The 72,089-nt window shown below is 39.4% G+C and overlaps 3 protein-coding genes across 5 annotated transcripts; 1 reads left to right on the top strand and 2 right to left on the bottom strand.

Annotated features, from left to right (window-relative positions):
* Positions 1-23,203: 23,203 nt before the first annotated feature.
* On the top strand, positions 23,204-28,136 carry LOC104236633 (cytokinin riboside 5'-monophosphate phosphoribohydrolase LOG3-like). 3 transcript variants are annotated; one of them, XM_009790606.2, is made up of 7 exons: positions 23,204-23,469; positions 24,320-24,417; positions 24,839-24,869; positions 25,518-25,617; positions 27,182-27,252; positions 27,346-27,489; positions 27,807-28,136. In XM_009790606.2, the coding sequence occupies exons 1-7, from the start codon at positions 23,347-23,349 to the stop codon at positions 27,897-27,899; spliced, it is 660 nt and encodes a 219-aa protein (XP_009788908.1). In that variant the 5' UTR covers positions 23,204-23,346; the 3' UTR covers positions 27,900-28,136. The 3 variants fall into 3 exon arrangements, with proteins under 3 accessions (XP_009788908.1, XP_009788921.1, XP_009788914.1); XM_009790619.2 differs by lacking the exon at positions 23,204-23,469 and adding an exon at positions 23,653-23,840; XM_009790612.2 differs by lacking the exon at positions 23,204-23,469 and adding an exon at positions 23,879-24,187.
* Positions 28,137-28,496: 360 nt separating this feature from the next.
* LOC138883714 (uncharacterized) lies at positions 28,497-34,539 on the bottom strand. The gene is made up of 3 exons (XM_070164420.1): positions 34,345-34,539; positions 28,904-29,101; positions 28,497-28,724 (listed from the first exon to the last, which is right to left on the bottom strand). Exons 1-3 carry the CDS (start codon positions 34,537-34,539, stop codon positions 28,497-28,499), a joined length of 621 nt encoding a protein of 206 aa, XP_070020521.1.
* Positions 34,540-34,666: 127 nt separating this feature from the next.
* LOC138883713 (uncharacterized) lies at positions 34,667-35,077 on the bottom strand. Its single transcript, XM_070164419.1, has one exon. It carries the CDS (start codon positions 35,075-35,077, stop codon positions 34,667-34,669), a length of 411 nt encoding a protein of 136 aa, XP_070020520.1.
* Positions 35,078-72,089: the final 37,012 nt, after the last annotated feature.

Below are 72,089 nucleotides of genomic sequence, written 5' to 3'. Positions count from 1 at the left end.
CTGAGGCGCATTCTGCCACATCACCAGGAAGCAAAAGGAAAATTTGCTCCAAACTGGAAAGGCCCATACATCATCAGGAAGATATTGCCGAGAGGAGCATTGTACCTAGGTGACATGGAAGGAAATGATCCCGAAACAGCAGTGAATGCGGACGCAGTCAAAAGATACTATGTCTGAGTGACGCCCCAGCGGTCCTGACACATTTGAAATGCTGAAGGTTTTATTCCCACTATCAACTCTCTCTACAAGCCTTTGAGCCGGTCACAAAAAAAAAAACATTGATTGAGGCCTGAACTACGTTTGACTTGATTCCGAAAGGATACGTAGGCAGCCTCTCCCTGAGGTTCAGTCACACCAACAATAAAATCCCATTTACCCTAAAATTGAAACCGGGGCACGTCAAGCAGCTTAGAAGTCGTAGTATCATCTACTTTGCCAAGCACAAGCCTTTCAGATCAATTACCAAAGATAGCGGGAAGCCAAGAAGCGTCACGAATGGAGGCCGGCACACTATAAATTGAGAGAGATAAAATGAGAGAGTCTCGTCGGTGAAAACCTTCGGGCACCGCGAGGCGACGGGAGTAGAGAAACCAAAATGAGAGAGCTTGTTTAGTAAAAACTCGCAAAGAGTGCTATCAAGCGATGACAGGAAGAGAAATGAGAGAGGTCAGCCAGCGAAAACCCGCAAAGGGCGTTGTTGGCCGAAAGAATGACTCCACCCAAGGAGGTCTCGGCAAAGTTCCACCGGTTTGGGATCACAGATCCGTTTTGGTTCGGGGAAAAGCAAGTTCATTGAAGGTCAGGCGTTCAGTCCAAAGGGCATGTCATGTCCATTTAAAGCCAGCATGGTCTTCCTCAGATAAGTCTTTCTCGTCCCGAAAGGGACACTCCTTTTCTGAAATTTGCTTTCTCCTTTCTTTGTTTTTTTTCGAATCCCTTTCATGTTTAACCCCAAGTTCCAGATATACCGGAAAGGACAGGTGGCAGGTTTGGTTTCACAGAATTCTGTTTCATGAAGGAAAACACCTCGTTTCGTTGGTGCGTTTGTCCAAACCTGATGAATCATGATGTTTGACTGCGTTCGAGGTAAAGAGGAAAGAGAGAAATTCCCCCCCCCCCCCAAGTACGCCTCGTACAAATCCCCACAGGGTTTCCCTTTGTACAAATCCGCATAAAGAATCCACTGCGTAAATATTCCCCAAAGAGTCTGCCCCAACGAAATCCACACAGATTTTCTCTCTTGTACAGATCCCCACAAGGTCTTCCCTTGGTTAATAATAAAAAAAAAAGAAGAGGATTTCCCTAGCAAATCCCCAGCGAGTCCCTTTGTAAAATTCCCCAGCGAGCTTACCCCAACAAATCCTGGAAAGTCCGCTTTGAAACAAATCCCCAGCATGTTCCCGTTGTACGAAAATCCACACAAAGAATCCACTTTGTAAATATTCCCCCACAGAGCTTCCCTTTGCACAAATTCCCACAGAGTATCCCCAATAAAATCCCCGTTGAGAATCCCCAAGCAAAACGGGACACAAAAAGGGGAGCATTACAAGGCAAATCATCACGGAATTTGAAAATACAAGCCTGAGCAGTCCAAAAGGGTTTCGCCATTTGAATCCAATCAATGGCAGGATTTCTTAACAGAAATAAGGACGCAACAAAGCAATGGGAACAATCAAGGTCACCGAACCAACCGCCATTTCCGAACTAACAAATGTTCTTTGTTTGAGAAGTTGAAACAGGTATAATCAAAGACAACCGTGCAAGAAGCAGGTGTCACCCAACGAAGAAGGTACATGAGTACAAGAAACAGTTTGGCAATAAGGAATCCACTCGAAAGGTAAGTTTCCGTGAGATTCCCTTTTATCTTCTACTAAAATAAGAAAATTCAAAAAACAAAAGAGGTCAGTATCCTCGAACTTTGTCCCCAGCCAGTCAGCATTAGGGTTTTAAACCCTAAACTGATCTTTTCCTTCGAGCAGCATTAGGGTTTTAAACCCTAAACTGAATTTTCTCCATTCAGTCAGCATTAGGGTTTTAAACCCTAAACTGAACTCTTTCCTTCAGTCAGCATTAGGGTTTTAAACCCTAAACTGAACTTTTCCATTCAGTCAGCATTAGGGTTTTAAACCCTAAACTGAACTTTTTCCTTCAGTCAACATTAGGGTTTTAAACCCTAAACTGAACTTTTCCATTCAGTCAGCATTAGGGTTTTAAACCCTAAACTGAACTTTTCCATTTAGTCAGCATTAGGGTTTTAAACCCTAAACTGAACTCTTTCCTTTAGTCAGCATTAGGGTTTTAAACCCTAAACTGAACTCTTTCCTTTAGTCAGCATTAGGGTTTTAAACCCTAAACTGAACTTTCCCTTTAGTCAGCATTAGGGTTTTAAACCCTAAACTGAACTCTTTCCTTTAGTCAGCATTAGGGTTTTAAACCCTAAACTGAACTTTTTCCATTCAGTCAGCATTAGGGTTTTAAACCCTAAACTGAACTTTTCCCTTTAATCAGGATTAGGGTTTTAAACCCTAAACTGAACTTTTTCCCTTTAGTCAGCATTAGGGTTTTAAACCCTAAACTGAACTCTTTCCAACCAGTCAGTATTAGGGTTTTAAACCCTAAACTGAACTTTCCCTTTAGTCAGCATTAGGGTTTTAAACCCTAAACTGAACTCTTTCCTTCAGTCAACATTAGGGTTTTAAACCCTAAACTGAACTCTTTCCTTTAGTCAGCATTAGGGTTTTAAACCCTAAACTGAACTCTTTCCTTTAGTCAGCATTAGGGTTTTAAAACCCTAAACTGAACTCTTTTTCCTTCAATCAGCATTGGGCCCCAACCCTAAACTGAACTTTTCCCCAGTTGGTCAGCATTAGTGTTTCAACTCTAAACTGAACTTCTCCCCAGCTAGTCAGCATTAGGGCTCCAACCCTAAACTGAACTATTTCCATCACGCCAGCCTTAGAGCTCCAACCCTAAACTGAGCACTCATATCTTGTGGCCGTACCGTGGATCCAATCCCGGAATCGGCATTTTGGAAACTGAAATTTTCTAAATTCCTTCATCAATTCTATGAACTTCCTGGCAAATAACTCACGAAATTTTTCCTAGTGAAACTGGGGCAGAAAATTTCGTTCGCTTGTTTTTTCCCCGCAGGTCTAACCTCGAGCCACACGGATCGAAACGACCCACGAGATGAGACTCAACTCAGAATCAAAGAAGAAAAAGACAAAAAGAAGATGTCCCGAGATACCGGAGAAAATGGCAGACAGATCGCGCCAGGTTTTGATCAACGTCCCGAACTCTGCCAATCACGTCTCACTCGGTATCCCAGAGATTAAACAAGTACCTACAACTCGCAAGCATCAAGATTCAGATCGAAGTCTCCAAGCAAAATCAGCTAAGACCCAAGATCAAGTCGCAAAAGAATCATAGATATGAATCTTGTATCTAGCAGTTGACATGCATATAAGTATTTAGTTCAGTTTCAATTTTTCTTTGGTTGTAATAAGGCGGTCAGTAAAGCAACGGTGACAACAGCAACAGCAGTAACAGCAAGCATTGCAATCCCATGGTAGTCCCAGCTGCCAAAATTTCCCGAACTACATTGACCTGATTCCTGTTTAGCCCAAGATATGTAGGAAATCTTTGAAGCGAAAATTCGGTCAGATCTTTCAAAACATGCTTCACACGGAGTAGTCCAATAGGCAAAAATCGCTCATATCCGCTTACTTTATCTTTGCACAAAAACTCTTCGTGTTTCCGAACAAAGAGGGGCAGCTGTGAGCACGTGATTTTTGTTTTTGCGACAATCACTCCAAAAAGAAACGAAAATAAAAGCAATTGATCTTGCTGTACAATTTTTTTTATTTTTACGTGGTACGTTGTTAATTATTTATGATTTTTTGCCCATTTTATTTTTATTAAAACAAATACAAAAAAATGTGTATCGTGTGTAGTTGAACCGTAAGTGGTACTTTAAAAGGAAAATCGTAAAAAATATGCGTCTTTTATTCTATTATTTTTGTTGTCATTAAGTAATTTTATTTTAATTAAATGTCAATGTGAGTGATAATTGTTGTTTTGAGTATTAATTAATATTGGTATAATTTTATTAGGATTTTTTTTTAAGTTATAAGAAGAAAAGCATTGGATTTGGGCCATAATTTCAAATGAAATCAGGCCCAAACTCATGTAAATGACCCAGTCCAACCAGGCTTTCTGTCGGATGCCCCAAACGACGCCGTATGGGCGTCATCCTTTTGAGCCGTTGATTGGTTCAGGGGAACGGCCCAGATCAGACCAGTCCTTTACCTAAACGACGCCGTATGCGGCCGTCTAATCTCAGCCGTTCAAGTCGGGCTGATCTAACAGCCCTCGTTCCATCTCCTTTACCCATTATCAGACCCGACCCAATGAAACCCAACCTAATCCACCAGTATGAAAGCAAACGACGTCGTTTCACTTAAACCTCTAGATCCAAGCCGTTGATCTCGATTGATCTAACGGCTAAGATCAGACCATCCACCCCATATATAAGCTTTCCACCCGTACCCCACCCCCTATCCAAATACCCCTCCTTCGTCCTCATCCCTTCCAACAGAACCAACCCCGGAACCCTAGAGCCGCCCCCTTTCCCCTCACCAAAAACCCGGCGGCATGGACGCCGGTGACCCCCACCATAACACCCTAGGACCACCTTGACACCCTGAACATAGATCTGCAAACCACTGATCTCGAACCTTCCCCCATCATCTCGAATCTTCATTTGAAGATTCGAGCAGAACCTCGACTTACACCGATGTACCCCAGCTTCACACCAGACATTCCCCGAACCTCCCTCGTGACCAAACCATGCTTGGTTTGGTCCGAATCTAACCATGGAAACCCAAATCCCAAATCTACCATCTGTGAACCCCAGAAACCCCAAGCTTGGCCTGTGTCCGTTTGAGCTAAAGTGATTAGGGTCTAATGGACCTTAATCGAAGTGTTATCAGCTGAGAACACTTTTATTAAAGTCCGTTCAACCCTAAGAATGGTCCGTTCAAACACGAGCTGATTTTTTTGATTTTTCTTTCAAAGATTTTAAGGTAAGTTTGTTTTCTTTTCTTTATTTCATTTCGTGTGTTTGTTAAAGGTCTGTTCGTATGGCCAAACGTCTTGTTTAATTTGTGTTTTGAATTTTACCAACTGTTTTTGCCCACCTTGCCTGGACCTCTGTATTTGGTCAAATGTTTCCTCATTCACCGATAATGTGTGTGTATGTAAACTGCCTAGTCGACTGAATTGAAATTGTTTGAGTAATCAATCCCCAAGTTAATCTCTGTTTGACAGTGCAATTTGAACCCTTGGTGCAATACTGTTTGATTCCAATCCTTGGCTTTGATTGTATATGTTGTAATTAGTATAGTCGATTCGATACGTGTCGTCAAATAGTTCAGCTGTTTGAATTATAACAACTTGATCTGTTTCTGTTAAGCATTGTCTGAATCAATTAGGAATTGAATTAGTTACTTATAGTTAGTGTATTTGAATCAGAAATTTAAGGGTCTGGTCTGTTAGCTGCCATCTGAATTGGTGGCATATGCATTTGTGCACAACATGTGCATAAAGGCCCTTTTGAGATGAGGAATAACTTGACAGCATGTGCTGTCAGGTTATATTCCTGCTGCCCATGTCTGCTTTTTAGTTTAATAAGGTGATTAAAAGAGGTTTGTCAGGGAATATCATGGGAGGGATTTATTTTGAGTAGTTGAGTGGAAAGAAAACAGGTCACATGGGAGGGGTTCTGATTTGTCTAACAGGCTGTTAAAGGGCTGATGCTAGGCTTATAAAAGGGGGGAACTTCCATTAGAAAAGGGGGGAGATTGATTTTGGGGGAGACAGAAAAAGAGAGAATTTTTTCAGAAAAAGAAGGAAGAAGAGTGATACACATTGAGAGATACACACACACAGACACACATAAGGAACACAGATAGATAGAGGGGGGAAGATTGAGAACTGAAGGGTTAAAAAACAGAAAACTGAAAAGACTCAGACAGATTTTGAGACTGGAAATAGACACTGGATTTTGAAGGAAAGGAAAACATCTTTGAGGAAAAAATAAAGAGGTATAGACAGATATACATTGAGAGAGACATAAAACGAAATACAGAAGCTTTCATTCTCATTCTTGTTTTGATTTTACTGATTTCGATTTGCTTGATCAATACTGATTTCTTCCAAGTCTCGAAAAAAGTTTACTGGTTGTGGTTCGCACTGGTTGGTTTTTCCTAGGTTTGGTCTGTCTTGGACTTCTATTTCTACTACACTGTTTGGCTGCTGTCATTTTGCCATTTTTCATCGGCCATAGTTGTATCTTGCACTGGGACTTGTTCTTGTTTGTTACCTGTTGTCACTGCTGCTATTTGGTATTGCTTCTGTTGCTCTACTGACCTCCCTGCTTCTTCTGTTGTATCCAACATCTAGGTACACACTAGAACTTCGCATTGATGTAACATTGAAAGCATGAAATGAAAGATATGCGGGAGTTTAATCACTCGTTGCTGTAGTCACAAGTTTTATGAGTGTTATTAGATTTGTGTAACTTGTTTAGTTCGTAACTCAATAAAGGAGCACATTAGGTAGCCTGTACTTAATTAAAGTTTAGTTTCATTTAAAAATTGTGATTTCAGTTATTTAGTTAGTTGTATGATAAGGAATGCATGAGTGTTGGCATACGGATAATTAGGCTTCCTCTTCAGCTATATTTTGTATGTACAGGGCAGAATGCCTTAACCTTGCCGAATATAATGTAGTCTTAATCTGTCAAGTTCTAACTTTATCGAACCTCGTTAGGCAGTTTACATGATCATGTTCAAACCCTATTAGTAGCAGTTTTCGATAGTTAACTCCACTGACCTAGTTTAAATAGGCGAGTCTTAAATTCGGGTTTGAAGAACATTTAACATAGGTTTTAGCTGTTTTTATTAATCTTGTACATTAACCTCCTTTAGCAATTTAACAGCATGTTCATCCATGAAACAAGGCATGAAACAATTCACGCCCCATAAACGACTAATCAGATAATCAAATAAGAATCCGAAGTTGTTCAAGCATTGTTAGAGACGAACATAATAGAAATGTAGTCACTTTAGGATATCCCTTCTAAAATAAGCGAGACGAGCCTCGTCAAATAAAGATACACATTGCGGGGCCCTCAATAACTAATTGTAATAAATATTTAGAATTTGGGATGGGCGGTCTAGTGAATTTCCTCGCTTTCTCCAAAGACAACAACGCGTTAGACTCTTTAGGCGCGGCTTAATTAAATTACATTCTTAAATCCGGGTGCACATTGATGTGACCCAAATCCCAATCTCAACGAAGTCGAAATGTGTTAACAAACACGGGTGCATTGATTGTGACGTGGTTCGAGATGCATTTTCACGACGTTGCAATTCTATAAAAAATAAATGATAATAATAAAAGCGGTTTAAACTTAATAAAAGCACGTAAGTTAAATCAGATATTTAGCCATTATAACAATTTAAGCGACCGTGCTAGAACCACGGGATTCGAGGGTGCCTAACACCTTCCCTCGGGTCAACAGAATTCCTTACTTAGAATTTCTGGTTCGCAGACTTTATTTGGAAAAGTCGAAAATTTCCTCGATTTGGGATTCAAGATAAACCGGTGACTTGGGACACCAAAAACCAAACCTTTCCCAAGTGGCGACTCTGAATTAAATAAATAATCTCATTTCGAATATTGTCACTTAAATTGGAAAAACTCCCTCGCGCATTTAACCCTTCGGGGCGGGCGCGCAAAAAGGAGGTGTGACACTATCTATATAAGGAACCCCACCCTTCTGAACTCTAAAAGACAAGTGACAGGGAATATTCGAAAGAATATTCCCAATGTCCCCTAATGGGTCTGCGCTACTGCAAAAGTCGTACTGTCTCTTATTCGCCTTAAAGTCGTCCTCTACAAGATTTCGAGTTGTGAGAATCTCGTCGTTCGTCGTGCTCATCAACAGCCGTGTTTTTTCAAATTTGGACCCATACATAATCTATCTAACTTTTTAAAAATTATATAAATATTATTTTTGAATTAAAATAAATGTGTAAATTTATTTTAACAAAAAATATTGATTATGTATAGCTAATTCAATAAGGAATATCAATTTATACCTTTCGTTGCCTATGTTTTATTTTTGCTCTTTTAATTACTACCTTAAATTACTTATGACAAAATGTATCTAATTTATTTTCATTAATTTCATTATATAAATTTATCTTATCTATGTTTTACTTTTCGAGTATTGTAATTGGATTTGTAATTTAATATGTGTATAAATTTTCAATATGTATTTAACTTATTCAAATAATAATGAACTCAAAGTGCATTATAGTACTTATTACTTTAATTAAAATACTACTATTATTTTCACACCGTAAGCATATCGTATTAAACTTATTTATATATATTTTCATACTCGACCTAGTATGTTGTAAGTTTGATTTACATATTATTAGTAATCTTTAATTTTTGAAGACTTAAAATTAGATCTAAAATTTTATTAGTAGATTTCTAACACGTTTATATATATATATTGTCTAATAACATAAGGAAAAAACATAATTACTTTACACAATTTATTTAAGGAAAGGATTTATAAATAAATTTTTATTTGGTTTTAAATTCCTAAAATTTAGGAGTTTCTATATATGTAGTTCGAATAAGGGAAGATTTAATGACCAATATTTAGTTGATTTTAAAGTATTTAATATTAGTAGAATAATTAAATTACAATTATAACCAATATACCATCTATTTTTAAAAGGTCAAAAAGGCGAATGGCATTTCGCTAAGGGGCTTCGTGCTAGGATACGCACGATGTGCGTACCTTCTATTGATACGTATAAAATTATAAAAAATATATATAAGCCCTTAAAAATAAGATTTTTAAAAATATAAGCTCTTGAATATGATAAATATTGAGCCTAATTAATCGAAAAAAGTAACAAATGGCCTATCTAAGCATGACAACAACCAAGATAATCTTGAAAGTTTAGTGTTATTTTGTTTCTCGTTCTTTTATATTAATTTCGTATCAAAATAGTCGTCTAGGTACCATGTATTCTAAGACAAGTTAATTACAAAGAGAAGAAAAATTAGCGATAGATAAAATATGTAATTAAATAATAAAATTCATCGCTAATCCTACTTAATGACAAAATCAGTTATATATAATAAAAAATCCTATTAGCTATAAGATGAATTTAATAACTAATTCATGTTTTATAAAGTTAAATTATATAACAAACTTTCTTAGTAATAATATTAGGTTCTTTTTTACCAAAAAATAAAAGTCCTTTTCCATTTTATTTATATTTTAACATATGCATTGAGGTAATTTAGGTATTTCTGTACTTAAATTATGATAATTAATTTTTTATGACAAATTAATGATTACTATTTTTTTCAACAATAATTACTATTTCAAAACCTAATGCCGTAGTAAATTTTAACGAATTTAAAAATAAAGCTTCTAAGAAAATACTTATGATTTAAATTTTTAAAGCAACATATAAATCATATGAAAGAAAAATAAAGGCAAATTGGTCTTTATGATTAAACAAGGACAAAGAAAAAATAAATCACACAAAAAGGTGAAGTTTCCTTTTTGGAAACAAACAAAAACATTTCCTCCTACTTTTTTTTGTATTCTTTTACGTCTTAATATATTATATCCTTGTTAGAAGAAGATATCAAATACTAAATTATATGATATTTTTTTTTATTTAGAACTCCTAAATATAAGGAAAGTTTTTTGATTTTATAATTTTGTCCAATGTAAAATATGTTTTTAAAGGATAAAAAAGGTGAACGACATTTCTCTAAGGGACTTCGTACTTTTAATATAGTATATAGATGTAAATTAGAAAGTCACAAATATGTATAAATATTTATTTGTGAACCTAGTAAGTAAAACTAGTTATGAGTTCAATGACAAGTTCAGAACCCATAAACTTTAAATTCTGGTTTCGCCTCTAGGTACCAATCCTTAGTTGCATATATATATATATATATATATACACGTATAAAACAAAAGAGAAAACTTCAAAGCAATCTGGTTGCACGTTAATAAAAGGTGCGTTCTTCAAGTTGATCACGTCCTTAATTAGCTATATGAACCACTCCAATTCAACAAACTTTTTCATCCAAAATTTCCTTGTTACAAGATGATAAACCCACATACCTTAGAAAGACATGTACCTCCATATTTACTTTATATTATTTCTTTACTGAACTAAAGAAACCAAAGGGAAGAGAAAGAGAATTCTTGGAATGTTTGGTCAATAATGGTACTACTACGTACTGCGGCGTTGTCTCTCTAAGTTCACTGAATATTTTGTCCTTGTAACATTATTTTAGAAAATGATGCATGTATCACAATTTTGAGTACGTGACTTGAGCATAATGGTCACTTTATTTATCTTTTTTACATTCAATGCGTGATAGAAAGGCACACCAAAAATTCTCGCTCCGTCTATGGATGCATATTGTTGGGTGGGTGAATAAAAATCCACTTATAAGGTGTTGGATACTCTCAGTCAGTGTTTGAACATAAATTTGGTTGAAACTTGAAAAAATGAGTATTTGAAAAAAGAAATAAAAAAAATAGTTTATGAATGTTGAAATTGTGTTTGGACATGCATTTTACTTGAAAAGAATTTGAAGTTTTATGAGTAGAAAACTTCAAAAATTCAAAAACTACTCTAGAGCCGTTTTTGGTATTTGAAGATTTTATTTTCAAAATCTGCCAATAAAAAAAACAGATATTTGACAACAAATTTGAAAAAAAAGCTCCCAAATTTTATGTTCAAACGGGAGCATAATAGTGTAAGGGATTTTGAAAAAAACAATGCGAGTTACACTCAAAGCGGACAATATCATACCATATTAAGAGTTTTTAATTTAGGACGTTTTACCCAATAACTAGTATCAGAACCATCGATTTAGCAAGACTAGTATGAAAATGGCGGAGTAATGGCGTAGGCCTGCTTAGTGCCTTTGTTTATTTTTTAGCCACTTTACGAACTATATATCTTTATTCGTAGCTTGAAAGATGCATATACAACATCTTCTATGATCCTTCAGTGACCACAAATACTCGAATCATGTGGGTGACACTCAATTAATCTCCAAATTAACCCATGAATGCTAATGAGTCATGTGGAACTCAGTGTGTATGAATAAGTCCCGTATGGAAATTGGAAAGAAATATTCTATTTATAAGTTGATGGATACTTTTAAAAATATGAGATCTTTTGGAGAAATCCGTGAAGGCTTAACCTAAAGTGGACAATATAAGAATAACTTTAGACCGTTTTATTCAGAGGCGGAGGGAAAATGTTACGTACGGGTTCAGACGAACCCAGTAGCTTTTGTTAAGACCTTGGATTTGTATTAAAAAATTCATTAAATATGTATAAATACTCAATTGCGAACCCAGTAACTAATGAGCTATGAGTTTTACCCTATGGCACTCATCTCTACGCTCTCAGTTTGAATAGTAGTCATTTCTTAGTCATTAAACACTACTTACTCTTCGAGTTTTTCTTCTCCAATTCCAAGAAAAGGTAATGAAGTCGAGCCCTGCATATATATATTGAGCTCGAAATTTCCCGAAAATTGCAACTTGAGACTGTGCCAATATTTATACATTTACCCCATTCGCTAGAGTCATTTTCTAACAATAAATTGATAGTTAGGTCCATTAGAACTTTTGTCTTCTTATTTGTTTGCCACTGCCTCGCCATCCCTTTCTCGCCACCCCTATTCTTCATTATGTACTCTGTACCCTATCTGCATTGAAGGTCATCTATTTGTTTAAGTTTTATGTACTGATAATATAAAATATTTTTATACTACCAACGCCGTTTTACCTGCTAAACCTTGTCATTTTTCATGTTTTGCAAGTTACAAGTTTATATTTATCTTTAAAAAGTTACTACTTGTAATTGAGTAATGATAGTGTAAAACTTCTTTATATTACTATGTTTTAATTATACTTTTTAATTTGTTTTACTGCAGAGTGGGCTGTAATTTGGTAGAAAAAGGAGAGAGAGGAGAAAGCCAGATATATAGGCCAACCTAGGATTTGACAATGTTCTTATCATACACATTAGTCTAAACGGCATGGGGTAAACTACTCTCAGTTTCTGAAATTTTTACAAAATAATAACTGACAAATTGTATATTTGTTTTATATATATGTATTATATACTTATTTTGGATACTTTTTGACTAGCAAATTCCTTCTTGTTTTTCTTTTTATTAATGTAGTGTTTATGCTTTTCTGAGCCGAGGGTTTATCAGATACTGTCTCTCTATAAGGTAGGAGTAAGATTTACCTACACACTATGCTCTCCAGACGGATTAATATCGAGTATGTTATTGTATTTTTGACAAGCAATTTCATCAGTATGCTACAGGTCCATTACAACTTTAGAATTTAAGACACAGTCGCTAGATTTAATTAATGTACGTACCTTTCTTATGCCTCCAAAAGTTGTACTACTGGTAGGGGTCATTTCTTTGAAGACAAGTTAGTTGAGATTAATTATATTGGATTCGTTAGTTGGGATTAGTTATTTTGGTATTATTTCTTATTGGTTGTCTAGTATGTTGTATAATCATGTGATTATCGATTTTACTGCTTCACCGTGGGATCACTTATTGTGGGATTACTATTTCATTCTCTAATAGGTATATGTTATACCCGGTACTATTTTTAATTCTGAGATAACTTATCCCATTATTTAACCAAATAAGGGCTCGTTTGATACAGTGGATAAGGAATAATTAATCCCATGATGAAATTTGAGTTGAGTTTATTCCACGTTTGGTTGGGATAAAATTGTGATATAACTAATCCTATAATTAGTTATCCCGGGATTGTAGTATTTTTTTTATCCCCATGGAAGAGTGAGATAACTAAGTACAAAATAATTAATCATGAGATAACTTATTTTCCAACAAACGATCCCTAACGAATAAGGCAGTACTAAATTTTTAGCTCATACTTATTTTTGTTTTTCCATCGTATCAAACGACCCCGTACTGTACAACAATAATATTGTGTTTATAATTGCTTGTACTTAGTCTATGCGACTTATCATTTGAAACAGAGGCAGAACTAGGAATTTTACACCAGTAGGTAGGGTGTGGAAATCTAATTTACCTATATAACCCCTTTGTAATGATGGGTGTAAGCTAGTGAAAGTATATGGGGACAAGATGGAAAGTGAAGTGATATGGGGGGTATGAAATTAAGAATTAAATGTTTCCTATGAATACAACAAGTTTGTCTAGTGGAGGAGGGTACAAGCCTGTTACACCGATACCCACATGTTTGTTAATTTTTTCAATAATCTTTGCACAGAGCTTCATTGGCAATTGCCACATGTCTCTAATCTATAACTCTGAATTTTCCCATGTACTTGCCCATACAATTTGGTGATTATTATATTGCTATGACTATGAATTTGGTCTCAAGAAGCCCCACCAAGGTATGTAAATAGAGACGGACCCATGTTTTAAGATTTGAAAGTGGATGAGCAGACTACTTAACTAGTATTTCTATCGGACTTTTGAACGTAAAGAATAAAAATAAAATATATGAACACTTTCAATAAAGACCTAAAGTTTTAGGTCATATGAAACCGAGAATCGAAAGACGTTTATTAAAAAGCCTAGATTTCAATTAGTAATACCAGTTTTTCTAGGTTGAAAAGGTGCTAATCTTTTCAACTTGCAGGGGAAAAGACAAAAAGAACATAAATCTTTATTCAGAGAGCTGGACAAAACTTGTTAAAAATTAAGTACGATATAAACGATATATGTTCAATCTAAGTCAGTTAGAGCTAAAGTAAACTTTACATTAATATTGACTGGAAATCTAAAAAATTAAGGTGAAGAAAAGCTTGAGGAGATTAATTATCAAATGAGTATATACAACAACGACAATAAATCCAGTGTAATCCCGCGGTGGGGCAATTGTCAAATTAATATATATAATGTAACTATATGAAATTTAAATTCCTATATATAGGTATTAATCATGGAGTTCCTATTTTTATTTGGAGTTTAAATAATGCTGGATTTCTAATTAAAGTATTTCAAGACATTTTTTGAAAAGGAGCAGAAGACTGGAAAAGAAAAAGAAAAACACAAGGGGACAGAGATTCTGATGTTGGCATGGTTATTTAACTAATTAATCTTATTATTTACTCGTAATTGAGATTCTTTTGTTCTTTATATGTGGATGACTGAAGCTCCACGAACTTTGTAACATGAGTGGTAACAAATAAGTCATGTAAGCCAAAAAGAAAGAATATTATTAGTGCACTTTGATGTCATTAACCTTAAAAAAAAGGAAAAGGAAAAGAGATGAAATGTCTAATATTGATGAGTCAATTTGTAAGGAGTATAAGGTATCATTTCTGTGGAATATTCTTCAGAATGATACACAAATATAATATCAACCCGTTAAACCAAAACAAAAAGAAAGAAAACGGAAAAATGAATAGATCAATATCACTGAAAAATATATGTTTGGTGTGAAAGAAAACATATATTTTTGAAAATACTTTACAAAAAAGGATTTACCGGTAATTTTACGAGATTCGAATTAATCCAGGTTTCTAAGTTGATATCAGACACCAAATAAAAAATACAATAACGATAACAATATATCCAGTGTAATCCCACAATTACACTCTGGGGAGGGCAAAGAATATGTAGCCTTACCTCTACCATGTGCAGGTAGAGAGGCTGTATCTGGTAGACCCTCAGCTCAAAGCAAGCATACATAATTATAACAGTGCAGAAGAAAGATATACAGTAGTGAAAGCAGTTACAACAAAAAGATAATAGTAAAATCGAAACACTACATCTTTAGATAGTATTAAAAATCTAGACATATGTAAATACGAGAATAACACTACTACTATCGGGATGAAAAAAATAGCTACCACTAGCGACCAAGAGTTACTAAGGCACTTGGAAGGTTCCTTCTAAAATTATCTACAAAAGGCGCGATAAGTTAATACTAAGGCGAAATGGCTTCCTGACCACTTAAACTTGTCGGATTTTTTAAAGCCGATACATAAACTTTCTATTTTCCCATTTGAACACTCGAACTCGTTTTTTCCATAACTAATAAACACATCTGACAAGAGACCATGTGCGCGTGTATTACACATACACATACGTGTCCATCCATTCAGCAAATGACCAATGGATGTCTTACACGTCAAGGGCGCGAAAAACCTAACCCTGGTCCCCTAGAAGCATCCTAACAACACATTAGCAGGAGGGATTTTACTGTCTTTTAGTCCAAAAACTAAGCCTGCCCAATTCTTTTTCTCTATCTTTTCTTTTCATGTCAGTGATGATAACCTCAACAAGCAAAAATATTAAACTGATAAAATAGATGCAACCTATAAACAGAACACAAATTAGAATATTATTTGGACAATAATTATTTCTTTTTCCTTCATTGTTGACATTCCTTTTTAGTTTTTTTTTAAGAAGCTTCAGCAGTTAGAGTAATATAGAATCAGATCTGGACGGCACTAACCCATCATTTTTATCAGATCGAAAATTGCAGATCTAGAAAGAGTGGGGTTGAAAAAAATGAAAGATTGTATTTTGGGTTCTTTTATTGAGATGGGTGGTAAATTGTGAAGAAATATTATTTCACTTACTCAAATATTTGAAAATTTTGTTGGCACATTGTATAATGAAAGAAACAGAAAGAGAGAACTTATCAATTTTTCTTTCTCGAGTGTCTATGGCGTAAGTAAAGAGGATGGAGAACGAGAGTTTCTGAATAGAGAGAAACTGGGGAGAGAGGAACGGGGCATGGGGGTGCAAAATTATGATGGGTTTTAATGTTTGTGAAAAAGACAAAAAAAAACTGTACTATTCAAGCATGCCAATTAATTGTTAGGAGTATTTAAGGAAAACAAAATATGTATACAATTTTGTACTGTTGGGCGTTGGGAAAGGGTTTTCACGCTCCTATGCGTCGTGTTCCTCACATGGGTTGCTGATTAGGACCAACTGACGCCACATGGGCATGGTCAATGATCAAATATGTTTATTAATTATGGAAAAAATTAAGTTCGAGTATTCAAATGGGAAAGTTATAAGTTTATGTATCGGCTTTTAAAATCCCATCAAGTTTAAGTGGCCAGGAAACCATTTCGCCTAATACTAACAGGTTTAAACTATAATCAACATTTAGCCATAAATAGACCCACATTGTGATGACCCGATAGGTCATTGGCCGAAGTTACAATAGTAACATTGAACCCTCGAATATGTTCGAAGATCTCGAAATGATCGATCTTCCAGTTCGGGGGAGAATTCCTCTTATGTTTTAGAACCCAATTCTGTACTTGAAGCCTTAAATACCTCACTTTAACCTTTCTCTATTTGCATGCGCAGTCCGGGTGTTTTTCCGAAAAGTTTCTATGTTAAAAACTGATAAAAATAAGAATTTTGCCTTAAAAACTCATTGAAGTTGACTTCGGCCAATGTTTTGAGCAAACAGACCCAGATCCGTATTTTGACAGTTCCGGTGGGTCCGTATCGTAATTTGGGACCTGGGCGTATGCCTGGAATCGAATTCGGAGGTCCCTAGCTCGAGTTATTAATTTTTATCAAAAATGAAAGTTTGAAAGTTTAATGATTTTTAAGAATTGACCGAAGTTTGAATTTATTGATACCGGGACCGTATTTTAGTTCCGGATCTCGGTATAGGTCCATTACAATATTTATGACTTGTCTGTCAAATTTGGTGACAAACGGAGTTGGTTTGACGTGATTCGAACGCCCAGTTGTGAAAATAGAAGTTTCAATATTTTTTTGAAAATTTAATTTGATTTGGTGTTGAATTCATAGTTCTAGGTGTTATTTTGGCGATTTGATCGCGCGAGCAAGTTCGTATGATGTTTTTGGACTTGTGTGCATGTTTGGTTTGGAGCCTCGAGGGCTCGGATGAGTTTCGAATAGGCTACAAGGTGAATTGGACTTAGAAAACATAGCTGATGCATTTTGATTTCTGGTGTCTGCTGCAGATCTCGCATTTGCGAAGAGATCATCGCATTTGCGAGCTTGGGCATGACAGAGGTTATTCGCATTTGCGAGGTAAAAGTTCGTATTTGCGAACTTCCCATTTCCGCTTTTGCGAAGGCAGAGTCGCATTTGCGACTCAGCACTGTTAGGATAATCTTTGCATTTGCGAAGAATGGTCCGCATTTGCGATGGTATCACGGTTCACATTTGCGACCACTTTATCGCAAATGCGATTACTGGGCTTTGGGAAGAAGTTCGAAATTGCGACCTCTTTCTCGCAATTGCGATGTTCGCAATTGCGAATATGATATCGCAATTGCGACATTTGCAGATGTGTAAAACTTGAGTTAGACGGTATTTTTTTCTCATTCCTAGTGTTTGCAAAACCTAGAACTGTAGAGGCGATTTTTCTAAGATCCTTTCTTCCCAAAATCATTGGTAAGTGATTCTAACCCATTTTCTTTCAATCCTTCATTACATTTTCTAAGATTTCAACCTAAAATCTAATGTTTTCATGGTGGAAATTGGGGGTTTGGGTAAAATTAATAATTTTGATGAAATTGAGATTTAGACCTCAAATTGAGGTCAGATTCCAAAATAAATTATATAACAGGGCTCGTGAGTGAATGGGTAATCGTGTTTTGATTCGAATTTCAGGTTTGGACCAAGCGGGCCCGAGAGTTGAGTTTTTCAATAATGACCTAAATTGAATCTTTTGCAATCGTGGGTCATTCTTAAGGCTTATTTTGAATCGTTTGGTTGGTAATTTGCTAGATATTGTTGGTTCGGAGGCTTGTGTGGAAGGCAAAGCAGTAGTTGAGCTTTGAGTGATCTTTTGAGCGAGGTAAGTGTCGTGTTTAACCTTGACTTGAGGGAATTAGGAACCCTCGGACTATGTGCTATGTGAATTTCATGTAAGCGGCGTACATGCAAGGTGACGAGTGCTTATACACTGCCGAATCATCTGTTTTCCTTGATTTTCCGTTTTCCTTAATTATCTCTTTCCCTGTCTTAATTGTGATATGCCTTAACTGTTTTCCATGCTTAACTGTCACATGTTAATCAATGTCTTCTGCTGCTAATAATATTAAATCTTTACATAGTTTCATGATTTCCTGTCAATTGCTCAAATTGGCTTATTTGCACCTTCTAATTGTCAATTACTGGAATGGTTTCGCTCTTTAGTGTTACTTATGTAGATTCCCATGCTGTACAAGATTTACTTTTTGGTTCAGTTTGGTATTCATTGAACATAAAGGTTCTCGTGATTTAAATTGTTAGATTGACTATGCACATTGAGTATTTGGTATTGATATGGTGGGATCGGGTTGTACGCTGCAACAGGTGGAATAAGGGTGGATTGATACAATGGAATAAGGGTGAATTTGTTTTGTACGGTGGGATCGAGTTGCACACCGCAACAGGTGGAATAAGGGTGGATTGATATGGTAAAATAAGGTTGTGTTATGATACTGATATTGATATATGGTGGGATCGGATTGTGCGCCACAACAGTTATATATTATCTCTGTTGTTGATGTTATTACGGTGAAATAAGGGAGGATTCTATGTTGTACGGTGAGATCAGGTTGCGCGCCGCAACAACCTATGTGTTTCTATTTCCTTGAGTTGTGTTGGTTTTCGATATTCTCATTTGAAATGCTAAGAATTGGTAATTCTGGAAGACACTGGTTAATAACTTGAGGATGTAGTTATTATTTGCAGTTAAATTTCTTATCTTGTTCCGTATTTCCTTTTTCTGCCTTTATTATATATTGCGTACAGATTGTAGTGTGAGTGACCCGCCTTAGCCTTGTCACTACTTCGTTGAGGTTAGGCTCGGCACTTATAGAGTATATGGGGTCGACTGTACTCATAATACACTATGCACTTCTTGTGCATATTTTGGAGTCGGTCCCAATGACGGTTATTAGTGAGCTCGGATCAGACAGCTTGCGGAGACTTGAGGTACAGCTGCTCAGCGCCCGGAGCTCCTGGAGTCCCCTTCCCTTTTCTTTATTTCAGTTGTATATTTTCATGCAGACGACTTTGTATTTATTTCAGACCTTTGTATGTACTATTCTAGTAGCTCATGCACTTGTGACACCGGGTTCAGGAATGTATTAAACGTTGGGCAGTTTTAACTTCCGCATTATTACTTTGGTTTATTTCAGTTATTTCTGTTCTTCCCCAATATCTAACTTAAACTGTTAAAAATGGATAGATTGTTCTAACGTTGGCTTGCCTAGCAAGTGAAATGTTAGGAGCCATCACGATCTCGACGGTAGGAATTCCAAGTCGTGACACACATATACTTTTATATTTTGATAGTCTTTTGTATCTCTTTCCTCTCTTAATATGTTATCGAACTTTAATGTTTCTTTATCTCCATTGCAGTGGGAAGAAAGGACGAAATATAATTGAAAATATGATATTATATATATGTGTGTACACATATTTATGTATGTTGTATATAAATTTTATATATTTTTACGGCTACTGATGATAAATAATTTTAGTCACGGGCTAAAATTGGTCTTTGCCAATATCATGGGAGATAATAAAAAAATAGCCAGATTTACAACTGGTCGTTCAAAAATAGCTCAGTTTCAAAAGTAATCGAAATTTAGCCACTTTTCATGTAAAGATAAATCTGACCGAAAACACTGTTCAAAACCCGGAAAATACGCCAGTATATTATACAAGAATTCCAGCATAAGTATGCTTGAACTCCAACATGTTATACTGGAGTTCTAGGATAAGTATGCTGAAACTCCAGCATAAGTACACTAGAACTTCAGCATAATATACTGGAGTTCCAGCAAGTATAATTGTCCAGTATAATATACTAGAGTTTGGAGCACCGGTGCTCCAGTCTCCAGTATATTATACTGGAGTCAGCAAAGTATACCGGTCCGACATAATATGCTGGAGTTCATACACAGGTGCACCGAACTCCAGTATATTATGCTGGACCGGTCTCTGTTACAGCAAAATAGTGGCTATTTTTCATTGGCTTCGTAAACGCTGGCTATTTTTGGACCAGTCCGAAAACTGGATATACCATGCTATTTTTACCAATATCATTGTACCAAATTGCACGGGGCGCCCTATTTGGTCGCCCCCATTTAACTTATACCCATTTTTTTTAAAAAACTTTTAACTTGTACCCACTTTTTAAACAACTTGAACTCCTTTCTCCTCCTTCGTTTTCTTCTCTTTTTTTTTCTTCTATTAACAACTGAAAAACACTATGATTAATTCTCTAATACTACCACCATTCTCAAGCAATGGCTTAAAGAAGAAAAACTCATCCTCAACAAAATCGCTATAATTATGATTGTACAAGCTGCTCATATTATGCTTGCTTTGTCAAATTCGCAGGAAAATTTTTCCACCATTAGTTAGTCACTGGAGTAAGAAGAATTGCTCCAGCCAATCTGTTACATATTACTCCAGTTTACATTGATCGGAAACCCTTCTTCTTTGCGGGGCAACTAATTTTAATATCACTACAATTTGTTCTAACTAAGAAGACTCTAAAATTAGACTACTTGTTTCTGCAACTGAAAGGGAATGATTGTGCTCGCCTTCGTATGTAACAATCAGCATGGTGCAACTAAGCAAGTTAACAGCAATAAGAGCTAAAGTTCGCCAGTTACAAACAAAAATTTCAGCTCTAGAGTTTAAGTTGGCCGGTTACAATACAAAAACTTTGCCAGTTACAAAACAAAAATTTAAGCTTTAGAGCTGAAGTTCGCCAGTTACAAAACAAAAATTTCAGCTCTTAAGCTGAACTTCGGGCCCGTCTACTAGAAATGCTGAAGTTTTGCGTGATTGCCTTGCTACTTCAGCCCCGTATGCTGAAGTTATGCGAAAAAGCGGGTACGCTTGCAGTTTTTTTTTACAAAGCGGGCACAAGTTAAAACGTGACACAAAAAGCGAGTATAGATGCAAATGCCCCAATATCATTAGTTCACGGCTTCAGCCCTTAATAAAAAAGTTAGTTCTCATCTCCAATTATATTTTTGCATTATATGGTTCTATTAAGTTCTTATGAGATGGAAAAAATTTCAGCAAAATACTCATGTGTGTAATAGTAATATACTTATGCAATATTTCTTTACAACATGTACCAATGGTTCTCTTGGTAGGGTTACAATATTCTCTAATTATATTTGTGCTTTTAGTAAGATTGTACATGTTGACTGTGGTCAACCAGATTTAAGGAAAACTGTACATAGCAGTTGTGATAAGACTTCTGAGAATATTCAAGATTGACATAAATCAGAAGTTCTACACTTTCTGTTTCTCTCTCCATAGATAAATACTTTTACACTCCATAAAGTACAGTCCTAAAATTCGATACGACATTGTTGGTGATTCTAATTCGGTCGAAGTTGAATTTGACTCACTTCAAAAAAATTATTGTTTGATTTAAGAGAAAAATCAATCTTGCACGTTAAAAGACATATCTAGAAAAATAAAAATGCCCATGAGATAGAGAATGAGCTGGTCACGCAACTTACCATATCATAATTTTATTTTACCTGAAATCTAACCAGTTTCATTTAAACTTAGAGAAAATCAAATTACAAACTTTAAAAACTCAAGTCTTTTCTTTTTCATATGTGAAGAGATTTTTATTACAACTCCGAAGACTAAATGCCAAATATAAAAGAAAATTATAGTAGAAGTAATGCAATGGTCCACTCGTGCTAGCACCTAAGGTTTTAATCTCGTTCTTAACTATGAGGTTTTTGTTTCAAACTCCAAAAAGGTAAAATGTTAGGTAACTTTTTTATTTGTCTAACAACCTGTTTGGATGGTTTTTACCTATTGTATTGTATTAATTTCAATATAATAATTTATTTTAATTATTATTTAAATTTTATTGTATCGCATTGTATGACGTCGTTACCTTATTTTATTCTCTCATCTTGCCTTCCTTATTATTAGATAATCTTATTTTATCCTTTACCCCACTTTTTTCTATAATAATTCTATTTCGTACCTTACATTTTTTTTTTTGTAATATTATAAGTTTATTCTTCATATTATTAGTGCATGGTATTATGAAACAACGGCAAACAATACAATCTATCTAAATATTGTATATGTTAAAATAATACAGTACAATACAATACAATACAATACAATACAATACAATATATTATGAAACAATGCATAACAACTGTTTACCTATAAAACGGTACAGTTGAATTTATCGCGTGGTTTATAGACAAGTGAACTGATTTGACCAAAAAATGATAAAGAAATAGAGCAAAAAATAAGATTAACGACTAAATTAAAGAAGATAGCGAGCCTGACTCCGAACTCGATCTTTTCGAGAGCAGAAATGAAAACAATGATAAAGCGATGATGAAACTATTAGATTGAGCGTAAAATAGTGAAGTACAACTTTGTGTACAGAATATTTTTTTTGTCTTACAATGATTGTTAACCCTCCTATTTATAGTGAGGGAAATAAGATCTCCAAATCAAGCTTCTTGAATTAGAATAAATGCGTCACTGATGGGTGCATAATGTCTGGCTTTGAATGCAGATATTCTTTGTGACGGCTGCTCATTGAATGCCTTCCGATATTAAACCTTTGAATCTCTACTATCGGCTATGCTTCCTTCAGGATCCATCTTGTACCGGTTATATACTTCGCATTCGATGTCAGTTATTTGTTAACTCATCTTTTATCTGTCTTCGGTTCCACGTGTCGCTTTATCATTTGACCACCTGTTATCCACCAATTTCACCCCATACAACAACCATCCAAACGACCTATAAGTTTTGTTAAGCAGATATTCGAAACATAGTGATAAAATAGTTAAGATGCACGCAGAAACACCTCTATCATTAAAAATGGTCCCGTGCCAGACCGAGTATAAAACAAGTGTTATAAGTGTTGGGTGACGTGGAATGCGGCTTATACATAGAACCATTTTGGTGTGGTCAATGGGGTACGTGGTCAAGCTAAAAAGCCAAATAGCTCTAGGCAATTTTCTTCTGTGGACTGTGGTACACGTACATGTAAGGATACAATATCTATAAATCTCCAGTCTTTAGTTGGCTCTTTCTCTCTATATATATTGCTTGCTCTCTCAGCCATATGGAAAGAGAATAATAGCATTAGCAAGATTCTGAGGTTTCTTTATATAACATAAAGGGAACAGTGTCATAAGAAAAGGGGCAAAACACAAAAATATGGAGAGGGAGAGTGATGTTGTAAAGGTATCAAAATTCAAGAGGATTTGTGTGTTTTGTGGGAGTAGTCAAGGCAAGAAGAGTAGCTATCAAGATGCTGCTATTCAGCTTGGCAAAGAATTGGTATGGAAAAATGGCCCCCTTTTTCTTTTTCTGTTTTTTGATTTTTACTTTAACCCTTTTGCTTTTTATCTCATTCTGGTTTCTGCATAAAGATGGTTTCTTTTTTATGTTTCCATGATAATGGGGTCTTACTTTAAAGTAAATGTCAAGTTTTTGATTGGAATTTTGGGTTGATTGTTCCCCTTTTGCTCAATTTTCTCTAATTTTTCTGCAATATGCTGTTCTTTAAGCAGAGGACTTACATGCAGTGCTTGTATTTCTCTTAAATACAGAGCATTTCTGTTTCTTTTGTGTGTGTGTGTTGGCAACCACTCATGTCAAGTTTCATTCTTTTCTGCAAGCTGCTTTGAGTTTTTTCTTTGTGTGTGTGTGTAAGCATACCACTACTGTCAAGTTTCATTCTTTTCTGCAAGTTGCTTTGAGTTTTGTGTGTGTGTGTAGCATACCACTCATGTCAAGATTCATTCTTTTCTGCAAGTTGCTTTGAGTTTAGCACATGGGAAATATAACAAGGTTTTCTAGACTTTTAAAAAATCTATACTTACCGTAACTTTCATCTACAGGGTCTTTTGATCTCATACTCCTATTTCTTTGGGGCCCCTTTTCTCTCTTATTCTCTAAATTGTACAATCTTTGCATTTATGGCCTCTTATCTTCTTCATAACATATAGGAGCAAATGAAACAGACACTAAAAAGTACATTTGTTTTATTAACATGGTATAATCCATTTTTACCCTTTTCATAATCGTTAAACAATGTGATTCTGCTTTTAGACTTTAGGTGAAATTATTTTAAACTTTAATTTCTCAATCCTTTAACTTTTTTAATCTTGATTTTGTATTGTGGAAGGTCTCAAGGAATATTGATTTGGTATATGGAGGAGGGAGCATAGGTCTAATGGGTTTGGTTTCACAAGCCGTTCATGATGGTGGTCGCCATGTTATTGGGTGAGAACAAGTTATTTTATATGCTAATAATATCTTAGTTGTCCCTCAAAACTCTAATATTAGAGTTAAAAGATTATATTTTATACAGTTCTATCACTTGCTAACATGATAAATGAACAACAAGGGTGGTTGTGTTACCAACGATGGAGTAGTAAGTACTCCTTCATCCTTAATCAGAGATCTCGGGTTCGAGCCCTGGACATAGAGTCGTCTTTGTTAGGAAGAGCTTTACCCCACAGTGTAGGACTTTCAAGCGCGAATCCAAATTTATTTTCAGGCTCCAACGAGAGTACCGAACACCGGGCGGAAACCAAAAATAATAAACCAAAAAAAGGATGTCTCTTGTGTTAATTAGTACGGTATAGTTGGTTTCTTTAATTTGTTTTAAATTAATTTTTGTCATGTTATTGTCTGCCTGCAGAGTCATTCCCAAGACACTCATGCCTAGAGAGGTATGTCTGCTATGATCAAGAAAATTAATGTTTGTATAACAATAATTATTCCATTGTTTAAGAGCTGGAACTTTGAGTTTATTTATTTCAGTTGATGTAGCAAAGACAGTATTTACAAAGTTCTATGCTGTGTTCTTTTCTTAATTGTTTGGGTACTGAAGACACTGTTTGTGTTTTCTTGTCTTTGATTGCCTTATCCATATACAATAGTACTTTGACATCTGACTTTTCATTAATATTAGTATGTATTTTTAGGTTCTAAATGGTTTTCCTGACTTTTCCTTCTTCACTCTGTTTCAGAGAGCAGTATTAGCTCTTGTGTTTTCTTTCTTGGCTGTTTCTGCAACTGATATGTATGTATATATCTTGAACTTTTGTTTTTATTTATTTTTATTTTTTATATATATCTTGAACTGTAGTGGTGTATTAAGGCCAAGGCTACTTTCTTCTGCAACTGCTGACTCTAAAGACTTTTTTGGGATTAAGTTTTCTTTTTTACTGAAATACTCATCATTGCTTTACTGCACAAAATTCACTACACAACAAGCAGAACTTTTCTCTCTTTCATTTTTTATCTTTATTTATACCAAATATCTGATTTTTGAAAAAAAGGTTTTTTTTTCCTGATATATTGTACTTTTTCAATAGTTAACTGGTGAAACAGTAGGAGAAGTGAAGGCTGTTGCAGATATGCATCAAAGGAAAGCAGAAATGGCTAAGCATTCTGATGCTTTTATTGCCTTACCAGGTTGGTATAAGGTCTATAGTCAAAGTTTAACTTTTACACGCAAATGAAAAAAGAAAATCAGTGCTTTAATATTTGCTATTTTGGGCAATAGATTCATTATATGCCTCCTATTGTTTATTCTTCTGATAGTTCAGATAGTTATCTTTTTGGCTTAGTATTCCTCTTCTGTCCTCGTTAGAGAAACTATGTATAAGTTCCTTTAAAGGACAACAATAATAGAATTTTGCAGGATTTGTACAGCATTCTTACTCCTTGATACAAGTCCCAAAACAAGGGATTGCCATAAAGAATTAATTATGCTAAAAATTATTTATATTTAGTCGAAAATATTAAAAGGACAGCCCGGCGCACAAGACATCCCGCGTTCATGCAAGGTCCAAGGAAGGGTCGCACCCAAAGGGGTGTGATGTAGATAGCCTAACCTAGTCGAAAATATTCTTAAAGATATATATCTGTACAAAATTTGCACCCATGTTACAAAAGAGTGGTACCTAATTATGGAGTATTAATAGTCGTTTAGCGAGAAGGAAAAAGAAGAAAAGGAAAGGATGTGAGGGGTTAGTAGCTATGTTGCTCGGATCCTTCAAAAATATCGCTGCAATCGTGTCAAAAAAATCAAAAATGCATTATTTTTAGAGGATCCGATCCAACACACCTAGCGGTATTTTGGAGGATCCGAGCAACACATGTTAGTAGTTGCTTTTGTTGTGAAGCTTAAATAATCAGTTACTATTTCACAAGCTCTATGGTCCTTGAAGTTCTCACAATTTCCCCAGTGTCATGATTAAGGAGCAACAGTTCAAACCGTAGTTGTTGACCTATCAATATCTTGCACTGAAATTGGAGTTATTCACTGTGAAAGAACCTACTTCTGTCATTTATTCTTTTCCTTTAATGTGCTATAGTCAGTTGGGGTGATAGAAAACGGGAAAAAATTAAACTGTCATACTTTCACTAAATTGGTAATACCAACTGGCTGCTGAACCTAACAAGGAATCATGCACACTCCACTTAAGGATCTCAGTTCTCTACAATTCAAACTGCTCATATTATTCCTTTTGGTTGCATCTTAACTATCTAGTCAGAATGGAAACGTTGGTGTAACTTATAAAGTTGTTGTCACGTGACCTGGAGGTCACGTGTTCGAGCCGTGAAAACAACCTCTTGTAGAAATACAGGGTAAGGTTACGTACAAAAAGACCCTTATCGTCCGGCCCTTCTCCGAAACCCGCACATAGCGGGAACTTAGTGCACTGGGCTGCCTTAACTATATAGTCACAAAACTTCCTAACAGAATAAAATAGAACTATTTTTGAATTAAACACCTTGTCTAGACATTTTGGCAGAGGATTATTATATTTATGAGATTCATGCACTGTGTCATTCTTCTGTTGTTCTTGATTTTATGTTTCCATTTTCCCACTTTGCTTTTTAACATTTGACTAATTTGATCAACCTAAGTAGGACATTATGGTCTATTAATCATTAATTTCTCAGTAGCTAAGCACAACATTAGATGGTTTTAGAAGAAGCATTAACGGGTATTATCTCCTTCACATTCCAGGTGGTTATGGAACTCTTGAGGAGCTACTTGAAGTGATAACCTGGGCACAACTTGGCATCCACGATAAGCCGGTATATTCTTTAATTCTTTGTATAAATTTAAGATCATCAGTTTTTATTTTCAACATTCACAATTGAGAACTGAAAAAAACATACATTTTGCAGGTAGGATTGCTGAATGTGGATGGATATTACAATTCATTGTTGTCATTTATCGACAAAGCTGTCGAAGAAGGTTTCATCTGTCCAAATGCCCGCCACATCATTGTATCAGCACCAACACCAAAAGAGCTAGTCAAGAAATTGGAGGTAAAACTCTTAGTAGAAGCAAATGCAATGTTTTGATCAAGAAATTAACTTCCTCTCTTTACCTGCTTAGAAACATTTTTACCCTTAAAAAGACAAGAAAATCGCATTTTCTTCACGTATATTTGCTTGATCTGCAGCCAATAATGAACATTGACCCCTTCTGGCAAAAGGGAATAATAATAATCCTTGCCATATTAGTCTAGCCACAATCATCGTTCAACAATATTTGTCATGTAAAGTCATTCTTATTCTTCATTAAAGTACTGTTTAAAATGGAAATCTATATTTAGAAGTACATATTTTCTTTGCGATTGCAGGAATATGTCCCTTGCCATGAAAGAGTTGCGTCTAAGTTGAGCTGGGAGATGGAGCAGCTTGGCTACCCTCAAGCACAAGAAATGGCAAGATGAACGTTGGATTTGCAGCGTAAAGTTTCGCGTTAGGACATGAAAATATTGAATTTGAACAAGCTAGCCTGAAATTCGTATTTTTGTTGTGGGGGAAGGGTGTTCTTTTTTGTTATTCACCCTGTAAATTTCTCTAGAATTGGCTATATATCTCACCCCCCCTGTTCTCTTCAAGTGGAAATTTCCTTAATATACTGTAAGCTGTAACTATTAAGATATGCATTTGTATTTATTTCCTAATGCTGACTTGCTAAGTGTAACAACGGCTACTGACTAAAAGAAAAAAAGCAAAGAAGAAGACAAATTAGAAGAAAAGATAAGGATTGTTTCATTCAGCATAATATTCCAAATGGAATTACACAGTGATAAATAAGACAAGATTCTTTAACAACCTAGACATGTGGCAAATAAAGCAGTGGCCACTTGAAGGGACTGAAAACTAAATAAAAAGGACTCTTGACATAAACTAAACTTAAGACCTAATTTGCAAAATATCATAAAGAGATTCTAAGGCTTCAGACTATTTCCAATTCAAAAACATTAGCATCGTCTCACAACAATCACATCCCCCATTGAAGATCCTTGACAGTAAAGTCAAGGTTATGCATCATCAAATTCAGTAAACTGAGAACGAAGTAATCCGTAGTCTTCCCACGTAGCCTCTTCAGGAGAAAGATTAGCCCACTGTACCAGAACTTTTGTCACTGCCTTGTTCCTTTTCTTAACCATCCTCCGATCCAAAATCGCCATCGGTTCCACAAGAATTTGGCCCTCGTTATTGCAAATTGGAGGATCAATCATAGCTACCACTTGATTACCCACTTTGTTCTTCAATTGCGAAACATGAAACACCGGTGAATTTTTTATCCGGGCGGTAACTTCAATTTATATGCTACTTGGCCAATTTTTTCCAAGATCTGATAAGGCCCGTAGTACTTTGATGCTAACTTCAGATTCTTCCGTATTGCTACCTACGCCTGTTGATATGGTTGCAGTTTGAGGTATACCCATTCTCCTTCCTCAAAAGCCCTCTTAGTTCTTTTAGAATCTGCATAAAGTTTCATCCTTTCTTGCGCTTTCTTCAGATTTTTCTGCAACACTCGACCAATCACTTGTCTTTCTTTTAACACTTCATCCACTGAATTCACCCGAGACTGAGCAATCAGTTCAAATGTTGGCAGGGGAGGATCGTAGCCATAAAGTGCCTTAAAAGGGTGTTGCGGAAGCCAAATGTATATAGTGTGAATAAGTCACAACTACTATACCAAAAATTATGACAGCCACCAAATAATAAATAAGACAATAAAACAACAATAAAGGGAACACCAGAATTTACGAGGTTCGGCTAATTTTGCCTACTCCTCGGACACAACCAATATTTTATTTCACTCCAAAAATACAAGTGAAATAATACTAAAGAGAGAAGATACAAATGTCTTAAACAGATGAGAAGGCAAATGAGAGGTGTGTTTAAATCCTAAACATTAAGCCTTCTTTTATAGGGGGAAAATCCCCCAACCCTTCTCTTCCCACCGATGTGGGACAAATAGTTTTGCCAAATTCAACAAATCTCCACCTTGGCAAAATTCCACATCTTCAATTTTCTCTCAATAACAAATTTTGATTGTGTCTTCATCTTCAATCTTCAGTTTTCAACAATGTTGATCAAATCCAAACAATGTTGAAACTTGACCGCAGTCACCACCTTTGTCAGCATATCAGCAGGATTCTCCGTAGTATGAATTTTCTTCACTGTGACTCCACCTTCTTCTATGATTTCTCGTACGAAATGATACCGAACATCAATGTGCTTCGTCCTTGCATGATAAACTTGGTTCTTCGCTAATTGAATAGCACTTTGACTATCACAAAAAATTGTGATACCTTTTTGTTCAACACCAAGCTCCTTTAGCAATCCTTGAAGCCAAACTGCCTCTTTCACAGCCTCTGTAATAGCCATGTACTCTGCCTCTGTTGTAGACAAAGCAACTGTTGACTGCAAAGTAGACTTCCAACTAACTGGTGCCTTTGCAAAAGTAAACACATAACCAGTAGTTGATCTTCGTTTGTCCAGATCACCCGCAAAATCTGAGTCACAATATCCAACTACAGACTGATTGTCTTCCTGCTCAAAAACTAACCCGACATCTACAGTATTATGAATATACCGTAGAATCCACTTCACAGCTTGCCAATGCTCCTTCCCTGGATTGTGCATATATCTGCTAATAACTCCAACAGCTTGTGAAATGTCAGGCCTTGTGCAAACCATTGCATACATCAAGCTACCAACAGCATTTGCGTATGGTACCTTTGACATATACTCTCGTTCAGCTTCATCCATTGGCGACATAATAGTACTTAGCTTAAAATGGGAAGCAAGTGGAGTACTAACTGGCTTAGTCTTGTCATCTATGCCAAAACGTTGAAGTACTCTCTTCAAATATTCCTTTTGAGATAAACAGAGTTTCTTTGAACGTCTATCTCTAATTATCTCCATGCCAAGAATTTTCTTTGCCTCACCCAAATCCTTCATCTCGAACTCCTTCTTCAGTTGAATCTTCAACTTATCAATTTCTTCCGAATTCTTGGAAGCTATCAACATATCATCAACATATAGGAGAAGATATACAAAGGAACCATCTTTAAGCTTGTGCAAATACACACAATGATCGTATTTGCTTCTCTTGTACCCTTGCCGCAACATAAACTCGTCAAATCGCTTGTACCATTGTCTAGAAGATTGTTTCAATCCGTACAACGATTTTTCAAGTTTGCACACCATATTTTCTTTTCCAGCAACTTTGAATCCTTCTGGCTGAGTCATGTAGATTTCCTCCTCCAAGTTTCCATGTAAAAACGCAGTTTTTACATCCATCTGAACTAGTTCCAAATCCAATTGTGCTACCAAAGCCAACATAATTCTAATGGAGGAATGTTTTACAACTGGAGAAAATACTTCATTGTAATCAATTCCCTCCTTTTGAGCATATCCTTTGGCCACCAATCTTGCTTTGTAGCGAACATCTACTTGGTTAGGAAATCCTTCCTTCTTTGCAAATACCCATTTGCACCCAATTGCTTTCTTTCCCTTCGGGAGATTGGCCAATCTCCATGTATGATTCTGATGAAGGGACTGTATTTCATCATTCATGGCAATCCTCCACTTATCTTCTTCTGAACTTTGGACAACGTCTTTATAAGTGGTAGGAACATCATCAGCTACAATTGAGGTTGCACAAGCAACCGTCTCAATGAGACGAACAGGTTTCGTTATTGTTCTTTTTGGCCTGCTGGTTGCTATTGATTCAAGTTGTTGTTGAGGTTCCTGAGTTGGAATCTCCTCTACTGGCTCTCCTTCCAGAGGGTAATCTTCATTTGTTTCCTCCTCTGCTTCTTGTGTAGGAAAAATAAATTTTCCCTCAAACTCCACCTGCTTAGAAGCACCTTTATTTTGTTTGGTGTCTTCTGTTACCTTATTTACCATAGCAGATTCATCAAAGGTAACATCTCTGCTGAATATTACTTTCTTTGTCATAGGACACCATAAGCGATATCCTTTGACTCCAGAAGTAATTCCCATAAAAATAGCCTTCTTTGCCCTTGGATCCAATTTTGACTCCGTCACATGATAATATGCAGTTGAGCCAAACACGTGCAAAGAGTTATAATCTACAGCAGGTTTTCCATACCATTTTTCAAATGGTGTCTTGCCATCAATAGCAGCAGATGGTAGACGATTAATGAGGTGGCATGCATATGTAATTGCCTCAGCCCAAAATTCTTTGCCCAAGCCAGCATTGGACAACATACACCGTACCTTCTCCAGCAAGGTCCGGTTCATACGTTCTGCCACTCCATTCTGTTGTGGTGTATGTCTAACAGTGAAGTGTCGGACGATGCCATCATTTTCACAGACCTTATTGAAATGATCATTTTTGTATTCACCTCCATTGTCTGTGCGAATACACTTGATCCTCCTGCCTGTTTGATTTTCCACCATCGTCTTCCATTTGAGAAAAATTCCTAGCACTTCATCTTTGTTTTTCATTGTATACACCCACACTCTTCGAGAAAAATCATCAACAAAGGTTACAAAATAGTGCTTCCCACCCAATGAAGGTGTTTTGGAAGGACCCCAAACATCAGAGTGTACATAATCCAAAATGCCTTTAGTATTATGGATCGCTGTACCAAATTTAACCCTTGTCTGTTTCCCTTTGACACAATGCTCACAAAACTCCAAGTTGCAAGCCTTGACTCCTTTTAACAATCCTTGATCTGATAGAGTTTTCAAGGATTTTCCTCCAGCATGTCCCAAGCGCATGTGCCATAGCTTGGTTGCTTCTGCCTCTTTGTCGTCACTGGATGTCACTGTCACTGTCCCAATAACTGTACTGCCACGATAGCGGTACATATTATTATTCTTCCGATTAGCCTTCATTACCACTAGTGCACCGGAGCATACTCTCATCACTCCATTTTCTGCAATGATTTTGAACCCTTTTGATTCTAGGGCTCCCACAGAGATGAGATTCTTCTTCAAATCCGGTACATATCGAACATCTGTTAATGTTCTGATCATTCCATCATGGTTCCTTAATCGTATTGAACCAATGCCATATGAGGTAAGAGGGTTGTTATCCGCTGTGTGGACGACTCCATATTCTCCTTCTTGAAATTCCACGAACCAGTCCCTGTTGGGACACATATGATAGCTACAAGCCGAGTCCATCAACCATATGTCTGATGATGTTGATGACTCTGTTGTAACTAATGAGAAGTCTGAATCATCACAATCAGCTACATTTGAATCCATAATGGCCTTTCCATTGTTATGTTTGGCCTTATTCTTCAACTTCGGACAGTCTTTCTTCCAGTGCCCTTTTTCTCGACAAAAAGCACATTCATCTTTGCTGGGTCTGGATCTTGACTTGGATCTTCCCTTCTTTGTCCTCGTTTGATTTTGAGGACGACCCCTCACAAATAGTGCTTCTCCTTCTCCGCCCTTCTGTTTTTCTCGCTTTCTTTGTTCATAGCTGTACAAAGCCGAACAAACTTCTCTGAGAGAAACTTCGTCATTTCCATGGAGTAGAGTAGTTTCAAGGTGCTCGTACTCATCAGGAAGTGACGCCAACAACATTAAGGCCAAGTCACCATCATCATAAGTTGTATCCATATTTTGCAAATCTGTGACCAACTTATTGAAACTGGTGATATGTTCATTCATCGTGGTACCAGGAACATAGGTGAAGTGAAACAGTCTCTTCTTCATGTACAATTTATTTTGACTGTTTTTCTTCAAAAATTTATCCTCCAGTGCTTTCCATAATTTACTTGCAGAAGTTTTCTTTGTGTATGGATATTTCTGCTCTCTAGCAAGGTAGGATCGAATGGTACCGCAAGCAACACGGTTGATAATTCTCCAATCTTCTTCTCCAATAACATCTGGTTTCTTTTCTTCAATGGCCAGATCTAGCCCTTGTTGAAAAAGGACATCTAGAACCTCGCCTTGCCACATCCCAAAATGTCCGGACCCGTCAAAAATTTCTACCGCAAATTTCGCATTTGACACAATTCTTGTCATAAGCGAAGATGCCAATGATGACGTATTGTTGACACTTGATGTAGATTCTTCTTGTTTATTGTCTCCCATATTTGACACAAATATTATTTAATAGCTGACGACACAAATCAAGATTATTTCCTTTCTGATGTAGAAGATCAGACTAAGCTGCAACTACAGAGCATACTCAGACAGAACCTTGACTCAGTTACCAAGATAAATCTTTTCTGATGTGGAAGATCAGACTATGCTGCAACCACAGAGCATACTTAGACAGTACCTTGGCTCTGATACCAATTGTTGCGGAAGCCAAATGTATATAGTGTGAATAAGTCACAACTACTATACCAAAAATTATGACAGCCACCAAATAATAAATAAGACAATAAAACAACAATAAAGGGAACACCAGAATTTACGAGGTTCGGCTAATTTTGCCTACTCCTCGGACACAACCAATATTTTATTTCACTCGAAAAATACAAGTGAAATAATACTAAAGAGAGAAGATACAAATGCTTTAAACAGATGAGAAGGCAAATGAGAGGTGTGTTTAAATCCTAAACATTAAGCCTTCTTTTATAGGGGGAAATCCCCCCAACCCTTCTCTTCCCACCGATGTGGGACAAATAGTTTTGCCAAATTCAACAAAGGGGACATTTGAATAGCTGAGTGGTAAGTCGAGTTGTACCAGAATTCCGCTAAGCTCAACCATTTGCTCCAATTCGCAGGTTTATGACCTGTCATACAATGAAGGTAGCATTCCAAGCATTTATTCATCCTTTCTGTTTGACCATCCATTTGTAGATGGTATGCTGTACTCCGCCTTAGTTGCACTCCCATTTCCTTAAATAATTCCTTCTAAAACAAACTTGTAAATACCGGATCTCTATCAGAAACAATTGAAACTGGACTTCCATGTAACTTGTAAATGGGATCCAAGAAAACTTGTGCTACTTGTGGTGCTGTATAAGGGTGGGATAATGCTAAAAAATGAGCATACTTAGTAAAGAGATCCACAACTACAAAGATTACCTCTTTACCATTTGACTCAGGCAGTCCTTCAACGAAATCCATCGTAATATGCTCCCACGCCCTTGAAGGAATTGGTAAGGGCTAGATAAGCCACATTTTCTCCTTTGTTTCTCTGACATATATCACATTTAGAGACTAGCCTTTTAACATCCTCATTGAGTTTGGGCCATTAGAATAAAGACTTGAGTCTTTGATGAGTGGCATGGACACCTGAATGTCCTCCCCAAGTAGTTATGTGCATAGCTTCTACCAATTGATGCCTCAGGTTCCCACTGCTGCCAATCCATATTTGGCCTTTGTGCCTTAAAAGGCCTTGTTGTAGGGTCACACTTGGTACTGCACTAGCATCCAGTAGTAGTTGAGACAACACTTTATCCACTTCAATGTCCTCTTCATAGCTGCTTAAAACTTCTTGCATCCAAGTTGGTTGGACTACTGATATTACCTTGCATTCAGCCTCTTCTTCAAATTGCCGAGATAGAGCATTTGTAGCCACATTTTCTACCCCCTTTTTGTACTGAATCTCGTAACTAAGACCCAACAACTTAGTTAGGCCTTTGTGTTGTAAGGAGGTAGTCATTCTTTGGTCCTTTAAGAACTTTAAACTGAAATGATCAGTTTTGATAATGAAGTGGGCCAGCTACAAGTAATGCCTCCATTTTTCAATAGCCAACAACAGTGCAATCAACTCCTTTTCATAAGTGGAGAGCCCAAGTTGTTTTGGGCTCAAGGCTTGACTAAGAAAGGCCAGGGGCCTAACTTCCTGCATTAACACTGCCCCAACTCCTGATCCACATGCATCGACCTCCACTATAAAAGACTTAGAAAAGTCGGGTAGTGCCAAAACAAGGGCCTGGATCATATCTTGTTTCAAAGTTTCAAATGCTTGTGTTGCTTCATTTGTCCATAGAAAGGCTCCCCTTTTCAGCAGGTTGTTAAGAGGACGACTAATCAAAGCAAAATGCTAGATAAATCTTCTATAATAACCAGTCAGTCCCAAAAAACCTCTAAGAGCTTTTACATTGTTGGGCGTGGATCAATTAAGCACGGCTTCTATTTTTAAGTCATCAGTGCTGACCCCTTTACCCGAGATAATATGTCCTAAATACTCAATTTGGGCCTGACCAAAATTGCACTTGGAGCGTTTTGCAAATAGTTGATTAGCCCGTTATAGCTCAAAAACAACATTAAGATGGGCCATATGGTCAATCAAATTGGCACTATAGACCAATATATCATCAAAGAAAACCAAGACGAATTTTCTAAGATAAGGCCCAAATATTTTATGCATAAGTGCCTGAAATGTTGTCGGGGCATTAGTGAGCCCGAAGGGCATGACACGAAACTACCAAAATCCATGGTGGGTGCGAAAAGCAGTCTTGAACTCATCCCCTGCTTTCATGCGAATCTGATGATAACCTGATCGTAAATCCAATTTAGAATAAAATGTGCTCCATGCAATTCATCAAATAGATCTTCAACAACTGGAATTGGATATTTATTTTTCACTGTAATGTCATTCAATTTTCTGGAATCCACACACATCCGCCAAGAAGCATCTTTCGTTTTCACCAATATAAGTGGTGAAGCAAAGGGGGATGAATTGGGAACTACAGTGCTAGCTTGTAGCATCTCTTGAACCAATTTCTCAATGACATTTTTCTGCTCATAAAGTAGCGATACAACCTTTGATTTACTACTTTAGCACCAGGAATTAGTTCAATAGTGTGATCACGGTCACGACTAGGAGGCAACCCTTTAGGATCACTAAATAAATCCATATAACTAGATAATAGCTCTTCAAGCTGGGTTGGAATGTCCAATGTAGTGATTGTACCCTCTAATGCATTCAGTTTGGCCTGAGCCACAAAGCTACAATAATTTCCTTGTAACAATTTTATCATTGCCTTGGCATTGGTGGACGATATCTGAGCAGCCTCTTGACTCCCAAACAAGGTCACCACAGTGCCTCCCATAATGAATGAAATACTATGAGGATTGGTATGTAACAACACTGGAGCAACCGAATCTATCCAATCCATTCCCAAGAATATGTCGCAATCAGGAACCTTTAGCCAATGCAAATTAAAAGTAAATGAAATATAATTCATCTCCCAAACAAAGCTAGGATTTAAATGAGTAGAAACCATTTTATGCCCACTGGCTACATTAACACGCATAGCCCTCTTCATAGGTTCTCCCAGTAAGCCCAATTTCTTTGGTACATTTGGATTAATGAAACTGTGAGTTGATCCACAATCTATTAAAATGACAAGTGGAATTCTTTTGACCCGACCCAAAATTTTAATTGTAGATGGTGAAGAATCCAAAGAGTCCAAGCCCATTAAGACATTCAAAGAAACTTCAGCTGTTACTTTTGCACCCTCTTCCACTACTGGGCTTTCCTCTTAAGCCTCGACAACAACTTGAGCTGCACCTAAACTTTCTCCTTTTTCATACTCACCGGTCATCAGTTGTAATGACTTGGGCTTGCATTGATGCCCTTGGATAATATCGTTCATGACATCTAAAACAAAGATTATGTTGTCTCAATACATCCAATGACATATTATTGGGAACATTCTGCTTTGTAGGCCCATTGGTCAATAGTTTCTGAGTTGTAGGATTGGGAAGGGTTGGTATGGTTTTAGCATTTGATGGTACTGAGTTGGGAGAATTTAGAGTGGATCTAGGATAGGTAACTGTGTATCTAGGCTGCAGGTTTCTATAGATAGCAGATAATGCCTCTTCATGCAATTTTGCAACCTCCAAATCATCCATTAATGTTAGAGGGATTGATTTTAAATTATCTTTAAGACCACCCACAAAACATGAAACAAAATAGGGTTTATTAAAAGTTGGATTTACTAATAACAAGTAATACCGCAACTCTTCAAACTTCACCTGATAGCTATCCACGTCACCTTTTTGCTCTAATCGATTAAATCCCACTACCACATCCATTGGTCTAATGTTACCATATCTCCGACACATATCTAAGCAAAACAACTCCCATGAAACATTTCCCTCATGATCCATCATATAAATATCAAATCATGTATCAAGTTTATCCTTAACATGCATTGCAACATACTGCATTTTAAGGTCAGAAGGAACCTGGTATAGTTCAAAAAATTTGTCACACCTTCTAATCCATCCCGTGGGTTGTTAGTGTCAAATTCTGGAAAGGTTAATTTGGCTTTTGGAAAATTAACTAGATTGTGTGTTTGCAGGTATATGAATGAGAGCTGGACCCAAAGCAGGCATTTGAGAACTAGCAGGTCGACCAAAAGAGGATATTATGTTGTGTTGGTGAAGAGTTAGGGCTGGTCTGTATGTGAAACAAATGGGTTGATATGAAGAAAGAGAAATGGGTAAAACCATTGAAGTAGGCATAGTGTTGGTAGAAGAAACAGGGGTGGTGTGGAGACTAGTAGGCATAGTAGGTATAATGGGATTGTTAACACTGTTAGTGTTAACAGGTGTAGTATTCATAGAATTGGAATAAAAAAGAGTGAAAGAAGTAGTGGAAAAGTTGGTAATACTTGGATAGAAAGAGGGAGGTGGTGGTAATATGGTAGTATTTTGAGAATTGAAGGGAGTTGGAGTAAGTGTCATAGCCCTACCAGCTTGGAAAAATGAAATATTAGTGGTTGAAGGAGTAAATGAAGAAGCAGAAGAGCGGAGATTACACCCCACAGAAGACTCACCCATTTCTGAAGATGAACCACCTTGTAATAACAAGGCATGTGCCGGAGTATTGACGGAAGACTCAGCTCGTCGTTCGGACTCGAGATGTGACAACAAAAGTTCGATCTTCCGGTTACTTTCCTCTTCTCTTCGAGCAGCTTCGGCATCAAGTCGAGCTTGAAGCTCCTCCATTTGAGCTATTCTTTTCTGTTTATCTAACATATAGGCCTTCATCTGCGATTCAAACTTCTTCCAATTGTTAGCATCCTCAGATGCTTTACCTTGTTATTTGTCCACCATCACTGGAACAGGACGTCGGAACGTCACCGCTCTGATACCAATATGTAACAATGGCTACTGACGAAAATAATAAAAGCAAATAAGAAGACAAATAAGAAGAAAAGATAAGGATTGTTTCATTTAGCATAATATTCCAAATGGAATTACACAGAGATAAATAAGACAAAATTCTTTAACAACCTAGACAGGTGGCAAATAAAGCAGTGGCCACTTGGAGGGACTAAAAACTAAATAATAAAGGACTCTATTGACATAAACTAAACTTAAGACCAAATTTGCAAAATATCATAAAGAAATTCTAAGACTTCAGACTATTTCCAATTCAAAAACATTAGCATCGTCTCATAACACTAAGTGTGCAGTATAGTCCTGTATTTCTTGTTCTTTATCACATGTCTATAAGCTGAAAACAAAAAATATAAATATTTAAGTGACTCTTAGACGACGACAACAACAACAACAGACACAGTATTATCCCACACCATGAGGTCTGGGGAGGGTAGTGTGTATGCAGACCTTACCCCTACTTTGTGAGGATAGAGAGACTGTTTTTAATAGACCCTCGGCTAAGGAGTCTTAGACAATGATATAAAAACTGAAGCAAGTTTCAGCTTAATCGAAGTTTTCAACCATTCTCTTCAACTAGTCCTGCTCTGGTTTCTTGATCGTTTTCTTCTTGTTGTCCCAATGTATTATTAATACAGTAATGAGGTAGGGTACGGGAAGATCTAAATAAAGAGGGGCGGGGCAGGGCAAAACATTATTTTCGAACAAAATTAATGGGTTAGGGCAGGGCATGGTTAGGTCATGTATTAAAAACAATTTCCAAAAAAAGAGAGAATGTTTCCAACTATCCTGTATTGGTATGTCCAAATAGTTATTAAAATAATTACTGAATCTTCTGCAAAGGTAAAGCGTGATGTTTTTATATCTGTTCTAATACTAAATCATTAGCTAAACTCATATATTTAAAACAATTACTCAAATAGTGAAATACTATTTTTACCTTATGATATATATGTATGAGTCAAAATTAGATCAGAGAAATTCGATACATGGAGACATAAGGCTGAGGTCGGACAGGCCGAGGTCGGGCAGACATAAGGCCGAGGTCGAACAGTCATCAATAGCCGAGGTCGGACAGTCATCAATATTCGAGGTCGGACAATCATTAATAAGATCGAGGTCGGACAGTGATGAAATAGCTAGTTTGCTTTAGAATCCACAAAGAGAATATTGTACTGAATATTCCCTCTAATTGTACTTTTTTAGGATTTTCTATGGATACCCCTTATAAATAGGAAGTGAGGACTTCCAAAAAAGGGGGGCACTCTCCCTCTCCCTCTCTCTAGAAAATATGTAAATACAGCTCTCTAGAGGATCTGTGATCCCATACCTTCTTCGGATCCAAAAAGGGTCCTAAGGTTCTTGTATTTGTCTATCATTCATCTTTATCAAATGAAAGAAGATCCGTCTCACTCAAGATTGGGTGAATCTTTTCCTTTATTTACATTTTATTGCCACTTAATATTACTTAATGCATCTTTCTTTATGCTATTAAATCTGGCCATAATCACTGCTAATACTCATACTCGGCTATGTTTTTCTATTCATATTATTCATCTCGGATATAGAGTTAATTATCTTTAACTAGGATTTACCCTTTCATCTTCTTTGATTGATTTGTTCAAAAAGGTTTCGATATCTTTTGAGTAAAAAGATTTGGCGCCGTCTGTTGGGATTTTCTAGTTAAAATTTTAGTTTCCTTTATATCTAAAATTCAATTCCAACTATGGAGCGTCTTCAGGGAAGCCAAACAAATTTGATACACTAAATAGTTTTTGTATTTGGTGCTTGTGCAAATGAGAGGCAACTAGTTAAAGGGTCATCATTTGATTTTCTTTTTCTTCTTCCTCTTTATTTAAAGAAGACTACCATATTCAATAGGCTGCAGAAAATAGAAAAACAATAATAAAGGTAGTAGGATAATTTTATATATGCTCCTCGTAGGAAGTTATTATAGAAGTTGAAGACTTTTGCTGCTGATTAATGATAATCAATATGGCCTCATTTGATAAGCATTATCATGAGCTGAAAATTGTATTCATCTTTGCTCTTTTATGTTATCCTCATGTTACAGTAAAGGGTAAAAGGAAAAGCAATAAATTAGAAGATCACATTTCTTGATGATGAGAAAGGAGAACCTGGCAAACGTCAATGGAACAAAGCTTAACAACAACACACATTTCTATCATTTAATTAATGCTTTCCACGTTTCACTTTTTTTTCTATTTAGTGCACTCCACCACTGTCCATAACAATTGATGTCTTCCTTGCAAATTTTAGTCTATTCCTTCTTTACAGTGGCCCAACATTATGCTTGGCAGCTAAATTACCACGGTTGAGAGATGTGGTTCTGCACAGTGACGTCCTTTCAGGCCTTCGTGTGCTTTGCCATGCCAACTTCACTTTTTGCTTTGACATTTACAAGGACTGAAACTAGCTCTCAAGTATGGAGCACGGTGAATCATCCTCCGATATGACTCACAACCCGTCATCAACCAAGTCACATAGACTTTCTAAATAAAAGAACAAAGGCTACAAAAATATCAGGCAGGAATTCATAAGCTACTGCCCGAGTTTGATGAGTGTCAACTCGACCAGATACCTCGAGCATAAAATATCGAAACAGATGGCCTTGCCAAATTGGTAGCGGCCACCGAAAGCATAACCGGAGAAGGGAACGTGATCAAACTGAGGTAACGAATGCTTTTTATTTTGTTTTAACTAACTATTTCTCCAAGTGGAATAAAAGTAGGGGCAGTCACCCAAGAAACCGTCGTATTCTCCAATGAAAGCAAAATTAAGCAAACTAGGACTCACCCAAGAAATGCAGAAGCTAATCAAAACTAGGACTCCCCCAGGGAACACCCTTTAAGGCCAAGGGCCATCGCCCAAAAAAAAGGAGGTCGACCCCGTACGGCTAAGAGCCATCGCCAAAAAAGAGGAGGTCGACTCCGTACGGCCAAGAGCCATCGCCAAAAAAGAAGAGGTCGACCCCTACGACCAAGGGCCATCGCCAAAAAAGAAGGAGGATGACCCCGTACGGCCAAGAGCCATTACCAAAAAAGAAGAGATCGACCCCTACGGCCAAGGGCCATCGCCAAAATAGAAGGAGGTCGACCCCGTACGGCCAAGAGCCATCGGTTAAAAAGAGGAGGCCGACCTCATACGGCCAAGAGCCATCGCTAAAAAAGAGGAGGTCGACCCCGTACGGCTAAGAGCCATCGCCAAAAAAGAAGAGGTCGACCCCTACGGCCAAGGGCCATCGCTAAAAAAAGAGGAGGTCGACCCCATACGGCCAAGAGCCATCGCCAAAAAAGAAGAGGTCGACCCCTACGGCCAAGGGCCATTGCCAATGCCAAAAAAGAAGGAGGTCGACCCCGTACGGCCAAGAGCCATCGCCAAAAAAGAGGAGGTTGACCTCGTACGACCAAGAGCCATCTCTAAAAAAGAGGAGGTCGACCCCGTATGACCAAGAACCAACGCCAAAAAAGAAGAGGTCGACCCCTACGACCAAGGGCCATCGCCAAAAAAGATGAGGTCGACCCCGTATGGCCAAAATCTATCGCCTAAAAAGAAGAAGAGGTCGACCCCTATGGCCAAGGGCCATCGCCAAAAAAGAAGGAGGTCGACCCCGTACGTCCAAGAGCCATCGCCAAAAAATAAGAGGCCGACCCTTACGGCCAAGGACCATCGCAAAAAAAGAAAAAGGTCGACCCCGTACGGCTAAGGGCCATTACCAAAAAAGAAGAGGCCGACCTCGTTGAACCACGACGGGTTAACATTACGACAAGCTCGAAATAACACCCTTACGGCTAAGGGCTATCGCCAAAAAAGAAGAGGTCAACCTCGTTCGAACCACGATGGGTTAACATTTCGACCAGCTCGAAATAACACCCCTACGGTCAAGGGCCATCGCCAAAAAGATGAATTCGGCCTCGTCCGAACCAACCTTTGGCCTCGTTCGAACCAACAATCGGCCTCGTCCAAACCAACATTCGGCCTCGTTCGAAACAATCTTCGGCCTCGACCGAACCAACATTTGGCCTCATCCGAAGCAACATTCGGCCTTATTTGAACCAACCTTCGTCCTCACCCGAACCAACATTCGGCCTCGTCCAAACCAACATTCGGCCTTGTCCGAACCAATATTCGTCCTCGTCCGAACCAACATTCGGCCTCGTCCGAACCAACCCTCGACCTTGTCCGAACTAACATTCAGCCTCGTCCGAACCAACGTTCAGCCTCGTCCGAACCAACCTTCGGCCTCGACCGAATCAGCCTCGACCTAGTCCAAATCAGCCTTCGGCCTATTCTGAATCAACGTTCGGCCTCGTCCGAATCAACATTCGGCCTCGTCCGAATCAACGTTCAGCCTCGTCCGAATCAATGTTTGGCCTTACTTGAATTTACATTCGGCGACCTCGTCTGAATTCACATTCAGCCTACTCGCCCGTCTAGATCTGAAGACGTGAATGACCTTCTCCGATGCCGCCATCCTTGTCGAAGCCACCATCCCGGACTCGACGACCTTCCCCAACTCTACCGTCTTCTCGATTGAATCATCACTCGAGTCATTGGCCCTGATCGAACTCTGCTAAAGTTCAGCCTACGGGGATACCACTTTGACCTAAAGATCGGCACCCTCTGCTGCGATCCATACTAGTCGACCTCCCCATCCGAATTTCTCGAACTACGATTAATGAAGACCGCTCACCGAGCTCGACCAAGAGACAACCTCAATAAGCAGAGGGACTAACTATATGAGTCAAAATTAGATAAGAGAAATTCGACACACGGAGACATAAGGCCGAGGTCAGACAGTCATCCACAAGGCCGAGGTTGGACTGACATAAGGCCGAGGTCGAACAGTCATCAATAGCCGAGGTCAGACAATCATCAATAGCCGAGGTCGGATAGTCATTAATAAGACTGAGGTTAGACAACGATGAAATAGCTAGTTTGCTTTGGAATCCTCAAAGGGAATATTCTACTGAATATTCCCTCTAATTGTAATTTTTTAGGATTTTCTATGGATACCCCTTTTTTTAGGATTCTCTCTCCCTCTCCCTCTTCCTCTCTCTAGAAAATACGTAAACATACCTCTCTGGAGGATCTGTGATCTCATACTTTCTTCGGATCCAAAAAGGGTCCTAAGGTTCTTGTATTTGTCTATCATTCGTCTTTATCAAATGAAAGAAGATCTGTCTCACTCAAGATTGGGTGAACCTTTTCCTTTATTTATATTTTATTGCCACTTAATGTTACTTAATGTATCTTTCTTTATGCTATTAAATCTAGCCATAATCACGGCTAATACTCATACTTGACTATGTTTTTCTATTCATATTATTCATCTCGGATCTAGAATTAATTATATTTAACTAGGATTTACCCTTTCATCTTCTTTGATTGATTTGTTCAAAAAAGTTTCGATATCTTTTGAGTCAAACAATATAGTCGAGAGACACTCAAAGGATTTATAGCATCAAATAATGAGGGGGAAAATAAAAAGAACAAAGGTAAAACTAAATAGTCATATATAGGTCAATAAAAGAGAATCTAAATGGGGCATGGCAAGGCTTAATGGGACGGGGCAGAGCAGGGCAAAAATTTGAAAAAAGGCTAAACGGGGAAGAGCAGAGTGGGTCAAAATCTTAGTGGGTAAATACTTGCCTTGCTCCTTCCCGCCCCAATTGCCATCCCTATGTATTACATTTGATTTTTCTTTAGTTTAAGCCAACCTTAAATTAAAACTATAAACAGGAATGGTTAACAAAAAGCTGAACATGGACCACAACTCTAATTGATTACTGAATAGTATACACAGAACAATATAAGTGCAATAACTTCTTAATAACAAGTGATATCACTGAAGCCAGTTTGATCCGTTTTGTCCCTCTTGTAGTTGTATTGCATTAGAAAGGAGACATAAGACATCCATGATGTGCTAGTTTTCAGGACCACTTAGTATTAGTAAGCCAGCGATGATTGTATTATCCAAATGAATTAATTTATGTGTGATTAAACTCGTTTTACCAGGTCAGTTTCCATTTTTATCTGGTTTCTAATTAATATTTATCATAGAGATTTACATGTACTATAATTAGTGCATAAAACTTAAACTCTTGCTAGAAAAGGAAAGCATCGACCGATTATTGAGGAGTGGGAAAGAGGGGCTATACTGTTTGGTGTGTAAGAATAAAGTTCCACATGGAAAGTAGAAAAGAAAAATAATTCACTTATAAGGAGTTGGATACTCTTAATGGTGTGAGGTATTTTGGGAAAAACTGTATGAGTTTGGCCAAAAGAAGATAATATCACATCATGTTAAGAATATCTTTGAGTCATTTTAGCCCAACAACTGGTATCAAAGTAAATGGTTTGGCGAGACGAGTATAGAGATGGCGGAGTGATGGCATAGACACAGCTTAGTGGGTTTACCCGTCTATATGCCGATTTACTACCTTTAACCGTAACTTCAAATACGTATACACATCCTCTCCTTTGGGCTTCGGTGACCATACCATGTTAGAAGTATCTTCCGGCATTTTAGCCCAATATATATACACTATGTAACATATGGACATGTTTCAACTGATTTTTAGATTGCTGTTTGTTGTTAAGTTTCAGTTAAGGGACAACCATAACAATGCTATGATCCACGACCAAGACAGAAAACAGAAGGGGGCTAGTGGAAACAGATAAAGATGGAGAAAGGAGGGGCCTCAGCCTCTGTTTCATATTCAGATAATGGTGGTGGCGCTAGTCAAACAAATGAGATAATTAAGGAAAAGACCCCATGTGCACTATTTGATAAAATGATAGTTATATGTTGGTCCGATGTTTCATTTGAACATGTGCAAAAGTCATGCATAATGGGGAATGATCTGCTGGTTTAAGCTACAAAAAAGGCGTCTGGTGGTTCAAGAGTCTATTTTCTGTTTTTTTGTTTTTTGTTTTTTTGGGCTTTGGCTAAATTGTGTGAAAATTCATCAAGGAATTAATTATTGTGCAATGATTTTTATATGTGTGTAGGCAGCCTATATTACACTCGTTAGCGTGCAATCTTTTTTTTTACCCGAACCCTGCATGCATATATAATACTTTGTGTACTGACGGTTGCCCTTGCACTTTTAATGATTTTGATACATGGGAAAGGTTTTGTTGGAATATTGTTTGACTCAAAAGATATTAAAACCTTTTTGAACAAATCAATCAAAGATGAAGGGGTAAATCTTAGTCAAACGTAATTAATTCCAGATCGAAAAGTTAACAACAATGATTTGCATATGGGGTGAAAGAGATATGATTGATCTTATTAAGATTCAACATTGTCTTTCTCATTAATCGATGAGGAAGCACATTTACATATTTTCTTCGAGGTCATTTCCTCTTTCTCTAGAATACAAGAAGGGAGCTTTTTTGTCTTCCTTTTTAGAAATCGGAGAGGCCCCCTTCTGAGAGCTTTCCCTGGCTATATATAGTCGGGGTATTCTTGCCCTTTGCTTGACTCGACATCTTGCCACTGATGTGTCTAGGTCATTGATAACTAGGGAGTTTGATACATTTTATTCTCCTTCTTGCTTATGTTTTGATTAGAAATTCATACAAAATAGTCCCGAGAGGCTCACAAGTTGTGCTTGATTGCAGGTTTGAACAACAAAGTGACAAAATGTCAAAGATCAGCTCAAAAAGGAGTGAAACTTGCACAAGTCCCAAGACAAGACAAAGCTTAGGCAAAACAGGCTCAGTGCGGCCGCACACCACTTTGTACAGTCCGCATTAGGAGATTCAGAGAGGTGGAATTCCAGGCAAAGAAGCAATGCGGCCGCACTAGGATTTGTGCGGTCTGTACAGAAGACAATGTGGTCGCACTAAAGACAATAAGGCCGCACTCGATTTAGTGCAGTATGCAGAGCCAAGAATCAGAGAAGTTGTAGTTTGGAGCTTTCAAGCCAATGCGGTCCGTAGTCCATTCTATGTGGATCGCGCTAGAAGCCTCCGCGGCCACAGTCCATTCTGTGCGGTCCGCACTGCCCGAGTTCAGAGAGTCAGATTTTCAGGATCAGAGCCCTAGTGCGGCCGTACACCATTTTGTGCGGTCCTCACTAACCCCGCAGGGACATTTTTGTCCAGATTTTCAGCTTAGTATAAATAACTTCTTTTTCCATTTTTAGGGTATCAGATATTGTAATTAAGCAGTTGCACTCGTGGGTTCGAGATTCTTAGCTATTTTGGGCAATTTTATCTACTTTTCATCATTGAATCTTGTTTTTAGTTAAGCAATTAATTAATATGAGTTGTTCTTCATCTATTTCTTGTTTTTCTTCTTCAATTATGAGTAGCTAGACCCATAAGCTAGAGTTGTGGCTCAACCCTAGTGTGGGTAATTGATGGGTCTTGTATTTTAGGGTTAAATTGACTATGGGTGTTTGATATTTAGGCCAATTTCATGGTTAATGGTTGAATTAGTTATTGCAAACACTAGTTTGTGTTTAGTTGATTTGGGCTCTTCTTGAGAAAGCGGGCCTAAGTCTCCGAAATTGGTCCAACAAGGAATTGGGGTGTACTCAAGAGATTGATAGCTCCAATTAAAGGGTTAAACCTCTAGAGAGTAATACCCGACTTGAACCCTAGTTGCTTGTGCAAATTTGCATACCCAATTGGTCTTGAGAAAGTCAATTCGGGCAAAATCACTCGAACCACCGAGAGGTGTAGAGTGGGTAATATCGTACAACGGTTATACCATACTCCCCAACTATGTCAATTGTGCCTTAGTTTCAAGTACCCGTTAATTAACCACCTAGGCGAAAGTCACTACCCTAATACCTTTTAAACTATTTGAACAACCCGTAGCATTAACTCTTAGCTTAATCTAGTTGCATTTACCATTTGTAGTTTGATAATAGTAGAAGTAAAAAGAAAACCCGAAAAATGATTAGAAGTGTAATTTGGAACACATACGCAATCCTAAACTAGATAGATACTCGATTCCAAATTCTAGCTCTCTGTGGAAATTGATCCCCGACCCAAAATTGGGTAAAAATTGCTCCTACCCTCTCTCACTACATAATTAGTAGTGTGGAGTAGGTCGTGATCACTTTTTGGCTCCATTGTGAGGGAGCTAATAGTTTTGTCTATCTATTTAGTTAGTTTTGTGTATTGTTCTACTTTCCTTATTTGTTACTAACTTGTTTATGTAACAACTCAGGTACCAAATGGCAGCGAACAATGCTAATGACCCTTTTGGAAACATGATTGCGGGGGAGGAGGTAGATGATGTCGGGGAAGATGAGGCGCCTCTTTTACCTCAAGGACAATGTAGAGGCCACAATGCCAATGCTAATCCGAATGGTGATATTCCAGACCCTCCTCCGCCACCTCCAAGAGTGGATCCCAGAGTACTTCCGAACCAAGGCTATGCAAGTGCTATTGTCCCACCCCAAATTCGGGCAGGCAATTTTCAGATAAGCATTGTGATGTTGACCTTACTAGAGCAGCGTGGATATTTCACAGACGCTGCAAATCAAAATGCCTACAAACATCTCTAGGGGTTCGTGGATACATGTTGGGGGTGCAAGCAGATGAATGTGTCTGAGGATGCTCTTAGGTTGAGACTCTTCCCATTCTCACTTAGAGGGAAGACATTGGATTGGCTCGAGCGACTTCCCAATCATTCCATCACAACTTGGGATGAGCTGGTGGATAAGTTCATTGCTAAATATTTCTCACCGGGGCATATGGTGGCATTGCATGATGAGATATTGGCTTTCAAGGAAGAGCCCACGGAACCTTTGCATGAGATTTGGGAGCGTTATAGAACAATGGTGAAATAATACCCCAACAATGATATGACCGAGGCAATGATACAACAAACCTTCTATTGGGGCATCAATACAACAAATCAATGCATAGTGAACCAACTTGTTGGGGGCAATTTTATGAAGCTGTCATATGACAAGGCATGTGATGTACTTGACGAGATGGCTGACACTTCTTCTGCATGGCAAAGTAGAGCCAATGTGCATCAGGGTGACCCCACGGTTATTCATTTGCACAAGGAATTACATGATAATTTGCAAGCTATAGCTGAGCTTAAAACTACTATGAACCAATTGGCAAAGGCACAGTTGCAATAAGTTCAAAATCCTTGCCAAGTGAATGCCATGGAGGGTGTTAATATGCTTGTCAATAAAATAAGGCAAAGAAGGCAACAAAACCAAGGGAATTCTGAGCAATTTGATGATGATTGTGATGGATTTCAAAGTGATGGTTATAATGAACAAAGTGAAGAGGTTCAATATGTGAATAATTATCAAAGCCAACGGGGCAACTCTTCCAACCAACAACAGTGGAGACCTTAAGGCAATTGGGGCATTCAACAACAAAACAGTGGTAATTGGGGAACAACAACCAAATCAAAAACTGGGGTAATCATAACAACAATCAAAGCAACCAAGGGAATTGGAATGGTAACAACAACAATTGGGGTAACAATAATCAAGGTGGATGGAACAATGGAAACCAAGGAAATCGGGGGCAAGGCTTTCAAAGGCCCCCAATGTACCAACAACCGAATAATCCACCCCCATTTCCATCTCAAGGTTCTAGTTCTTCTGGCAATGATTTGGGTAGAATTAAAATGATGTTCGAACAGATGATGAAGAAGAATGCGGATTCTGATGCACAGTTGGCTTCCCACAATACCTCTATCAGAAATTTGGAGGTACAATTAGGCCAAATCTCTCAGTCTTTAAATACTCGCCCCAAGGGTGCTCTACCAAGTGATACGGTGGTGAACCCGAAGGGTGGGAACAATCATGTTATGATGGTTACAACAAGAAGTGGGAAAGGCGGTGATGTGAATGCCTCCAAATAAAAGCAAATCTTGGATGATGATGTTGAGTGGCAAGAAGATGAAGTCCCTGTGGTAGTTGAAGAAAATGTGAACAACCAAGTGAGGATTGATATTCATGATGTCGAGGTGGAAACTCAAAGTAATGTGAACCCGTCTAGGGAACACATAATAGACATACCGAAGCCGGTTGTGCCTAAAGCCAAGGCTCCTTTGCCAAGGCCACCTCTACCTTATACTCAAAGGCTCGCAAAGCAAAAGAATGATAATCAGTTTAAGAAGTTTATTGACATGATGAAGAGCTTGTCCATTAATGTCCCTCTAGTGGAGACTCTTGAACAAATGCCGGGCTATGCAAAATTCATGAAAGACTTGGTCACAAAGAAGCGTTCTATGGATTGTGAAACTATAAAGATGACTCACCAAGTTAGTGCTATAGTGCATTCAATGGCCCCGAAGCTTAAAGATCCCTGTGCTTTCATCATTCCTTGCACAATTGGGAGTGCGGATTTTTCCAAGGCTCTATGTGATTTGGAAGCTAGTATCAATTTGATGCCCTACTCAGTTTCCAAAACTTTGGGTATTGGTCAACCTAGGCCGACTTCCATGAGGTTACAAATGGCGGATAGATCGATGAAGAGACCCTTGGGTATTATTGATGATGTGCTTGTCCGGGTGGACAAATTTATCTTGCTAGCTAATTTTGTGATCTTGGACTGCGAGGTAGACTATGAAGTTCCTATCATATTGGGAAGACCTTTCCTAGCTACGGGGAAGGCATTGGTAGATGTGGAAGCAGGGGAACTCACCTTCCGGGTGGGTGATTAAAAGGTGATCTTTCAAGTGTGCAAATCTATGAAGCAGCCCAACAGTACCGAGGTGTGCTCTTTTGTTGACCTCGTCACAGCAGTGATAATTGATGATACTAGTGCAATGATCAATGTGGATGACCCATTGGAGGCCGTATTGTTGAATCTTGATGTCAATGAGGATGCAAGCCGAGTGGAGTGTGTGAATGCTTTATATGGAATGGGATCTTATTCTTATGAGCCTAGAAAATTGTCTTTGATCTCGAGAATAGAAAGACTCCACCAACCAAACCGTCAATTGGGGAGCCTCTGGTGTTGGAGTTGAAACCACTTTCTCCACACCTCAGGTATGAGTTCTTAGGCTCAAATTCTACTTTGCCAGTTATTCTTTCTTCTTGCCTTACTAACATGCAGGTTGATGCCACATTGGTGATGCTTCAAATGCGGAAAAAGGTAATTGGATGGACTCTAGCTGATATTCGGGGTATAAGCCCTGCATTTTGTATGCACAAGATTATTCTGGAAGATGATGCAAAGCTCTCCTTGGAGCACCAAAGGAGGTTGAACGAGGCAATGCAAGAAGTTGTGAAAAAGGAGGTGATCAAGTGGTTAGATGCCGGGGTTGTGTACCCCATCTCTGATAGCTCTTGGACTTCACCATTGCAATGTGTACCGAAGAAGGGTGGCATGGCCGTGGTGACAAGTTCTAAAAATGACTTGATTTCGACAAGAACAGTTACCGGTTGGAGGGTTTGCATGGACTACCGCAAGTTGAATAAAGTGACCCGCAAGGATCACCTTCCTTTTCCTTTCCTTGACCAGATGTTAGACTGACTTGCTGGGCGTGCCTTCTATTACTTCTTGGATGGGTATTCTGGGTACAACCAAATCTTTATTGCTCCAAAAGATCAGGAGAAAACCACATTCACTTGTCCATATGACACTTTTGCTTTCTCTAGGATGCCTTTTGGGTTGTGTAATGCACCAGCGATGCATGATGGCCATTTTCACTGATATGGTGGAAGACATTTTGGAAGTGTTTATGGACGATTTTAGTGTTGTGGGGGACTCATTTGATGAATTCTTGAAGAATATATATAGGGTGTTGGCCCGTTGTGAAGAAACAATCTTGTTCTCAATTGGGAGAAATGCCACTTTATGGTGGAAGAAGGAATTGTTCTTGGGCATAAAATTTTGAAGCATGGTATTGAGGCAGATAAAGCAAAGATCGATGTGATTTCAAGGCTCCCTCCCCTACATCCGTAAAGGGAGTCCGATGTTTTCTTGGGCATGTTGGGTTCCACCGGAGATTTATCAAAGACTTTTCGAAGGTAGTGAATCCCCTGTGCAAGTTGTTAGAAAAAGATGCTAAGTTCGTGTTTGATGAAAAGTGTATGCAAGCCTTTAAATTTCTCAAGCATAAGTTGATCACAACTCCTATAATTATCGCACCTAATTGGAGCTTGCCCTTTGAGCTCATGTGTGATGCGAGCGATGTTGCGGTTGGGGCGATTTTGGGTCAAAGAGTGAACAAAATGTTTCATTTGGTGTACTATGCAAGCAAGAAAATGAATGATGCTCAAGTGAACTACACAGTGACCGAGAAAGAACTTTTAGCTTTTGTGTTTGCTATGGAAAAATTCCGGCCATATCTTATGGGTGCTAAGGTTATTATTTATGCCGACCATGCCGCACTCCAGTACTTGATGACGAAGAAGGACTCCAAAGCTAGACTAATGCGATTGGTCTTGTTACTTCAAGAGTTTGATTTGGAGATTGTGGACCGGAAGGGTAGTGAGAACCAAGTGGCGGACCACTTTTTCCGCTTGGAGGAGGGGAGACCTCGTGATGGCCTAGAGATCAATGATTCATTTTCTGACGAACAACTCTTTTTGGTGTCGATGAATGATATGCCATGGTTTGCCGATGTTGCTAATTTCCTTGTGACCGGTATAATCCCGTGTGAGCTCTCTTCTAACCAAAGGAAGAAGCTCAAGCGGGATAGTTTGGATTTCTATTGGGATGAGCCGTACTTGTTCAAGATTTGCACGGATGGTGTGATCCGAAGGTGTGTCCCGGAGGAGGAGCAATTGAGTATCATGGAGGCTTTTCATTCTTCTCCCTATGGTGGCCATCATGGCGGGGCGAGGACGGCTTCTAAAGTTCTTAGTTGTGGGTTTTATTGGCTAACTTTATTCAAAGATGCAGGTGATTTTGTGAAGAGATGCGACGAATGCCAAAGAGCGGGTGGAATTTCGAAGAAAGATGAGATGCCTCTCAATACCATCCTTGAGGTTGATATTTTTGATGTATAGGGCATTGATTTCATGAGCCCATTTGTTAGCTCTTGTGGGAGCACTTACATTTTCGTGGCGGTAGACTATGTTTCAAAGTGGGTTGAAGTCGTGGCTTTGCCCCACAATGAGGCCTGGAGTGTTGTTGCATTTCTCAAGAAAAGCATTTTTACAAGGTTTGGTACTCCTCGTGCAATCATAAGTGATGGGGGGTCTCATTTTTGCAATAGAGCCTTCGACACATTGCTTTCTAAGTATGGTGTCAATCACAAAGTTTCTAGCCCCTATCATCCTCAAGCAAGTGGTCAAGTGGAAGTCTCCAACAGGGAAATCAAAAGCATATTGTCAAAGACGGTCAATACATAGGACCGATTGGTCGATGACGTTGGATGACGCTGTATAGGCTTGTCAGACTGCTTACAAGACTCCAATTGGTATGTCTCTGAATCGGTTGGTGTTTGGGAAAGCTTTCCATCTATCGGTTGAGTTAGAGCATAAGGCCATGTGGGCTTTGATGATGCTTAATATTGAGTGGGATGTTGCAGCCAATCTTCGTGTGGAGCAGCTTAATGAACTTGATGAATTCAGATTCCATGCCTACTCCAGTTCTTCCTTGTATAAGGACAAGATGAAGTACCTCCATGATAAATATGGTCGTGGAAAGGAGTTCAAAGTAGGTGATTTGGTTCTCTTGTTCAACTCCCGGTTATGTCTATTTCTGGGAAAGCTCAAATCAAAATGGAGTGGACCTTTTGAAGTGGTGTGTGTGACCCCGTTTGGTGCTCTTGATTTAAAGAACAAAAATGGTGAAGTTTTCAAAGTTAATGGGCACCGGGTCAAGCATTATCTTGGAAAAATTGATGACAGCCACGTGGTGGCACTTCTCCATTTCAAATGATGTGATAGTAACTTGCGTCGTGCCGCGACGTTAAATCCGGCGCTTTTTGGGAGGCAACCCATGTGTTTTTCTTCATGTTTTTCTTTGATTTTCTTTGTAGTATAGGATTGATTTTTGGGCTAAGTAGTTGTGAGATGTTACAGGATTGTGTTGGTGCAGTACAGGACATAGTGGAAAAACGTGCCAGGTCTCTGAAGTTGTTAGTGCGGCTGCACTACATTTAGTGCGGACCGCACTAGTGAAGGGTGAAATGATGACCTCTCTGAAGTTTGCCACTGCGGCCGCACTACACTTTGTGCGGTCCGTAGTGGACCACTGCGGTCGCTAACCATTTTGTGCGGACCGCAGTGGGTTACTTGGTCAAACTTGGCAGAAGCTGTGTAGTGCGGACCACGGTTGATTTTGTGCGGTCCGCACTGGTTGGTGAGACTGGGCCCTAGGTCCTTTTCTACAAATAAGGCCTGAGGCCCTCATTTTACCCTTTTTGAACCCTCACTCTTAAAACTCATACAAGCACTGTTCATCACCATATTTGTTCGTAATTAACTGCTTGGACTTGTTACTCTTCATTAACTCTCACATCCGGTACCATTACTTGCCTTTAATTGTTTAATTTTGTTAACTTCTTTTGATTTTAGTTCTTCTTTTTTCCCTCTCTATGTTTCCCATAGTTTTTCTTCAATTGATTAGGTTAGGGTTGTAAATTTCTTGATTAGAGTAGGCTCTTGTAGTTAAAAACAAAGGGAAATCACTTAAGGGCATTGTTTAGGTATTAATTATGCTTAAAATCAAAAATTCGTTAAAACCCTAACTTAGTGCCACAACTGGGCACTCAGTGCGGACCGCAGTCATTTCTGTGCAGTCCGCAGTGCACCGGTGCGGTCCACAGTACCATTTTATGCGGACCGCATTGATGAAACTTCTGAAAGCTGAACTTTGGGCAGTGCGAACACACTACATTTTGTGTGGTCCGTACTGCATAGATACAAAGCGTGGGTAGTCTGAATCACACCCCTGTGCGGACCGCATGGCCATTTTGTGCGGTCCGCATTGGCCTCAGTGCGGTTGCACACCATTTTGTGCGGTCCGCACTGGGTACCTTCTGCAACATGTCTGCAACTCTTTCTTCTGTCTGCAATTTTGTTTCTTGCCTACTGCTATTGATACTAACAAAGTCATTTGAATTGTGTTTGCAGACAATGGTAAAACAATGAGGCAAAGGATCTAAACAACCGGGAAGAGGAGGATCTTCCCAGGGAGGGAAGTAGAAAATGATAAAACTCACTCCCCAAGCTAGGCAAAACATCAAGAACATGAGGAAAGCGATAAAAGCTGCTAATAGAGCCATTGACATGTCGGGGAGTGAGTACGAGCCCTCCCAGGAGATCTCTTCGGACTCTGTGCCAGAATACATCCCTGACTGGCCGGAGAGGCATAGATTGAGAGATACACCTCCAGCATCCCTCACTGCCCAAGCATCAGTGAACATCTCTTCTGGGTCGTCTAAGGGCTCAGGTGATGGTAGTGGGGAATACTCCACCTCTCCCACAACTTCATTATCCGGAGAGGGTGCAATAGGTGATGAGGAGGAAGTAGGGGGAGACGAAGAAGTAGGAGAAGGAGGTGAACCACAAGTGGGTGGTATTGCCTGAACTAGGAAGCCGGAGGTGTGGCAGGACCGATTTGTTAGTGAGGTAGCATACCACAAGTTCCGGGAATGGTGGTCGGTGAGAAAGTTAATCCCGGAGCAAAATTTTATTGATAGAGACTTGCTACCTCACAACCCCAACGTGAGAAGGCAGTTTAGGACAAGAGTGGGCTGGGAACATTTTCTAGATGAGCGTGGGGATGCAAATGAACACTTGGTCAAGGAATTTTACAACAACGTAGCCCACATAAAAAAGGGCTCAAATGTGACCAAGGTTCGAAATCTGAAGGTGTTGTTCGACGGGAAGACAATCAATGACTATCTTGGGTTTAATGAGGAAGATAAGACCCTGTACATGGCAAAGATGGAAATGGGAGAGGAGGTCCGCCCATGGTTGGCACAATACCTGGCAATCCCAGGTACTACTCCCGATTGTTTGACTGTTGGAGTCAAAATTCTGAGGCGTAGTTTGAATTTCAAGGCACGGGGGTGGGAGACCTTTGTATGTAGCAGGTTGGACCCCACAATGCATGACAACTCCCTCCCTCTCCACCGGGTTGTGATAGAGGATTCGATCATGGCGGGGTACCCGATCAATGTGGGGAATGTGATGTCGCCGATTATTATTATTGTGGGTGCCGAGCATGACAGAAACTACCCGTTCCCCAGTTTCCTCACTATGTACTTTGGGGACCTGAAAGTGGAGAAGAGGCCCTTCGACATCAAAGTCAAAGTGAAGGATCCTTTATCCTGGTACAACATGGAGGGGGATGACAACCCCAAGAGCAATAACTTCAAGAGTACAGTTACTGCTCCATCTAGCCAGTCTGAAGAGCCAATTGTGGTAGTGACTCCAGCTTATCCTGCCTCTACTTCCACTGCTGCCCCTCCTGGTCCATCCACCTCAGCGGACCCGGAGATTCCATCTTCCTGGGCCCATCCTATTACTGCCCGCCGACTGAGCCAAACACTTCTGAGTATCAACAACTGAATGCAGACTTGCCTCATCCAAGTTGTCCATCCTGACTACCACGGTAGAGGCTCAGTCGGCACCTCCAGCCCCACAGGTTTCCCAGTCAATAGAGGATGCTTTGAAAGAAATTTTAGACAACCAAAAGAAAATCCTCGACACTTAGAAGGTGCTCACAGATGCAGTTGCTTCACATAGCCAGTCTCTCAAGGAGCTTTCTAGGGAGCACAAGAAATTGAGGAAGACGCGGGCTTCCAAGGAGTCCGTGAAAGCGCTGAGGGTTGATGTTGACCGATTGAAGGTAGACCATGTGCCTTTGGACTTATTGCTCGATGATCCTATGCCAGCAGCTCATCCCCAGCTAGAGCAATCACAGAGGCCTCCAAAGAGAAAGAGGATGATTCCCAGAGCGGATGATGCTATCATCCAGTTGGCCGATGATAAGTAGGGATTTTAACGAGTTTCATGCTCCTTCTTGCCAATGCTTTGATTATAAATTGTTACAAAATAGTCTCAAAAGGCTCATAAGTTGTGCTTGATTGCAGGTTTGATCGACAAAGTGACAAAATATCAAAGATGGGCTTAAAAGGAGTAAAACCTTCTCAAGTATCAAAGACATAGTAAACTGAGGGCAAACAAGCCTAGTGTAGATCGCACAAAGTCGAATGCGGCCGCACTAGGTGATTCAGAGAGAAGGAAAAAAACAGGCTTCAGGCAAAGCGGCCGTGATACACATTTTGCGGCCTGCGGTGAAGGCTCCATAGTCGTGCTACCTTTTTGTGCGGTCCGCGGAAGGAGGTTCAGAGAGTTGGCAAAAATGGGCTTTAGGTAACGCGGTCGCGGTACACATTTCACGGTCCGCGGTGAAGGCTTCGCGGTCGTGCTACCTTTTTGTGCGGTTCATAGAAGAGATATTAAGAGAGATGGGAAATACCAATGCGGTCCACGGTCATGGATGTGCGGACTACGACAGCTGCCTCCGCGACCATGGTCCATTCTACGCGATCTGCGGAGCCCAAGTTCAGAGAGCCTAGAACTGAAGTCCAAGAGCCTAGTGCAGCCGCGGTCCATTTTATACGGTCCGCACTGACCCCGTAGGGATATTTTTGTCCAGTTTTTCCAACCTAGTATAAATAGAATATTTTACCATTTTTTAGGTTATCATATATATCAGAGCTGAACTGCACTCGTGGGAACCTCATTTGTAGCCATTTTTGGCATCTTAGCTTCAAATTAACAATAGATTCTCTGTATTTACATTAGCATATAATTAATATGCCTTGTTCTTAATCTATTTCTTAATTTTCTTCTTCAAACATGAGTAACTAAACCCATTAGCTAGGGTTGTGGCTCAACCCTAGTGTGAGTAATTGATGGGTGTTGCCATCTATTGTTAGATTGACTATGGGTGTTTGTTATTTGGGTCAATTTTATGGTTTAATCTATGAATTGGTGGTTGCAAACACTGGTTTGTGCTAAGTTGACTTGGCTCTTCTTGAGAAAGAGAGCCTAAGTCTCCAAAATTGACCCAACAAGGAATTGGGATGGACTCAAGAGAATTGATAGTCCCAATTAAAGGGTTAAACCTCGAGAGAGTAATTACCCAACTTGAACCCTAGTTGCTTGAGCTAATTTGCCTACCCATTTGGTCTCGAGAGAGTCAATTGGGCAAAATCACTCTCTCTACCGAGAGGTGTGAGAGTGGGTAAAATTGTGCAACAGTTATAGCATAAGCTCCAATTATGTCAATTGAACTTTAATAACTTCTACCCGTCAATTATCCACCTAGGTAATGTCACGACCCTAGTGCCCTTCTTCCCATTAGATACAACTTAACAATTCTCTCATAGCATAATCTAGTTTCAATTAATAGCTTGGTAATAGTAGTTTATAATCTAAAAACCCAAAAATGTATGGAAGTGACATTTGGAACAAATACACACTTCTAGTCTAGATAGATACTCAACTCCATTCCTAGCTCCCTATGGAAATCGATACCGACCCTCATATCGGGTAAACGATATTGCGACCCTCTCTTCCTACTTTTTAGTAGTGTGGAGTTTGAAGTGATCACTTTTTGGCGCCGTTGCCGGGGAGCTAACAGTGTTTGCTATCTATTTAGTTAGTTTTGAGTTTTGTTCTTCTTTCCTTCTTTGTTACTTACTTTTTTGATTACTCGGGTACCAACATGGCATTAAACAACGCAAATGACCCTTTTGGAAACGTGATAGCGGTGGAGGAGGTAGAAGATCTTGAGCAAGATGAGGTGCCTCTTGCACCTCAAGGACAACAGAGAGGCTGAAATGCCAATGCAAATGCTAATCCAAATGATAATATTCCAGACCCTCCTCCACCACCTCCAAGAGCGGCTCCCAGAGTATTACTGAACCAGGGCTACGCAAGTGCTATTGTTCCGCCCCAAATCCGGGCGGACAACTTTCATATAACCAATGTGATGTTGACCTTACTTGAGCAGTGTGAGTACTTCACGGGCGCTGCAAATCAAAATGCCTACAAACATCTCAAGGGGTTCGTAGATACATGCTGGGGGAGCAAACAAACGAATGTGTCCGAGGATGCGTTGAGATTGAGACTTTTCCCGTTCTCACTTCGGGGAAAGGCATTGGATTGGCTCGAGAGACTCCCTAACCATTCCATCACAACATGGGATAAGTTGGCGGATAAGGTTATTGCCAAATTCTTCTCTCCTAGTCATATGGAGGCACTTCGAGATGAAATATTAGCCTTCAAGCAAGAACCAACAGAACTTTTGCATGAGATTTGGGAGTGATATAGAACGATGGTGAAAGAGTGACCAAATAATGATATGACCGAGGCCATGATCCAACAAACCTTCTACCGAGGCATAAATACTACAAATCAATGCATTGTTAACCAATTAGCCGGGGGAAATTTTATGAAACTTTATTATGAGGAGGAATGTGATGTACTTGATGAAATGGTGGACTCATCTTTAACATGGCAGAGTAGAGCAAACGTGCCTCAAGTTGACCCTACGGTTATCCATTTACAAAAGGAATTACATGAACACGGGCAAGCGATAGCTAAGCTTACCACCACAATGAATCAATTGGCTAAGGCACAATTGCAACAAGTTCAAAATCCTCACCAAGTGAATGCCATGGAGGGTGTTAGTATTCTTGTCAACAAGAGAAGGCAAAGGAGGCAACAAAATCAAGGAAATTCTAAGCAATTTGTTGATGAATATGATGGGTGTCAAAATGATGGTTATGATGACCAAAGTGAAGAGGTACAATATGTCAACAACTATCAAGGCAATAGGGGTAACTCTTCAAACCAACAAATGGCGACCCCAAGGAAATTGGGGCAATCAACAACAAAGTGGTGGCAATTGGAAAAACAACCAAAACAACAATTGGGGTAATCAGAACAACAACCAAGGCAACTGGAATGGAAATAACAACAACAGGGGAAGCAACAACAATCAAGGCGAGTGGAACAACAATGGAAACCAAGGCAACAGGGGCCAAGGCTTTCAAAGGCCCCCAATATACCAACAACCGAACAATCCACCCCCTTTCTCTTCTCAGGGTCCTAGTTCTTCTGGTAATGATATGGGTAGAATTGAAATGATGTTCGAGCAGATGATAAAGAGGAATGCGGATTCCGATGCACAGTTGGCTTCTCACAACACCTCTATCTGAAACTTGGAGGTGCAATTAGGCCAAATCTCTCAGTCATTGAATACTCACCCGAAGGGTGCTCTACCAAGTGATACGGTAGTGAACCTGAAGGGTGGAAATAACAATCATGTGATGGCGGTTACAACAAGAAGTGGGAGAAGCGGTGATGTGAATGCCTCAAAGCAAAAGCAAGTTGTGGATGAAAATGTTGAGGTGCGGGATGTTGATGTACCTTTAATTGTTGAAGATGTGGTTGAAGAGAATGTGAACAATGATGTAAGGATTGATATTGGTGAGGCCGAGGTAGAAACCCATGATGTCGTCAACCCGTCTAGGGAACACGTGATAGACATGCCCGAGTCGGAGGTGCTAAAAGCCAAGGTTCCTCTGCCAAGGCCACCTCCACTTTATCCTCAAAGGCTCGCAAAGCAGAAGATTGATAATCAGTTTAAAAAGTTCATTGGTATGATGAAGAGCTTATCTATTAATGTGCCTCTGGTGGAGGCACTTGAACAAATGCTGTGCTATGCAAAATTCATGAAAGAATTGGTTACAAAGAAGCGTTCTATGGACTGTGAAACTATAAAGATGACTCACCAGTTTAGTGCTATAGTGCATTCAATGGCCCCGAAGCTTGAAGATCCCGGTGCTTTCACCATTCCTTGCACCATTAGGAGTACGGATTTTGCTAAAGCTCTTTGTGACTTGGGAGCTAGTATCAATTTGATGCCCTACTCGGTTTTTAAAACTTTGGGTATTGGGCAACCTAGGCCAGCTTCAATGAGACTTCAAATGGCGGATCGATCGATGAAGCAACCTTTGGGCATTATTGATGATGTGCTTGTCCGGGTGGACAAATTCATACTACCGGCTGACTTTGTGATTTTGGATTGTGAGGTGGACTATGAGGTTCCTATTATCTTGGGCAAACCTTTCCTTGCAACGGGGAAGGCATTGGTTGATGTTGAAGCGGGTGAGCTCACTTTTCGAGTGGGAGACAAAAATGTCATTTTCCACGTTTGCAAATCTATGAATCAGTTCAATAGTACCGAGGTCTACTCATTTGTAGACTTTGTCACAACAGTAATTGTGTATGATACCAGTGCTATGATTAACGTGGAAGATCTGCTTGAAGTAGTCCTCTTGAACATGGATGTCAATGATGATGCTAGTAGAGTGTAAAGTGTCAATGACCTACATGGGATGGACTCTTATTCTTATGAGCTGAGGAAGCTATCTTTGGATCTTGAAAATTGGAAAACTCCACCAACAAAGCCATTTATTAAGGAGATAACTGTGTTGGAGTTGAAGCCACTTCATCCACACCTTAGGTATGAATTCTTGGGTTCAAATCCTACTTTACCAGTTATTCTTTCGTCTTGGCTCACTAACATGCAGGTTGAGGCCACTTTGGCAGTGCTTCAAAAGCGGAAAAAGGCAATTGGATGGACTCTAGCTAACATTCGGGGAATAAGCCCCGCATTTTACATGCACTAAATCATCTTGGAAGAGGATGCAAAGCCTTCATTGGAGCATCAAAGAAGATTAAATGAGGCGATGCAAGAAGTGGTGAAGAAAGAGGTTATCAAGTTCTTGGTCTTCTCTGGTGCAATGTATGCCGAAGAAGGGTGGTATGACTGTGGTGGCCAATGACAACAATGAACTCATTCCTACTCGCACGGTCACCGGGTGGAGAGTATGTATGGACTACCGGAAGCTAAACAAGGTGACCCGAAAAGATCATTTCCCATTGCCATTCCTTGACCAAATGCTAGATCGTCTTACGGGGTGTGCTTTCTATTGCTTCTTGGATGGTTACTCGGGGTACAATCAAATTTTAATTTCCCCCGAGGACCAAGAGAAGACAACTTTTACATGTCCCTATGGCACATTCACCTTCTCTCGAATGCCATTCGGATTGTGTAATGCTCCAGCAACCTTCTAACGTTGCATGATAGCTATTTTCACCGACATGGTGGAGGATATCTTGGAGGTTTTCATGGATGATTTCAGTGTGGTTGGGGATTCTTTTGATGAGTGTATGAAAAATTTGGATACAGTATTGGCCTGGTGTGAAGACACAAACCTCGTACTCAATTGGCAAAAAAGCCATTTCATGGTTGAAGAGGGTATAGTGTTGGGTCACAAAATCTTGAAGCGAGGAATTGAGGTTGAAAAAGCCAAGATAGAGGTGATTTCAAGGCTTCCTCCCCCTATTTTTGTCAAAGGGGTGAGGAGTTTTCTAGGGCATGCGGGTTTTTACTGGAGGATCATAAAGGATTTTTCTAAAGTGGTACACCCTATGTGCAAGTTGCTAGAGAAAGATGCAAAGTTCTTGTTCGACGAGAGTTGTATGCAAGCATTCGAGCTTCTCAAGCTCAAGTTAACTTCTACCCCCATCATTACCGCACCAAATTGGAGCTTGCCTTTTTAGATCATCTGTGATGCTAGTGATGTTGCGGTTGGGGCTATTTTGGGCCAAAGAATCAACAAGATATTTCATCTGGTGTACTACGCAAGCAAGACCATGAATGAGGCTCAAAGGAACTATACAGTCACAGAGAAAGAGTTGTTGGATATTGTGTTTGCTATGGAAAAGTTTCGACCTTATCTTATGGGGGCCAAAGTTATAGTGCACACCGACCATGCCGCCCTTAGGTATTTGATGACCAAGAAAGATTCCAAGGCGAGATTGATGAGAAGGGTGTTACTTCTTCAAGAGTTTGATCTAGAAATTATTGACCGGAAGGGTAGTGAGAATCAAGTGGCGGACCACTTGTCCCATTTGGAGAAGGAGGGGAGGCCTTATGACGGCCTTGAGATCAATGATTCATTTCCCGACGAACAACTCCTTCCGGTGTCAATGAAGGATATGTCATGGTTTGCCGATGTTGCTAATTACCTTGTGACTGGAATAATCTCGTGTGAGCTCTCTTCTAACCAAAGGAAGAAGCTCAAGCATGATAGTTTGGATTTCTATTGGGATGAGCCATACTTGTTCAAGATTTGCACGGATGGTGTGATTTGTAGATGTGTCCCGGAGGAAGAACAATCGAGTATCTTAGAGGTTTGTCATTCTTCACCCTATGGTCTCCATCATGGTGGGGTGAGGACCTCCTCGAAAGTTCTTAGTTTTGGATTCTATTGGCCCACCTTGTTCAAAGATGCGGGCGATTTGGTGAAGAGATGTGATGCGTGCCAAAGAGCGGGCGGAATTTCAAAAAGGGATGAGATGCCTCTCAATACGATTCTTGAAGTGGATATCTTTGATGTTTGGGGCATCGATTTCATGGGTCCATTTGTTAGCTCTTGTGAGAATACTTACATTCTCATGGCGGTTGATTATGTCTCAAAATGGGTTGAAACCGTGGCTTTGCCTAATAATGAAGCCCGGATTGTTGTTATGTTTCTTAAAAAGAGCATCTTCACAAGGTTTGGCACTCCTCGTGCGATTATTAGTGATGGGGGGTCTCACTTTGCAACAAGGCTTTCAACACGTTGCTTTCCAAGTACGGTGTCAATCATAAGGTTTCTACCCCTATCATCCTCAAGCTAGTGGTCAAGTGGAAGTCTCCAACAGAGAAATTAAGAGCATCTTGTCAAAAACTGTCAATGCTAATAGGACCGATTGGTCGAAAAAGTTGGATGACGCTCTATGGGCTTATCGGACGGCTTACAAAACTTTGATTGGTATGTCTCCGTATCGGTTGGTGTTTGGAAAAGCTTGTCATCTTCCAGTTGAGTTAGAGCACAAGGCCATGTGGGCTTTGAGGAAGTTGAATTTGGAATGGGATGTTGCGGCAAATCTTCGTGTTGAATAACTGAATGAGCTCGACGAGTTTAGATTCCATGCATACTCAAGTTCATCCTTGTATAAGGACAAAATGAAGTACCTTCATGACAAATATGCTCGGGGTAAGGAGTTCAAGGTTGGAGATATGGTTCTCTTGTTCAATTCCCGGTTACATCTGTTTCCGGGTAAGCTCAAGTCAAAGTGGAGTGGGCTATTTGAAGTTGTGTTTGTGACCCCATTTGGTGATCTTGATCTAAGGAACAAAGATGGTGAGTTTTCAGAGTTAATGGTCACCGGGTCAAGCATTATCTTGGAAAAATTGATGACAGCCACATGGTGGCACTTCTTCATCTAAAGTGTTGTGATGGTAACATGCGTCGTGCCACGACTTTAAATCAGGTGCTTCTTGGGAGGAAACCCATGTCTTTTTCTTCTTATTTTCTCTGATTTTCTTTGTAGTTTAGGATTGATTTTTGAGCTAATTGTTTGTGAGATGTTGCAGGGATTGTGTTGATGCAGTGCAAAACATTTTGGAAAAATTGAACAGTCTCTGAAGTTTGATATTGCGGCCGCATTGCACTTTGTGCGGTCCGCACTGGTGAAGGCCAAGTGAGGTACTCTCTAAAGTTTGCCACCGCGGCCGCACTCCATTTAGTGCGGTCCGCGGTGGACCTCCGCGACCGCAGTCTGGTTTTGTGCGGACCGCGGAGGTTGCCTTCTCAAGTTTCTTCTAAATAAACCCAGCATGGTCCGCGGTCTGTTTTGTGCGGCCGCGCTGGTAGGTAAGACTGGGTCCCACATCATTTTCTATAAATAGAGCTCAGGGGTCACCATTTACACTTTTCGAAAATTTAACACTCAGAGACCTAAGAGCTACTGTTCATACTCTCTTGTGACCGTAATTCTTCCTTAGACTGACTAATTGCATTTCATCTTCACATCTGGTAATATTTCACTCATTCCTTGTTTGTTTAATTGATTAATTTTGTTTTTATTTTATTACTATTAGCCTGTAACTTCTTTTTCGTCCTGTTTTCTCTATTTTTGTTAGCTTAGGTTGGTTTAAGTGTTAGTTCTGGGGTGCTTAATGTGCATAATGACTGGGTAAATTGAGTAGGGACAAAGTAGGTGAAAACTTGAACAAAATTGCAAAAATTGGAAACCCTAACTCAGTGCCTTAACTAAGCACCCTCTGCGGACCGCGGTAGCTTTTGTGCGGTCCACGGTGCCCTGACACAGTCCACAATACCATTTTGTGCGGATCGCGGTACTCGTGTCTGAAAGTTGACTTGCGCCCAGCGCGGTCGCATTGCACTTAGTGTGGTCCGCGCTGGCCCACCGCGGTCGTGATAACACTTTGTGCGGACCGCGGTGAAGAGATTCAGAGGAGTGGTTTTCTAGACCCTACCCCAATGCGGACCGCGGTGGATTTTGTGCGGTCCGCGGTACACCCAATGCGGCTGCACTCCTTTTTATGCGAGCCGCGGTACACTGTTTCTGCAATATGTTCTGCAACTTTTGATCTTCTATTCTGCAATTCATTTTCCACAAATCTTTCACTGTCTGTGTTGATACTAACAAAGCTAGATGTTTATGCTTGTAGGCAATGGTTAAACAAAGAGGCAAAGGCTCGAAACAACCCAGCGAGGTAATTCCTCCCGGGGAGGGAAGAAAAGAATGGTAAAACTCACTCCCCAGGCTAGAAAAAACATAAAGGACATGAGGAAATCAATCAAAGCGGCCGACAGAGCCATTGACTACTCGGGGAGTGAGTACGAGCCCTCCCGGGAGATATCTTCAAATTCAGTCCCACTATGCATCCTGTATCCGGAGAACGCCATACCTCCCTCTTCCCCCGATGCTCTAGCTTCAATCAACATTTCTTCTGGGTCATCTGAGGGATCAGCGGCAAGTAGTGGGGATGAATACTCTACCTCTCCCACAACGTCAATATCTGGAGAGGGTGCTAGAGGTGATGAGGGATATGGGGAGTTACATGGGTGTGGTATGCCTCAAGTTGGGGGTGTTGACCGGACTAGAAATACCGTTGTTTGGGAAGATAGATTTGTCAGCCAGATGGCATTCCACAAGTTTAGAGAATGGTGGCCGGCAAGAAAGTTGATTCTTGAGAGAAGCTTCATTGACAGATACCTTCTACCCCTATACCCCAATGTACATAGACAGTTTCAAGCTCGAGTGGGTTAGGAGCACTTCAAAGATAATTGTGTGAAGGCGAATGAGCACATGGTCAAGGAATTTTATAGCAATGTGGCCCACATCTTGAAGGGCACTAAAGTGACCAAAGTGCGAAACAAAAATGTGGTATTTACCGGGAAGGCACTAAATGAATACCTGGGGTTCAACAAAGAAGATGAGTCCCTTTACAATAAAAAGTTGGCAATGAGCGAGGAGGTTCGTCCGTGGTTAGTCTCATACCTGGCAGTCCCGGGTACGATTCCGGAGTGGTTGCAAGCAGGGGTCAAAATACTTCGGAGGACTTTTAACTTTGAGGCTAAGGGGTGGTTGACATTTGTGTGCAGTCGGTTCGACCCAACTAACCATTATCAGACTATTTCGCTTGCTCGGGATGTTCTTGTTGCATCTATTATGGCGGGATACCCTATCAATGTGGGCAATGTGATGTCCCGCGTCATTTCTGCAATGGGGTTGAGCATGACCGGAACTACCCTTTTCCCAGCACCCTCACAAGTATTTTAGGGACCTGGAGGTGGAGAAGAGACCTTTTGACATCAAGGTCAAACCTGTGGCTCTGTTTTCATGGTACAGTCTGAAGGAGTCAGACAACCCAAAGGACAAAAATTACAAGCCACTTGCTTTCGCCCCAACCGGCCAGTCTGAAGAGCCGGTTGCGGTAGAATCCTCCACTGAGCCTACTTCCACAGTTGTTGTCATGCCTTCCGGACCTTCCACTACTGCTGGTCCCTCTACTTCAGCTAGCCTAGGGATTCCATCTTCCTGGGCCCATCCTATCACTGCCTACCAGCTGAGCCAGACACTTCATAGCTTGAACAACTGGATGTCAGTTGCGTCATCCAAGTTGTCCATCTTGACTTCTACCATTGCGGCTCAGTCGGCACTGCAACTTCCACAGGCCATTGAGCATACATTGAAGAAGATCTTGGAGAACCAGGAAAAGATCATCAGTACTCAAGGTGCCTTGGCTAAGGCAGTAGATTCACATGGCAAGGTCCTGAAGGAGCTTTCCAGGGAGCACAACTACGCAAAACACGAGCTTCCAAGGAGTCTGTGAAGGAGCTTAGAGCGGATGTGGACAAACTGAAGGCAGACCAGCTGCCTTTAGACTTGCTATTTAAGGATCCACCTCCAGCCGCAGTACCAGCAGCAGAGCCAAAGCAGGAGCAGACATAGAGGCTTCCAAAGAAGAAGAAGAAGCTCCATAGTGCAGATGAGGCGATCATCCAGTTGGCGAACCCACCGGAGGTTCCTTCCAGTCAGCCACAGGATGTTCCTGATATTTAGCTCGTCCAGGTCGATGCCCCAGTCCTAGCAGCTGAGCAGCATGAGACCAGAAACCAGTCTAAGGTTCCCGCGCATACAGAGGACCCAGGGACCATTGATGATCCCATGCAGACGGACACAGCTTAGGGAGTTCCCATATCATTTCCTTATACTTTTTGGTGATTATTTGTTTAGTTGGCATTGGGGACAATGCCAGGTTTTATTTGAGGGGGTGCGCCCAACATTTTTGGATGATTGTATATATTGTTAAATTTTATGTCTTTTTGATTTTCATCTTTGGTCTGTATATAATTTTACGTTTAGTTACTTTTATCGCACTTTTTATCTTTCATTTGGTCTGTATATAAAGTTACATTATTGTATATATTCATCCCCATTGTATATTCAAATCCTCTATTGTACACATTCATTCTATTTTCTATTTTCGTAAAAAAATCGTTTTTAGTTCCTTAGATAGGCTCGTAGCTTTTTGTTTTGTTTTTGGCGCTTTCAATAAGCCTTTGGTTTTCTTAATGCCACGGTTCTTTCCAAAGGTGGAGTATTGTGTGAACCGGATGTCTCTTCCCGATGATGGATGGTGTGACAACCTTCTTAAGGGTTTGATTCCGTTTTTGTTTCTATTTTTGGTAGCTTGTAGTTAAGACTTCCTCAAGCAAAGCTTCACTTGGGCCTAACACAGTTGCCTTTGATCCCTTGGTCAAAGACAAGTCGTTGTGTTTAGGATGGTAAAAGTCGTGACCTTCAGACTCTTGTGTTGACCAAACAATCATCATGTGGTCTTTCAGGACCATTGTGTGCTCAAATCGTGTCTAAGGTTGTTGTGGGTCCCCGACTCTATGTCTTTAACAATCCTTGAGCTTGTGTGATGAGAAATTGAATTGTGAGTCCAAGTTCCGAGCCAATGGTCTAGAACTTGCCCTGAATGTCTGTTGAGCGAAATCTTAAGTGAAATTTGGCTTGAGAAGTGATTATAGACTCTCCTTGATCCAAATGATAGTTGAACAATTCCATAGCCCAGCAATGATATACTCCCTAGTTAACCCTTTTGAGCCTTAAACCTTTTTCTTTCAAGAACCAATACTATCAGCCTATATCCATTCTAAAATACACCCTCTTTCGGCACCCGATCTTCCCTTGAACAATGGCAAAAGTCTAAGTTTGGGGGGAGAGACGAGAGAAGGAACAAGTGGTAAAAGGTACTAAAGCGAAGAAAAGGAAGGCAATGAAAAAGAAAAGAAAAGAAAAGAAAAAGAAAAAAAGAAAGCCCAATGTGAAAAAGAATAAAAAGGGATTCAAGAAAAAAACAAAAGAGAAAAAGGTGTGAAAAAAGTTGAAAAAGGAGAAACGCTATGAAGTGCAATAAAAAGAGTGACATTACGTCTCTCTAACCCCTTAAAAAGAAGTGAGATACACAAAGAGTCAAGAGAATTGTGCCAAATGAATCAAAAGAAGTGCTTAAGGGAAGATGGAACCCATTTAGACCAAACTTTTCCTACCCTGAACCAAAAGCCTTCACATTGACTCCTCAAAAGCTCTATATGATCTTGAGTTGAAGGACGCTTACATTAGTGGATACTTACATGAGGGGCAAGCATATGGTACTTAGAGCCGGACTTGTGACTTTTCCTTGAGAGAGATTAGTGAATTCCCATTAACCTCGATTTGTGTGCTAATACTCTAAAAGGTGAGGTTTGCTTAGGGAGAATTGAGGATGTGTGAGTTTGGGTTCCACAATGGCCAAAGTGAATGGAGAGAGTTCTTTGATGTAATGAGTCAACTCTTGATGCTTTTGTGTCACACTTGATCCATAGTTTTTCAAAGTTTAAATGTTGTTAATGATTCATTTGTATTGAGGGCAATTGTTAGTCCTAATTGATGCTTGTTGAGGTTACTTTAGGATAGTTGGAAATACTGGATTTTTCCTTAAGGGGTGGGTCTTATTTTGTTTGCTTGAGGACAAGCAAAGGCTTAAGTTTGGGGGAGTTTATAAGTAGGGATTTTAACGAGTTTCATGCTCTTTCTTGCCTATGCTTCGATTATAAATTGTTACAAAATAGTCCAAAAAGGCTCATAAGTTGTGCTTGATTGCAGGTTTGATTGACAAAGTGACGAAATATCAAAGATGGGCTCAAAAGGAGTAAAACCTGCTCAAGTATCAAAGACACAGTAAACTGAGGGCAAACAAGCCTAGTGCGGACCGCACAAAGTCGAATGCGGCCGCACTAGGTGATTTAGAGAGAAGGAAAAAAAACAGGCTTCAGGCAAAGCGGCCGCGGTACACATTTCGCGGTCCGAGATGAAGGCTCTGCGACCGTGCTACCTTTTTGTGCGGTCCACGGAAGAAGGTTCAGAGAGTTGGCAAAAATGGGCTTCAGGTAACGTGGTCGCGGTACACATTTCGCGGTCCATGGTGAAGGCTCTACGACAGCGCTACCTTTTTGTGCGGTCCGCGGAAGAGATATTCAGTGAGATGGGAAATACAAATGCGGTCCGCGGTCATGGATGTGCGGACCGCGACAGCTGCCTCCGCGGCTGCCGTCCATTCTACGCAGTCCGCGGAGCCCAAGTTCAGAGAGCCCAGAACTGAAGTCCAAGAGCCTAGTGCGGCCGCGGTCCATTTTATGCGACCCGCACTGACCCCGTAGGGGTATTTTTGTCTAGTTTTTCCAGCCTAGTATAAATAGAATATTTTACCATTTTTAGGTTATCAGATATATCAGAGCTGAGCTGCACTCGTGGGAACCTCATTTGTAGCCATTTTTGGCATCTTAGCTTCAAATTAACGATAGATTCTCTGTATTTACATTAGCATCTAATTAATATGCCTTGTTCTTAATCTATTTCTTTATTTTCTTCTTCAAGCATGAGTAGCTAAACCCATTAGCTAGGGTTGTGGCTCAACCCTAGTATGGGTAATTGATAGGTGTTGTCATCTATTGTTAGATTGACTATGGGTGTTTGTTATTTGGGTCAATTTTATGGGTTAATCGATGAATTGGTGGTTGCAAACACTGGTTTGTGCTAAGTTGACTTGGCTCTTCTGGAGAAAGAGAGCCTAAGTCTCCAAAATTGACCTAACAAGGAATTGGGATGGACTCAAGAGAATTGATAGTCCTAGTTAACGGGTTAAACCTCGAGAGAGTAATCACCCTACTTGAACCCTAGTTGTTTGATCTAATTTGCCTATCCGGTTGGTCTCGAAAGAGTCAATTGGGCAAAATCACTCTCTCTACCAAGAGATGTGAGAGTGGGTAAAATTGTGCAACGGTTATAGCATAAGCCCCAATTATGTCAATCGAACTTTAATAACTTATACCCGTCAATTAGCCACCTAGGTAATGTCACGACCCTAGTGCCCTTCTTCCCATTAGATACAACTTAAAAATTATCTCATAGCATAATCTAGTTTCAATTAATAGCTTGGTAATAGTAGTTTATAATCTAAAACCCCAAAAATGTATGGAAGTGACATTTGGAACAAATACACACTTCTAGTCTAGATAGATACTCAACTCCATTCCTAGCTCCCTGTGGAAATCGATCCCGACCCTCATATCGTGTAAAAGCTATTGCGACACTCTCTTCCTACTTTTTAGTAGTGTGGAGTTTGAAGTGATTAGCCGACCCACCGGAGGCCTCCTCCAGTCATCCACAGGATGTACGACAGGAGCCTGTCTAGGTCCAGACCCAGATCCCAGCAGCAGGCCACAGGGAACCAGTCTGAGGTTTCCGACCACAGTGAGGACCCTGGGACCACTCAGGAGCCTATGCAGATAGACAGGCCATGGGGAATCCCTATATCCTTTTTCCTATCTCTTTTTGATGCTTTATTTGGTTTAGTTGCCATTGGGGACAATGCTAGCTTTCATTTGAGGGGGTAGACCCTACTTTTTATTCATTTGGATGATTGTATATATATATTTGATACTTTTTTATGCTTTCTTGATTTTTCACCTTTGGGTTGTATATAATTTTAACATTTCGTACATTTATCGCACTTTTATTTTACTTTGGGTCTGCATATAAAGTTGTGTTACATTGTACATATTCATCATATCTATTGTATATTCAAATCCTCTCTTGTATATATTCATTCTACTTTCCGCAAATTTTTTATTTTTAGCTTCTTCTTTGTGATTCGTAGCTTCTTGTTTCTCAAGTTTGCAATAAGCCTTTGGTTTTCTTAATGCCACGGTTATTTCCAAAGGTGGAGTGTTGTGTGAACCGGGTGGCTCTTCCTAATGATGGATGGCGTGACAACCTTCTTAAGGGTTTGAGTTCGTTTTTCTTTTCGTTTTTATTAGTTAGTAGTTAAGGGTGCCTCAAGCAAAGATTCACTTGGGCCTAGCACATTTGCCTTTGATCTTATGGTAAAAAACAAATTGTTGTGTTTAGGATGGTGAAAGTAGTGATCTTGAGACTCTTGTGTTGACCGATAATCATCAAGTGGTTTTTTGGGACCATTGTGTGCTCAAATCTTATCTAAGGTTGTTGTGGGCATCCGACTCTGCATCTTTAGCAATCCCATAGCATGTGTGGTGAGTAATTGCATTGCAAGTCCAAGTCCCGAGCCATTGGTCTAGAACTTGCCCTGAATGTTTGTTGAGGTGAAATCCTAAGTGAATTCTGACTTGAGACATGATTATAGGCTCTCCTTGGTCCAAATGATAGCTTGAACACTTCCATAACCTACCAATGATAAGATCCCTAGTCAACCCTTTTGAGCCTTAGACCTTCTTTCTTCAAGAACCATGATACAAGCCTATACCCGTTCTAAATGATACCCTCTCTTGACACCCGATCTTTCCTTTAGTACTTGGCAAAAGTATAAATTTGGGAGGAGAGACAAGGATTGCAACAAAGTGGTAAAAAGGCACAAAAATGAGGAAAAGGAAAGGCAATGAAAAAGAAAGAAAAGCAAAAAAGGCAAAAAGAATGTTCAATGTGAAAAAGAATAAAAAGGGATCCAAGGAAAGCAAAGAATGAAAGGTGTGGAAAGTTGAAAAAGGAGAAAAGGTTTGAAATGCATAAGAAAGAGTGAAAGTGTGTCTCTCTAACCCCTTAGAAAGAAGTGAAATGACTCAAAGAGTCAAGTGAATGTGT

Source organism: Nicotiana sylvestris, chromosome 12 (assembly GCF_000393655.2).
Source record: "Nicotiana sylvestris chromosome 12, ASM39365v2, whole genome shotgun sequence".
In the NCBI taxonomy this organism is placed as follows: Eukaryota; Viridiplantae; Streptophyta; class Magnoliopsida; order Solanales; family Solanaceae; genus Nicotiana; species Nicotiana sylvestris.
This window is presented reverse-complemented; position numbering and strand designations above follow the sequence as displayed.

What these genes read in the sequence shown, in the direction of transcription:
- LOC104236633 (XM_009790606.2), top strand. Translation starts at nt 23,347, where the DNA reads ATGGAGAGGGAGAGTGATGTTGTAAAGGTATCAAAATTCAAGAGGATT. An exon ending in TTCAGCTTGGCAAAGAATTG is followed by an intron (nt 23,470 to 24,319) that starts GTATGGAAAAAT and finishes GTATTGTGGAAG; the next exon opens with GTCTCAAGGAATATTGATTT. An exon ending in TGCTTTTATTGCCTTACCAG is followed by an intron (nt 25,618 to 27,181) that starts GTTGGTATAAGG and finishes TTCACATTCCAG; the next exon opens with GTGGTTATGGAACTCTTGAG.
- LOC138883714 (XM_070164420.1), bottom strand. Translation starts at nt 34,539, where the DNA reads ATGGATTTCGTTGAAGGACTGCCTGAGTCAAATGGTAAAGAGGTAATC. An exon ending in TTGTTTCTGATAGAGATCCG is followed by an intron (nt 29,102 to 34,344) that starts GTATTTACAAGT and finishes CACCCTTTTAAG; the next exon opens with GCACTTTATGGCTACGATCC. An exon ending in CTTTTGAGGAAGGAGAATGG is followed by an intron (nt 28,725 to 28,903) that starts GTATACCTCAAA and finishes TCGCAATTGAAG; the next exon opens with AACAAAGTGGGTAATCAAGT.
- LOC138883713 (XM_070164419.1), bottom strand. Translation starts at nt 35,077, where the DNA reads ATGACTACCTCCTTACAACACAAAGGCCTAACTAAGTTGTTGGGTCTT.